The sequence below is a fragment of the Quercus robur genome, chromosome 4 (assembly GCF_932294415.1).
Source record: "Quercus robur chromosome 4, dhQueRobu3.1, whole genome shotgun sequence".
NCBI lineage: Eukaryota > Viridiplantae > Streptophyta > Magnoliopsida > Fagales > Fagaceae > Quercus > Quercus robur.
In genome coordinates, this window is record NC_065537.1 from 20523385 (window position 1) to 20595473 (window position 72089).

General features: G+C 32.5%; 2 protein-coding genes and 1 long non-coding RNA gene across 5 annotated transcripts; 2 read left to right on the plus strand and 1 right to left on the minus strand.

The window, feature by feature from the left end:
* The first annotated feature begins 19059 nt into the window (after positions 1-19059).
* Positions 19060-46838, plus strand: LOC126720829 (glutathione S-transferase U19-like). 3 transcript variants are annotated; one of them, XM_050423645.1, is made up of 3 exons: positions 19060-19364; positions 45545-45572; positions 46215-46838. In XM_050423645.1, the coding sequence occupies exons 1-3, from the start codon at positions 19078-19080 to the stop codon at positions 46557-46559; spliced, it is 660 nt and encodes a 219-aa protein (XP_050279602.1). In that variant the 5' UTR covers positions 19060-19077; the 3' UTR covers positions 46560-46838. The 3 variants fall into 3 exon arrangements, with proteins under 3 accessions (XP_050279602.1, XP_050279599.1, XP_050279601.1); XM_050423642.1 differs by lacking the exons at positions 45545-45572; positions 46215-46838 and adding an exon at positions 22583-23206 and having other exon boundaries at positions 19060-19392; XM_050423644.1 differs by lacking the exon at positions 19060-19364 and having other exon boundaries at positions 45179-45572.
* Positions 26899-32348, minus strand: LOC126720835 (uncharacterized). Its single transcript, XR_007653700.1, has 4 exons — positions 31922-32348; positions 31770-31845; positions 29658-29743; positions 26899-27060 (listed from the first exon to the last, which is right to left on the minus strand). It is a non-coding gene; the product is annotated as an uncharacterized LOC126720835 (long non-coding RNA).
* Positions 46839-65095: 18257 nt separating the features above from the next.
* On the plus strand, positions 65096-67576 carry LOC126720828 (glutathione S-transferase U19-like). The gene is made up of 2 exons (XM_050423641.1): positions 65096-65577; positions 66936-67576. The coding sequence occupies exons 1-2, from the start codon at positions 65263-65265 to the stop codon at positions 67278-67280; spliced, it is 660 nt and encodes a 219-aa protein (XP_050279598.1). The 5' UTR covers positions 65096-65262; the 3' UTR covers positions 67281-67576.
* Positions 67577-72089: the final 4513 nt, after the last annotated feature.

Here is a 72089-nt window from a genome sequence, read left to right on the forward strand (position 1 = left end):
TCTTCCTCCCCCACCATCTTGAGGGCTTTCCATGCCTAAAAATAAACGTGTTCTCTATACAAGGATACGCTCTTCAGATTTAGGGATAGGTTTCAGATCCTTGACGAGACCAAGATCCGTCTTCCTCGTCCAGGTAAGAAGGCTTACACCTTCAATCCTAGGGAGGTGTGTTTTTATAAGGCTGCCCTTTTGGGCGGCCTCAAACTTGGTGTTGCGTAGGTGGGGGACACCCAGACTTGGTGCGTCTTCCTTCATTTCTGATTTGTGTTTTTTCCTTTTTTGTAGGTACTTATCTTCAGCTCGTCTGACTCTAACGCCTCATTCGTTTGCTTCTTGTAGCTAAGACTCATCCAAAGTTGAAAAGCAAGTATAAGAACCATATCAAGAGTGCTACGGAGTACACGGGCACTATTGATGATTTTGACAAACTGATTAACCCCAGGATGTTGGCTCGTCATTTCTTGGGTCCTGAACCTTCTCCATACGTCTTACGCACAATAGCCAAAGAAGAGAAAAGTAAGTATTCGTCGTTTAGAACCCTTGTCTTTCTTCTTCTAGTCTCGTTGCTAACACCTTGTTCATGGTGATCTTTTGTAGAAATGGCAACCAAGTTTAACCAAGAATTGTATGCTAAAATGAGAGCAAAGAAGAATGAACCCTTATCCAGCCTTGCTCAGAAACATCCTCGGGCAGCGAAGAAGGTCGTGGAGACCACCACATCTACTCTTGTTACTTTTGACCCCAAGGCCGCTTCTCCTACTGCCTCCATTAAGGAGATCACCCCATGTCCCAAGAAAGCTCATGGTGGTGGCAAGGGGAAGAGCAAGGTTGATGCCAGTATTTGGGACGATGCTGCCACTGTTATGGGGAGGGCCCACAACGTCGTCATTCCCAAGGAGTTGAAGGATTTGAATTATGTTCCTTCCCACGAGCTAGTGAGTCGTCATATCCATAAACTCGTCTAGGTACACTCTTGAGCTTTATCCTTGTCACCACAATTTCTTTCTTGTTATGATTTCTGTTCTGTCCCTTATTGTGGTTGTATTTTTGCTTATGGTCCTGGGAGAAGCTGTCCATCTTACCACTAAGTACCTGACCAATAAGAAGATGGTCGTCATGGCCAACTCCAAAGTTGATGCCTTAGAGCTGAGGGTTCAACTTTGAGGAAGGAGCTGATAGCGGCGATGGACGGTGGGAACCAAATGAAGAAGAAGATCAAGGTCTTGAAAGACGAGTTGAAGGTTGAGAAGCTATTAATGGAGCAAAAAGACGAGCAAATCCAGGCAACAGGGCATAAGGCTTCAAAGGCTAAAGATGAAGCGGGGCAGGCTTTTCGGCAAACTAACGAATATAACTGCGTCCTTCTTGGTTGGTACTTCAAGGGTTTTAAACTGCTGAGGAGGTACTTTGCCAAACATAACCCTAGGATGGACTTAGACAACTTGGACCTCGAGGCTGTTGAAAAGGAGATGGAAGCTGAAGAAGCTACTGGTGGAGATGCTGCTGATGATGGGGTTGATGATGGTGGTGACAACCAAACTATTTGATTCTTTTCAAAAAAAATTTACTATCCTTTTTTTTGGGGGGGGGGGGGGGGGGGTGGGTTGCTCCGTCTATTTTGGGGCCTTTTAAATTTACTATTGAACACTCTTTAAGGTTTTGGGTGCCCTATTTTTTTTGGGCTTTTACATTGCGCTTTCTTGAACACTGCATCTAATTCAAACAATTTCATCTTCATTTAACCTTGCAAAATTTTACTTTTCCCTCTATATAAATTTTTCTTCGTTGTACATACATCTGAATACATCAATAGACTTATATCTTTTAAAGGATTTTTTTCTTTGGCTTCATCAATAGACTTATATCCTATGAAGGATTTAGGTCTTAGGCCTCGTCCATAGACTCATATCCTTTGAAGGATTTATGTCTTTGGCCTCGTCATGAGACTTACATCCTTTGAAGGATTTATGTCTTTGGCCTCATCATCAAAGGATTTATGTCTTTGGCCTCGTCATGAGACTTACATCCTTTGAAGGATTTATGTCTTTGGCCTCATCATCAAACTTATATCCTTTGAAGGATTTATGTCTTTGTGAGCTATTAGTGCTTTTAAAGGAAACTTTTTATAGGCTGAGTAACTTCTGAATGGTTTCTTTATTACATTGATTAAAAATGATACAAGAATTTAATCAATGATTACAAATGATTATCCTCCTACTAGTGATACCTCTTCAAGTGTTCAACATTCTAGGGACGAGGTAACTTGTTGCCGTCCAACGACTCCAAGTGGTAGCTTCCTTGTCTGGAATAGTGGGTGACTTTGTAGGGGCCTTCCCAGGTAGGGCCAAGCTTTTCATGAGCTGGGTTCTTCATTGCAGGGGTAACTTTCCTGAGGATGAGGTCTCCTATGTTGAATCTCCTGAGCTAATACCCCGAAATCTTCTATTGCTACCTTGCCATTCTTCTAGACACGTCATCTCTTATCTCGTCTAGACAGTCCAACTTTGTCCTCAGTTGTTTGTTGTTGGTTTCTTCGTCGAAGAATTCTCTCCTTATGATGGTGACCCCCACCTCGACGGGGATTACAACTTCCATGTCGTACGTTAGGTTGAACGGCGTCTCTCACGTGGGGGTTCTAGTCGTGGTTTTGTAGGCCCAAAGGACGCTTGGTAGTTCTTCAGGCCATGCACCCTTTTCCCCCTCTAGTCGAACTTTGATGGCCTTTAGCAAGGTTCAATTGGTCACTTCTGTCTATCCGTTGACCTATAGGTGTCCTAGTGACAAGAAATGGTTCTTGATCCCGAGTCCCAAGTAGAAACATCTAAACGCCTGGTAGTCAAATTGTCTGCCATTATCTGATATGACTGTCCTCGATATGCTAAACCTGCAAATAATGTTCTTCCACACAAAGTCTTGTACCTTTTCCTCCGTGATTGTTTCCAGAGCCTCTGCTTCTACCCATTTTGTAAAATAGTCAATTGCTACATGTAAGAATTTTACCTGCTTTTTACCTTGGGGCAGAGGGCCCACTATGTCAATCCCCTACTACGCGAATGGCCATGGAGAGGTTATGATCGTCATTTTCTCTCCTGGGGTTCTATGGATGTTCCTATACTTTTGGCACTTGTCACATCTCTTGACGAAGTCATTTGCTTCCTTTCACATTGTTGGCCAGAAGTAGCCTGTCTTGGTAATCTTGGATATCAGAGATCTTGGTCCCGCATGATCTCCGCAGATGCCTTCGTGAACTCCTTCTATGATGTATCTTACTTTGTCCTCTTCAACACACTTCAAGTAGGGGAGAGAAAACCCTTTTTTTGTAGAGCGCATCATTTAGGAGCATGAATCTAGTAGCTCTTTTCTTTATCTTCCTTGCCTCGTCTGGTTCTAATGGTAGGTGGCCATCCTTCAAGTAGGAGATGATGGGTGACATCCAGCTCGTGCTCCTTTGTATCGCAAATGTATGGAACTCTTCTATATTGGGGAAGTTTTGTACTTCCATCCTAAACCCCAGTGGGTCGTCTTTAACTTCTAACAATGCTTGTCTCACCACTTCATCTGCTTCCATGTTCAAACTCCGTGAAACTTGCATAAACTCTACTTGTTCAAGATCTCTAGCAAGCTGGTTCGTCAACTTCAAGTTCTTCTCCATCCTCTACTCTTTTGCTTCATAATCCCCTTTAATCTGCCCGATTACTAACTTAGAGTCACTTTTTAGGAGTACTTTTTTGGTTTCCATGGACTTAGACAATCTTAGCCCCGTAAGTATTGCTTCTTACTCAACCTCGTTGTTGGTGGCTGGGAATTGGAGCTGGACCCCGCACTTCAAGGCATCCCCTTCTAGTGAGGTTATGATGACTCTGACTCCTCCTCTACCTTTGGCTAACGATCCATCAGTTTGGACCATCTATGACTTTGCTACATCCATCGGGCTATCTTCAGGCATCGTGAATTCGACGATGAAGTCCACTAGTACTTAGGCCTTTATTACTGTTTGTGGTCTACATTCAATGTCGAATTGGCTCAGCTCAACTGCCCATTGTACCATTTGTCCAGCAGCATCTGGTTTGTTGATTGCCTTTTTAAAGGGTTGGTCCGTCATGAAGAGGATAAGGTTTACTTGGAAATATGGACGTAACTTCCGAGAGGTAACGATCAAAGAAAAAGTGATCTTCTCGATGCTCGGGTACTTTGCCTCCACTCCTTGAAAGGCATGGCTTACATAGTACACAGGGTATTGGATCCTTAATTCTTCTCGGATAAAGGCTGCACTTACTGCCATGGCGGAGACAACCAGATAGAGTAATAGGTCTTTACCTTCTTTTGATGGGCTCAATAATGGTGGGGTGCCCAAATAGCATTTTAGCTCCTGGAGCGCTACTTCGCATTCATTGGTCCACGTGAAGGCCTGTTGAAGAATAAAGGGAACTTATTCGTCGCCTTTGAGACAAAGCGGTTCAATACCGCTACTCTTCTTGTCAACCTTTGTACCTCCTTGACATTCCTTCGGGAGGTCATCTCCAATATAGCTTTCACCTTCTCTGGATTAGCTTCTATGCCCCATTGTGACACCATAAAGCCAAGGAACTTCCCTGAGGAAACTCCAAATGCACACTTCGTCGGATTCAACTTCATCTAGTACTATCTTAGAGTTTTGAACATTTCCTCTAGGTCTTTCAAATGGCTTTCTGCTTCTTTACTCTTGACAAGCATATCATCTTCATACACCTCCATGTTTCTTCGAATTTTTTCACTAAACATCTGGTTTATTAACCTCTGATAGGTAGCTCTTACGTTCTTCAATCTGAATGGGATGACTCTGTAATAGTAGAGTCCTTGACTAGTGATGAGGGTCATCTTCTCTTGATCTTCTTCTGACATCTGGATCTAGTTATACCCTGAGAACGCGCCCATAAATGTTAACAGCTAATGTCCTGCCATAGAATCAATGAGCTAGTTAATTCTAGGCAAAGGGAAGCTATCTTTTGGGCAGGCTTGATTCAGATCCATGAAATCCATGCACATCCTCCATTTTCCATTTGCTTTCTTTACCATGACGACGTTAGCTAACCACTTCGAGTAGTACATTTCACGGATGAGCTTGGCTGTCAGGAGCTTATTTACTTTGTCCATGATAGCCTTGTTCTTCTCAGGTGCAAAGACTCTTCTTCTCTATTGAACAGGCTTTTTCCCTGGATCCACGTTCAGCCGGTGTTGGATGACATTCTCTAAGATGCCGGGCATGTCCTCGTGGTTCCATGCAAATACTTGTAGGTTTCTCTTCAGGAACTTCACTATCCCTTTCTTCATATCTGGACTAAGATTTGCCCTAACATTCGTTACCTTCATAGGCTTTCCTCCTACCAGTTCAACCATTTATAGTGCTTCTATCGTCTCGGGGTTCTTTTCTTTGATGATCCATGTATGGTTTTCTTTTGACACCAATACTGCCTAATAACACTCACAAGACAAAACTTGGTCCCCCTTGATTACCCCCACTCCATTTTCTGTAGGGAATTTTACCTTTAAGCAATATGTTGAGGTCGCAACTTTCCAACGGTTGACTGTTGGTCGTCCAATGATGACATTGTAGTATGAAGGACAGTCTACCATCAAGAAATTAAGTTACTTCGTTATTTGTTGGGGGTATGTGCCTGCTATTACTGTTAGAGTCACTATTCCTTTGGGTACACCTTGTCCCCGCTGAAATTGTCGAGGGGAGATTCAAATGGACAAAGCCTACTCGAGTCCACTTTCAACTACTAGAAGGCAGAGAGGTAAATGATGTCAGCGAAACTCCCGTTGTCTACTAGAATTCTTTTGGTTTTGAACCCTTCTATTATCAGCATGATAACCATGGGGTCATCATGTGGCTGTTTTACTCCTCTGGCATCTTCCTCTGAGAAGACCATGTCTTCAACTTCTCTCCTCTGGTGTTTTGTTGGTGGTATCATATGGACGTTGTTGACCTGCCTTTGTTGCGACTTCTTGAGGGATTTGAAGGAGCCCCCCGTCGTTGGACCACCGTTGATCATTCTTATCTCGCCAATTGCATTCTTTGGCCCTTCTAGTGGTTTATCATCGTCTTTCGACTTTTCTTCTGACCTGGTTCTATCTCTTGTTTTAGTCGTCCATATGTGTTTTTCTTGACGAACTTTTGTAGCTTCCCTTTCTGGATTAACTCCTCTATCTGCGCCTTGAAGTCCCTACATTCGTCAGTATAATGTCAGTGATCTCGGTGGAAGTGACAGTACTTTTTCTTATTTCGGGCACTAGGTGAACCACTCAACGGCTTTGGCCATTTTAGCTGGTGATCGTCCTTAATATGCATTAAGATCTGGTCAATGGGCATTACCAAGGGTGTGAAATTTACCATTTTGCGAGCCTTGTCGTCCCTCCGCTTACCTTTGTCGTTGCTAGGAAGGTCATCTCTCATTTCCCTCTTTTGCCCTTTCTGGTCATCTTGGGGACCAGTTTTTGACGTTCAAGGTCCGCTTACCTCTATTGCTGTGAAAGCATCCTCTATGTTCATGTATTTTTAAGCCTTCATGAGCAAGTCTGTCATTGACATTGGGGGACTTTTAGCAAGTGCTACTACGAATTCTTTGGATCTAAATCCTGCTCTGAACGTGATTAGCTGCACTTTATCCTCTACCTCATCTACCTCCAGCACTTCCCTGTTAAATCGCTTCACATAGGATTTTAAGGACTCCCATTCTCCCTGTCTGATCGTCAATAAATGATCTACTGGTCTTTTTTGATGCTATCCTCCAATGAAGTGACACATAAAGAGGCTGCTAAGCTAGTCAAAATCGTCAATGGAAGAATGCGCCAACTTACTGAACCACACTTGGGCTGCCCCTTTAAGGGTGGTCAAGAAGGATCAACAAACTATTTCATCAGGGGTCTGCTACAAGCTCAAGGTCATCTTGAAGGTGGTGATGTGAACCAATGGGTCTTTCAACCCATCATATGACTCCAACTGCGAAAGCCGGAATTTTGGCGGGAGTGGGTGGTCGAGTACCCCCTGTGTGAACGGAGAGTCTATCCTTCTCACCATCCCGTCCAAGTTCTTGGCCATTTTTCCTTTCATTACATTTTTGAGCTCATCCATCTCTTTTCTCATACTCCTCAAGAGGTCATTGGTAGCCTCGTCAGACCGCTTCGCACTCCTTGAGCCATCTCTCCCTTAGCTCCCTTCTAGATATTGCACTTCGCCCTAATTCCTATTGTTTTCAATCCTTCTCGGCAAGCGATTTTCTTCCTGTTGCAGTCGTTGTCTCATCTCCTGGTTTTGCTTTGTCAATTCCTTCACACTGGCCAGAGAGCTTGGACTTGCAACGCTAGGGCAGCTGACTCTGGTTGTGCACTAGACTCCATCTGGACGACAGTAAGGGTAGAGCAACATTTATGTCCTTAGGATTAGGAGAAAGAAAAAAGTTCCACACAAATGGCACCAAACTAATGAAACTAAAGTCGTCAGTCATTCAGGTCATCTAGATAAGAAATGGAATCTCCTGATATTTAACGTGCGAGTATAAGAGCTTCTGAGTTGTTGCCTGTCTTCATTCGAACTGTAATGGTTCTGGCAAGGCAGCATTTATTGCTCTACCGTCGTCCTCAATTATGTCTGAATGAACCTTTTTGTTGGGCTTATCAAGTACTAATAAGGCTTATAAACTGAAATCTCACTTATTAACTGACCGATGTGGTACTTTAGACTCACTCACCAAATCATTGGTGCTATAGATTGATATCAAAATTTTCACAAAAATAATTCACCTTCTTTCTTACCAATTCTCTAATCTTGGGTCCACCGTACACCACACCTATTTATCAAAGCAATAGTGTGGAAAAATGGTTAGAAAATTTATGTCAATGATATTTGTTCAAAGCGATTATTGCTTAATGACGAAAGCAATGACATTTTTTTTTTTTTTTTTTTTTTGGATGAAGACGAAAGCAATGACATTGTCTACCTGTAGAGGCCTCTCGATCATACGTTTCTAGTTCCTTGCGACCCACAGCCTATTGACTATAAATCCACATAGCCAGTTTCTTTGAATTCAATAGAATATCACTTTTCTTTGTACTTTCCCCCTTTTGCTTCGATAATAATAATAATAATAATATATCGAGTTCTCTGACAATGGCGGACGAGGTGATTCTGCTGGATTTAAAAAGTGAGTTGATTAAATTAGAAGTAGAGAAAAAATTGCCAACGTAGAACCAAAAATAACCTTTCTAAAATCATTTTAAAAAGTATAATTTTAAATAAAATAGAATAGAGATGTAGTAAAATACATATGTAATTTAAGAGTAATTCTTGAATACTCTTGGAATACAGAGAATGATACTCTTTGTTCTCATATTTATGGTGAGGTTTATCCATTAAATTTATGATGGAGTCCACTTTAAATATGAGAATAAGGAGTACTATTTCTCTATACTCGAGAAGTACTTAAGAAACCAAGCTTTATTCACATAGGTGTCCCATATATGTGTGGTCACTTTTTCTTTTCTTTTGTGAGTAGTTTTGGTGTAACAACTCGTCTATGTGGCGAGTTGTAATTGGAGAGAGGTGTGGCAACTATACCTCGTCACATGAGCGAGTTGTGACAGCAGACTTATTTTTCTTTTGTTGCTGCTACGTAAGGCAAAATATTATAGGCTAGGATTATTAGAGGTTCGTTCCATTCAATTAAAAAATTATTGAGGGAGAGCATAGGACAAATGAGGGTTGCAGTTTTTTGCCCCAGCAAATGCTGTCGGCCAACCTTTTTTTTTTTTTTAATCAATGGTATCAGCCAACCTTGATTTACCAAGGAGAGTCCACTAGTCATGTTATGTTTTTGAAGAGTAATATTACATACCAAAAATAAATGATGAAACTAATTTTAATATTAATTAAGTTGAAAAAGTATCATTGATCACTTGTATCATTGATCACTTGTTTACTTACCATGACAAATTGTCACATCAATAATGGTTAGATATTTTGTGTCGGTAGTCTTTCTTTGAAGAGAGCCCAGTGTGATGTTATGTTTCTTTTTAAATAGAGTACAGTAGTCATGTTGTACTTTAAAGAGAGTTCAATAGTGTGTAATGTTACCATTAAGGAGAGGCAAGTAGTCCCTCTCAATCTCACACGCAATCAAGAGCATCTTATATGGTCCTCCTTGCAAAGATTTAGAGAAATATCATAGGCTAGGATTAGATATTTTGCGTCGGTAGAGTCTCTCTTTGAAGAGAGTCCAGTGTGATGTTATGTTTCTTTTTAAGCAGAGTCCAGTAGTCATGTTGTACTTTAAAGAGAGTCCAATAGTATGTAATGTTACCATTAAGGAGAGGCGAGTAGTCCCTCTCAATCTCACACGCAATCAAGAACATCTTATATGGTCCCCTTTGCAAAGATTTAAATAGAGTCCAGTAGTCATGTTTCCTATCAAGGATCTTAAATTTAAGTATCAATTTTAAATTTGTGCGCTTGCTATAATAACAGGAAGTTAGCCAAACGATAGGATAATTAAATAAGGATTAATCAACTACAATAGTATTAACAAAAATAGTTAAAAGTAAAACCAATAAAATGGACCAACCATGTAATCTATATATTACTAAAAAAAATATATTACTAAAAGCTGAAGCGTAGCGTTTAATACTGCTGCTATCACGTTGTGCCACATCAGCTGTCACGTCATTTGTTTAAAAAATATATAATTTTTCCTTCAATTTTAAAATGATTTTTCCAATTTTTAGTCCTATAAATCTTAGACCTATAAATGCAGCCCACTACTTAGTTATTTACTTCCACTATCACCCTATAATAAATTTGTATAATTAATCCAGCCCACCTCTTATTTATTTAGTTCCACTATCAAGCTCATGACCTAAAGGCTTTTTAGTTCAACTTAAAGGAAAAAGAAATTAAAAATAAAAAAACGTTCAAGCCGGTTTTGTGTGAGCCTTTTCAACTTAAAAGGAAGAAAGAAAAAAAAATATATATTTCTAAAAGTTGAAGCGTAGCATTTATTGTTGCTACGCTCCAATTCAGCCACATTAGCCGCCATGATATCTTTATAAAAAAAAAAATGACATTTTTTAAAAATATTAATATCTAAGGATGATTTTACACCTTCTAAAATAATAATTAAATACATGTAACTTACCAACTATAATAAAATATTAATATCTAAATATCTAAAGATGACTTTACACATTCTAAAATAATGATTTTTTTATTGAAAGGCATTCTAAAATAATAGTTAAATACATGTAACTTACCGACATAATAATGCTATAATTATTATCATTGAAAACATGTAGTCATCAAATACTTTATTTATAAATAATAATAAAAATCAAAATAAAAAAGTAGGAATTCTTCACCGGACATACCATCCTTTTTTTTTTGTAAACCCTTCTCATACGCATTTTATTAAACATGTGACATAGAACTACAAAGGGTGGGATTATCTTCAGCATACCACTTTGTTGGTGGTAATTTATAGTAAAAGAGATATGATAGAAGTAGAAATACCACTTAACACTCCAAAATATTTAACATTATATATATATATATATATATATATATATATATAAAATACTAAACATATTAAATATTAAAATATTCAATATTGGACATAAAAAAAAATCAAAATTGCATTATCAGTTTATGACCTTACACATTCTCTTGAATGAACATATGAATACTAAACTATTCCCAAGTGCATTATGGCAAAATAAATTGTCATATAAACAGAATAAATACATTTCTAGAAGTTGAAACGTAGGATTTATTATTGCTATGTTCCAGTTCAGCCACTAAAAAAAAAAATGACATTTTTTAAAAATATTAATATCTAAGGATGATTTTACACATTCTAAAATAATAATTAAATAGATGTAACTTACCAACTATAATAAAATATTAATATTTAAATATCTAAAGATGACTTTACACATTCTAAAATAATGATTTTTTTTTTTGAAAGGCATTCTAAAATAATAGTTAAATACATGTAACTTACCGACATAATAATGCTATAATTATTATCATTGAAAACATGTAGTCATAAAATACTTTATTTATAAATAATAATAAAAACCAAAATAAAAAAGTAGGAATTCTTCACCGGACATACCATCCTTTTTTTTTTGTAAACCCTTCTCATAGGCATTTTATTAAACATGTGACACAGAACTACAAATGGTGGGATTATCTTCAGCATACCACTTTGTTGGTGGTAATTTATAGTAAAAGAGATATGATAGAAGTAGAAATACCACTTAACACTCCCAAAAAAAAAAAAAAATATATATATATATATATATATATAATACTAAACATATTAAATATTAAAATATTCAATATTGGACATAAAAAAAAAAATCAAAATTGCATTATCAGTTTATGACCTTACACATTCTCCTGAATGAACATATGAATACTAAACTATTCCCATGTGCATTATGGCAAAATAAATTGTCATATGAACAGAATAGTAGAAAACACACCCAATATTGCATTATGAGTTTATGACCTTACACATTCTCTTGAACGGTCATATATTAAGTTATGCCAAAGTGCATTATGACAAAATAAATTGTCATATGAAAATGAATAGTATAAAACACACCCACAAAGAAAATAAACGAAAACACACCCATCAACAAACTCTAGATTTTCTTTACTAAGATTGAGATGATTTCTCCGATCAGAAATAACAATTCAACAAAAAGTCATCGTCTCAATTTGGTAAGTATTTCAATGTGCTTACAATACTCTTGATCTTCACTCTATTTTTTTTTTTTTTTTTTGGGGTACATTTTAAATGTTTTCCACTTCTTCTTTTGAGTAATGGTTATTTTCCTTGATCACAATTTATCAAATCACTTCCATCATATCGAAATACATTACCATCTTGCTAATTTCTTATTTTGTTTTAGTACATGGTCTTTTGCCTCCCATTTGTTTATTTTATTTTCTGAATAGCTTTGTTATTTTTTAAATTAAATACTACACAAATTCTTGCTAAAACCCTTTAATCTCATCTAAATATATGCTAATTTATAATTTCTTTCTTAGGATACCTTGGAAGAGGAAACAAAATATTATGATTTATAGGAATGGCGTTTCTCTTTTTCTTTATATTTGGGATTATACCATGCGTTTCTCTTTTTCTTTGTATTTGAATTACCATAATGTTATTTGTTGAAGCATAGCGTTTAATGCTGCTGCTCTCACGTTGTGCCACATCAGCTGTCACGTCATTTGTTTAAAAAAAATATAATTTTTCCTTCAATTTTAAAATGTTTTTTCCAATTTTTAGCCCTATAAATCCTAGCCTATAAATGCAGTCCACTACTTATTTATTTACTTCCACTATCACCCTATAATAAATTTGTATAATTAATCCTGTCCACCTCTTATTTATTTAGTTCCAATATCAAGCCCATGACCCAAAGTCTTTTCAGTTCAACTTAAAGGAAAATGAAATTAAAAATTAAAAACATTCAAGCCGGTTTTGTGTGAGCCTTTTCAACTTAAAAGGAAGAAAGAAAGAAAAAATACATTTCTAAAAGTTGAAGCGTAGTATTTATTGTTGCTACGCTCCAGTTCAACCACATTAGCCTCCATGATATCTTTATTAAAAAAATGAAATTTTTTTAAAATATTAATATCTAGGGATGATTTTACACATTCTAAAATAATAATTAAATACATGTAACTTACCAACTATAATAAAATATTAATATCTAAATATCTAAAGATGACTTTACGCATTCTAAAATAATGATTTTTTTTTTTTTGAAAGGCATTCTAAAATAATAGTTAAATACATGTAACTTACCGACATAATAATGCTATAATTATTATCATTGAAAACATGTAGTCATAAAATACTTTATTTATAAATAATAATAAAAACCAAAATAAAAAAGTAGGAATTCTTCACCGGACATACCATCCTTTTTTATTTTTTGTAAACCCTTCTCATAGGCATTTTATTAAACATGTGACATAGAACTACAAATGGTGGGATTATCTTTAGCATACCACTTTGTTGGTGGTAATTTATAGTAAAAGAGATATGATAGAAGTAGAAATACCACTTAACACTCCAAAATATATATATATATATATATATATATATATAATACTAAACATATTAAATATTAAAATATTCAATATTGGACATAAAAAAAATCAAAATTGCATTATCAGTTTATGACCTTACACATTCTCCTAAATGAACATATGAATACTAAACTATTCCCAAGTGCATTATGGCAAAATAAATTGTCATATGAACAGAATAGTAGAAAACACACCCAATATTGCATTATGAGTTTATGACCTTACACATTCTCTTGAACGGTCATATATTAAGTTATGCCAAAGTGCATGATGACAAAATAAATTGTCATATGAAAATGAATAGTATAAAACACACCCACAAAGAAAATAAACGAAAACACACCCATCAACAAACTCTGGATTTTCTTCACTAAGATTGAGATGATTTCTTCGATCAGAGATAACAATTCAACAAAAAGTCATCGTCTCAATTTGGTAAGTATTTCAATGTGCTTACAATACTCTTGATCTTCACTCTATTTTTTTTTTTTTTTTTTTTTGGGTACATTTTAAATGTTTTCCACTTCTTCTTTTGAGTAATGGTTATTTTCCTTGATCACAATTTATCAAATCACTTCCATCATATCGAAATACATTACCATCTTGCTAATTTCTTATTTTGTTTTAGTACATGGTCTTGTGCCTCCCATTTGTTTATTTTATTTTCTGAATAGCTTTGTTATTTTTTAAATTAAATACTACGCAAATTCTTGCTAAAATCCTTTAATCTCATCTAAATATATGCTAATTTATAATTTCTTTCTTAAGATACCTTGGGAGAGGAAACAAAATATTATGATTTATAGGAATGGCGTTTCTCTTTTTCTTTATATTTGGGATTATACCATGTGTTTCTCTTTTTCTTTGTATTTGAGATTATACCTAATCTTTATATGGGTTTTTCATTAATTTTTCAACAAAATACAATGCAAATAACATTATGGTAATTCAAACACACTAAAGGTTTTTTAAAATTTTATGTTAAGATCTAATCTCTAAATCTTACCATTTATAATTTTCAAGGAAACAATTTTGGGACACTTACAATGTTTAAGTATTGCATCCATTTTATGACTATGGGCATGCATGCAATATTTTTTTTATGTTTTTCATGGTTAACCTAATATCCATTTCTTTGGATTTAAAAATTCTTTCAACTGAAGCATATACCTTGATGTAATTTATTCTTAGAAAATTCCACAACTTAATTCAAATCATGCTAGCCAAATATATGTGTGTGTGTGTATATATATATATATATATATATATAGACACACACACGCTATTATTCCTCACCTCAGCTAGCTTAAACTTATCTCATTCTCAAGGTAAAAAAAATGCTTAAAATTATTTCTTTTTTTGAGTTCAATATGTTCTTTGTATTTATTAAAACAGAGCACAATGATTTTGTACCCTTCTATATGAATTAAATCATCATACCTTATTTAGCTTAAACTTATCTCTTATTCCAAGTTCAATTTGGCTACAACATGTTGCTCTTCAATCCAAAATACTCAAATATTTTAGTGTAATACATATTTCTTTAGCACTTTTTACTTATATTCATCTGCATAAACTTCTTATAAGTTCTTGAATTGATTAGAATTTAAGAAGGTTATATCAAGATAATGGCAACAATCTTGTGTTAGCACTACTCAAAGAACCAAAACTATTAAACACAAAATTACTACCATAATTTTCTTTTTCTTTAGGATAATAAGTGATAAATGGTTGTTAGTTTGTTTACATTTCTTTGTAAATAGTTGTTTTTTGGTTATTTTGGGTATGTAGGTATTACTAATCAAATTCTCTTACATTTTTTAAAAAAAAAAAAAAAAATTATCACTAGAATTATGTTTCACATATGTCACACTTTTTAGCAAGTGTTCATATATATATATATATATATAATATTTCATTGGCAACTCTACAATCAACAGTACAATACTCTTGCGGTGTAATTTATAATTTATTTCATTGATTGTTAACACATGATAGTTTATCACTTAATATCTTTCTCTCTTCCTTCTTTCTAGAATGTATAGAACGTATTTAACAACTGTTATCATATTGGAAAACACAATATGAATTGGATATATTACACTTTTTTTTTAGGCTTGGTGCTCCACAAAAAAATATGCTCTTCTTCGAAGTTTTCTTTTGTTTTTTTCTCTTACTATTTTCTTGGCTGATTTGTTAAAATTTAGAAATTGTGTTTGGCTTCATCTTGCTAGGTTCATTTTGCATGATCATTGGCTTATATGCTATAATTTGGGCTAAAGCTGTAGATCTAGAACTGGAAGAGATCAAACTAGATATAGTCGTAGAGAACAAGAGTATTAAATGTATAAATTTGTGAATAGCTCAACAAAATGAACTGCTTCTATGGTATTAAAACACAATTATGAGCATGTATAAAAAATTCTATCATGACTAATTTTGCTTTCTCCTACCCCTTTTGTGTTATTTATTGATTGACTAAGATTTACCACACATTTGGATTCCTCTGTTTTCAGGTTTATTAAATTGTGGAGAAAAAATTCTATAAAATAGGTTATTTTCATATATGAGTTTAGTGAATATCAAAATATAAATTGTTATAGCTTGGTTTAATAAACAAAATTTGTATAAATTACTCATTAACTTCTCAAAAAATGAAAAATAATGTTAGCTTCCATATGAAATAATCAAGATTCATTTTCATGTTCTAATCAAAATTGTACATTCTCCAAATTTTTTTTTTTTTTTATTGTGTTGGATTTTGATGCATATTTCGCTATATTATATCATGTTACAAAATATCTTGCCATATATAATAATTGAAAGCAAATTGCAACATGTTTCCTTGGAAATATATATATATATATATATATATATCAAGACATAGACTTATTTACCTACAGAATATATACTACTTTATATTAGAATGTAATCACATTATTTTGAGATGAGTTTGTGACTATTACTTATAAGTCTCAAGTCCAACTTAGGTCGCCCCATCTACCCATTTTTTTCATTTAAAAAAAAAAAAAAAATTATGATGTCAAATTTTTCCGCGCATTGCGCGGGTTTGCAACTAGTTGTAAATAATAGTTAATGTGAAATTTCCAGGTTTATTACAACCTTTCATGACATTTTTGGTTAATAAACTATAGTCATTGTTACAAATTCATATGGACTTTGGACTTTGGATTGTTCACCCATACTTAATTAATGGTTTAGAATCTTGATGTTGAAATTGATAGAAGGTGAATTTTCTCTTTAGAATCATGTCTATCCTCATTGAAACTTCAACTATATCATGTCCTTAATTTGTTTCACCCACATGAATCCTGGCATCAAAACTCAGAATAAAAAACTATGGTCGACACCATAAATTCATTTGCTTTGACATCAAGATCCTAATCACTCACCAAATACAATTATTCCTACAAATCAATAACCATTTGAGCCAAAAATCAAAACTAAAAATCATTTACATTCGAAGACGCAGAAATCAAGAATAAAACAAAATTCCACCCCTACATAATGCAATATGGAAAGAGAAGTAGAGACAAATCAACTCTTAAGAACACAATGTGCAAGAGTTTATTAACAGAGGATTGAGACAATTGAAGAGACTCCCAAAGATCCAAAAGAGAAGACAATGGATCTTAAATAGAAAAAGTCTATGACCACACAATTTTTCACAACCTTTTGCTATAACTGTGATGTGATATAAACTGTGATTAATGAAAAAACAATAGTGAAACATAAGTAAATAATAGTTAACCATTCACAATCTATAATGTTAAAATTGTGACAAAAAAATTATAGAACAATTTGTGATCATAGAACTACTCGCTTAAATAAGTTACCATTGTTTCTCCAAAAAAAAAAATAATAATAAGTTACCATTAATGTAGCTTATTTTTGGTTGAGGACTGTGATTGGATATTTGGATGAAATAGACGGACAAAATTCATATGTACATGCTCACCTTCCAAATTTTATTCTTTCTCTCGATTTTTTTGTTTTTAAATTTTGAAGCCATAATTACGTTAATGTAATGATGCCTAATTAAAATTTGGTTGATTGGATTCACTAGGATTTGTGTTGTACATCGTTCATATTTTAGATACCCATATAAGAAGACTGTTAAAGTGACTAATTCCTAAAAATTGAGGAGTGTTAAGGACAAAAAAATTGGTAGAGTTATCATTTTTATAAGATTTTTTTTTTGATGAAAAAAAAAAAAAAAAAAAAATCTTATAAAAATGATAACTCTACCAATGATAACTCTACCAAATCTTATAAAAGATATTTTCTTAACATCAAATATAAGATATTTGATGTTAAGAAAATATCTTTTATAGGAAGGTTGGCTAGAAATTTCTAGTAAAAGCGCTAGCCCCTTTTGTCCCTAATGAAATTATTTTAATATTTTTTTATTCAAGATATTCTTCTCATTAATATTTGTTTCTTTTTTTACTTATTTCCAATTTTTGTTGTTTGTCTGTTTCTAATGGACAAAATGAGGAATTTTTTTTTCTAAATAACAATAAATATTAAAAAATTTAGTTAATTATCACGTTTCAAAACAATTTTGAAAACTAGCATCTCGAGTGTCTAAAACTCGAGTTCCAAGATAAAACTCGAGTTTTTAAGTCTCGATTTGTAAGTGGATAAATAAAAAAATCAGGCTGAAAATCGAGTTTTAAACACTCGATTTCCATTAATTGAGTAAAAACGCCGCTATAGGTCTATAAAACGTCACTATATGGCTTAAAAACGCCACTATAGGACCTCCCTAAACCTGTACTTTAAAAAAAATTTTGCAGGAAAACGCCGCTATAGGATTTTAAAACGTTACTGTAAAGCTTAAAAACGCCACTATAGGTGAAATTTTTTTGCATGGAAATCGAGTTTTAAAGACTCGAGATCTATGTGGCATTTTCACACTCCCAAAACGAGTCTCTTGGACTCGAGTTATAATATGGATCTCGAGTTTCTAAAACTCGAGATGTTAGTTTCCTTAATTCTTTGAAAACTTTCCTAACTTACTATTTTGAATGGCTGATGGATGATGTTATGCACAATACCTCCAAAATGAGGGTACAAAGAGAAGTCTGAACTCTGAAGTGCCTGAAAGGCCTGTGGCAATTATATCTAACCATGCACGTGTCCCATATTAATTCTTTACTTTTGTTAGACTAAAGGCATAGTTTAGGTAAAAAGAGAGTCAAGAGAGTCAGAAATCAGAAACTCAAAACGAACTTGGGAATCAAACATGACCAAAGCAATGACATCGTCCGGATAATGGAATGATCCAGAAACTCAAATGCGTTCCCAATACGCTTTGTAGTCGAAGTTATCCTTTACCATTGTTTTTATATTAAGTAAAAATCCAACTATTAAATTATATGTTCTTATTATATTTTTAATATTTATAAAATTTTAAAAAAATTAAAGATTAATTATTATGTCATCAAATAAATATTATAATTTTAAGTTTTTGTAATCTAGTAGTACATAAAAATAAAAGTTAATTGATCAAATAGTAAATAATATTTGATTTGAGCGAAATTTGATATATATATGTTTAGAATATAAGGAACATGAAATTAAACGGATAGATTTTCAAAATTTACAAAAAAAAAAATATATATATATATATATATGAAAAATTTAATGAGTTTGGAGAAAAATTTTTTATTATTTTTATTATTGTTATTTTTTTACCAGCATACTTTAGCATTATTTGTACTTTATGTGTTTTCCTTTATTGTTTTAATCCCAGTATATTTCCCTTTCAAACAAAAAAAACCACCGCCTATGACTATAAATCGACCCACCCCTTGACTATAAATTGACGCTCTCTTCCAAGTCTCTTAGCACTCTCTCACACTTATTTTTGCATTTCTCTCATTTGCTTCAACACCTAGAGTTCTGTGACAATGGCGGGCGAGGTGGTTCTGTTGAATTTCTGGCCTAGCCTGTTTGGGTTGAGGGTCAGGATTGCTCTGGCTGAGAAGGGTATCAAGTATGAGTCCAAGGAAGAGGACTTGAGCAACAAGAGCCCTCTGCTTTTAGAGATGAACCCTATTATCAAGCAGATCCCAGTTCTCATCCACAACGGGAAGCCTGTGTGTGAGTCCCTAATCATTGTTCAGTACATAGACGAGGTCTGGAATGATAAGTCTCCATTGTTGCCCTCTGATCCTTACCAGAGAGCTCAAGCCAGGTTTTGGGCTGATTTTGTTGATAAGAAGGTACCTTTTGTACAATTTCTTTTCCTAGTGTTTTTCTTTTTCTCGGTTTTCATTGGTGTCTGAGTCTCATACATTTGACCCTTTTTTTTTCTTTTAGTTTTTTAATGTTGAGTTAATACTTAATACTAGGTGAAATATTTTAGTTTATGTTTATGAGGTTGGATTCGCTAGATTTCTTTCAAAAAATGTTATGTTGGAATGTTTATAGATTCTATTATAATTTACTAATTCGTAGGTCATGTCAAGGCAGTATTTAATTAGACATGCAAGATGACTGTATAATATATTTGACCAAAGAACTTGAAAGAAATAAGAGCAGGGAGAAAAAGAAGGAAAGAAAATTTGATGGTTTATATTTGCTTTTCATTGACCATGTTCAATTTATGTTTTTTTTTTTTTTTTCTCTAATTGAATCGAACAAACCTTTAATAATCCTAACTTATAATATTTTAAATATGTAGCACCAGCAAAAGAAATAAAAAGTGACCACAAATATATGAGACACCGCGTAACAAAACCTTCCAAAGTTACACATATATTCTACTTCTTTATTCTATTCTATTTGAAATCATGCATTTTACCATTTTATTATTGCTTTTCATAAAATTATTTTTGGTTCTACCTTGTCAAATTTTTTTCTTCTTCTACTTTAATCAACTCACTTTCTTACTGGTAATCATTTTGAGAAGTTAAGAAAAATAATTTTAGGATAATAACATATAATGAAAAGAAAATGCACAAAATGTACCTTTGTATCAACAAAATCAGCCTAGAACTTGGCTCGAGCTCTCTGGAAAGGATCAGAGGGCAACAATGGAGACTTGTCATTCCAGACCTCATCTATGTACTGAACAATGACAAGAGACTCACACACTGGTTTCCTGTTGTGGATAAGAACTGGGATCTTCTTGTGAATGGGATTCATCTCTTAAAGCAGAGGGCTCTTGTTGTCATTCATCAAGTCCTCTTCCTTGTGATAACATATTTGAATTGCTTTTACGCTTCTAAAGAGTTTTGATTGTTTTTTTTTTTTTTTTTTCAGTAAAATATTTTCTTTTTGACTAAATTATACATAGCATAATTTAAGTTTGGACAAAGTTTAGCAACAAAATTGGTTGTAGCCTAAGGCTATAACCTTATTCAATATCTTTTTATTAGAGGTGAATTTTGACAAATCCACCGTTAAATTATATTTTCTTCTTATATCCTCCATGTTTGCAAAATTTTTATTAAATTAAAGATCAATAACTATGTCATCAATAAATTGTTTAAATTGCAAGTTTTTGTAGTTTAAAATTATGCATAAAGTGTAAGCTTATAGATTATATAGTAAATAATATTTAATTGGCACAAAATTTGATATCTTTATTAAGAACATAAAAAACATGCAATTTAACGGTTAAATTTTCAAAATATGTAGTAATGTAAACGATATTAAGTAAGGTTGTAGTCTTAGGTTACAATCAATTTTGTAGCTAAACTTTGTCCTTTAAGTTTAATGTCATTTTTATTTCATCTCATATTAAAAATTTATTTTTTCCTATATTACAAGCTTTTCTATCCAAGTTGGTTGTTAAGGTAGCAGTTAAAATTCACATAAACCAGTCATACAATATGTCCAATCATATCATACTATATTATTATTTTAATATATTTATGTCACATAAATTTAATAGCCTAAAAAAATCAATAATCTCAATCTACAAACGTATCAACCACCATTGACAACACAAACCTCATTGCATTTCTTACAATCACACCCAGCTCAACACTAGAAAGAATCCTCAAAACTATGCCTCTATCAAAAGTAAACCATTAAATGGTGAAAAAAGTTAACGAATGTCTTAATTAGGGTATTGATTTACGAAACATTTATAGGAACTTTTTATTAGAAATGAATGTTTAATATAAGTGATACAAACTACATTGTCTTTATATAATATTGCCGAGTTATCTTTGATTAATGAAAATTCACATCATTCTTAAATATGTTGAATTGTCAATCTCAACTAAACACATTCACAACTTGCTTCATGTACTGCAACAATCCCTATGCGAATTGAAGAAATAGCATATTGTTTACTTCTTCTTAAAAATAAAAGCATATTGTTTACTTAATAGACCTCCATGAAATGAAAGGTGGCCATAAGTGAACAAATATTATTTTGTGATTGGCCTTTACATGGATTAGAAATATGTAAAGCATTAACAGCAAGGGGAAAAAACCATTAAGGGCACTAATCTTAAAAAATTTAATTCACAACTATAAGATTGTGAAAATGTTTTATGTGCAGTAATCTAAAGTAGTTTCTTCTATAGATCTTACCGATCTCTACAAAACAGTATTATAAACTCTATTTTATTATGATAAATTGAATGGATTTGTGCCTTAATTATTCAATTGACTTTACATGAAAAGTTATTCCACCGTAAGATATTGGAATGAAGATATGTTTTTCAGTTTTTGCCTATAGAAAGAGAAAAACAAAATATTTCACGTGAATTTGAAGGATTGATTCTCATATGTGATTATTCACTTATTAATGATTACTTGGGTGACATGAGTGTATTAATTTTTTTTGGGTGATTATTCACTACATACGGTAATGCTTTTTATTTTTTATCTTTATGACCATATGATATAACATAGACAATTTTTTTTTTTTTTTTTTCACAATATTTTTCAGAACTGGCTAAGGTAACAACTTGTTATTGAAATAGATATCACTTTCACATGAAACTATTCACTTATACAATTGTCCCAATCACAACATTCTATGTTAAGAGTGTAAAATATCATGCAAGATGACTGTATAATATATTTGACCAAAGAACTTGAAAGAAATAAGAGCAGGGAGAAAAAGAAGGAAAGAAAATTTGATGGTTTATATTTGCTTTTCATTGACCATGTTCAATTTATGTAGTTGTTGGGTACCAAATTCAAACATTATTTCTTTCCACTCTTAGCATTAGTCATGTTCAAGACCCATTCGTTTGTGCGTGAGCCACTAATTAAAATAAAAGTTATGAGAGTTCCGTAGTCTCTCTCTATCATACAATCAAGAACATATTTTATGGGCCTTTCCCACTTGCTAAGTTCTAGAGAAACATTCAGTTTGCCCAGTAGACTTGATTTGAAATTCATCACTGTCATTGTTCATCCTAGTAAGACAATGTGTGGAAAATTCAGGTTTATGTAGCTTCAAGGAAGGTATGGAGGCCAAAAAGAGAAGAGCAAGACGAAGGCAAGAAGGAATTCCTTGAAACCTTAAAGACAATGGAGGGAGAGCTTGGTGACAAGCCTTACTTTGGGGGTGAAACATTTGGGTATGTGGACATTTCTCTTATCCCCTTCTACAGCTGGTTCCATGCCTACAAGGTCTTAGACAATATCAATATGGAGGCGGAGTGCCCCAAGATTATCGCGTGGGCTAAGAGGTGCATGCAGAAGGAGACTGTGGCCAAGACTTTTCCTGACCCGAAGAAGGTTTATGAGTTTGTTGCTCAGACAAGGAAAAAGTATGTTTCGGCGTAGAGGAACGATTAGGCCTCAATTTGCTGGAAGTGCTAGCATACGATGGTTTTGGATGGTTATGTAACAGCGTTGTTTTTTTTGTAATGTTTAAGTTTGGATTTATTTCATAGTGTCCGTTTAGCTTGCAAGACACTTTGACGTGTCTGCTGAGCATTTCTAGAGGGCATGTATTGTACTGTTTTACTTGTAAGATACTATGATGTGTCTCTGCTGAGCCTTAGATCTAAAGGGCTTGTACCGAATTATAAATAAGAAAGACATTTTGTTGTGTGAGCTAAATTTTAGATCAAACTTATTCAAACTCTACCATTTTGCCATCAAGTGTATACAAAAGTATCGGTACCAACAATCTGAGGAAACAAAACTTTCAACTTTTTACAATATTTTTTACACTTAACATAGAGTGTTGTGATTGGGACAATTGCAAAAGTGGCATAAGTGATGGTTTCATGTGAAAGTGATATCTGTTCCAATAACAAGTTGTTACCTTAGCAAGTTTTGAATAATATTGTGAAAAAAAAATTTGTCTATTGTATATTATATGGTCATAAAAAATATAAAATAGAAAGCATTACTGTATGTAGTGAATAATCACAATATATATATATATATATATATATTAATACACTCATGTCACCCAAGTAATCATTAATAAGTGAATAATCAAATATGAGAATGAATCTGTCAAATTCACGTGAAATATTTTGTTTTTTTCTTTCTATGGGCAAAAACTGAAAAACATATCTTCATTCCAATATCTTTCGGTGGAACAACTTTTCATGTAAAGTCAATTGAATAATTAAGGCACAAATCCATTCAATTTATCATAATAAAATAGAGTTTATAATACTGTTTGAAGATTGGAGATCGGTAAGATCTATAGAAGAAACTACTTAAGATTACTGCACATAAAACATTTTCACAATCTTATAGTTGTGAATTAAATTTTTTAAGATTAGTGCTCTTATGTTTTTTTCCCCTTGCTATTAATGCTTTACATATTTCTAATTCATGTAAAGGCCAATCACAAAATAATATTTGTTCACTTATGGCCACCTTGCATTTCATGGAGATCTATTAAGTAAACAATATGCTTTTATTTTTAAGAAGTAAACAATATGCTATTTCTTCAATTCACATAGGGATTGTTGCAATACATGAAGCAAGTTGTGATTGTGTTTAGTTGAGATTGACAATTCAACATATTTAAGAACGATGAGAATGTTCATTAATCAAAGATAACTCTACAATATTATACGAAGACAATGTAGTTTGTATCACTTATATTAGACATTCATTTCTAATAAAATGTTCCTATAAATGTTTCGTAAATCAATACCATAATTAAGACATTCGTTAACGTTTTTCACTATTTAATGGTTAACTTTTGATAGAGGCATAGTTTTGAGGATTCTTACTAGTGTTGAGTTGGGTCTGATTGTAAGAAATGCAATGAGGTTTGTGTTGTTAGTGGTGGTTGATATGTTTGTAGATTGAGATTATTGATTTTTTTAGGCTATTAAATTTATGTGACATAAATAAATTAAAATAATAATATAGTATGATATGATTGGACCTATTGTATGACGGGTTTATGTGAATTTTAACTGCTACCTTAACAACCTACTTGGATAGAAAAGCTTGTAATATAGGAAAAAAAATAAATTTTTAATATGAGATGAAATAAAAATAACATTAAACTTAAAGGACAAAATTTAGTTACAAAATTCTTTGTAACATAAGGCTACGACCTTACTCAATATTATTCACATTACTACATATTTTAAAAATCTAACTGTTAAATTGCATATTCTTTACATTCTTAATACACATATTAAATTTTATGCCAATTGGATATTATTTACTATATAATCTATAAGCTTACATTTTATGCATAATTTTAAACTACAAAAACTTACGATTTAAACAATTTATTGATGACATAGTTATTGATTTTTAATTTAATAGAAATTTTGCAAACATGGAGGATATAAGAAAAAAAAAATGTAATCTAACGGTGAATTTGTCAAAATTCACTTCCAATAAAAAGATATTGAATAAGGTTATAGCCTTAGGCTACAACCAATTTTGTTGCTGAACTTTGTCCAAACTTAAATTATGTGATGTATAATTTAGTCAAAAAGAAAATATTTTACTGAAAAAAAAAATTCAAAACTCTTTAGAAATAAAAGCAATTCAAATATATTATCACAAGGAAGAGGACTTGATGAATGACATCAAGAGCCCTCTGCTTTTAGAAATGAATCCCATTCACAAGAAGATCCCAGTTCTTATCCACAACAGGAAACCAGTGCGTGTGTCTCTTGTCATTGTTTAGTACATAGATGAGGTTTGGAATGACAAGTCTCCATTGTTACCCTCTGATCCTTACCAAAGAGCTCAAGCCAGGTTCTGGGCTGATTTTGTTGATACAAAGGTACATTTTGTGCATTTTCTTTTCATTATATGTTATTATCCTAAAATTTATTTTTCTTAACTTCTTAGAATGCTTACCAGTAAGAAAGTGAATTGATTAAAGTAGAAGAAGAAAAAAATTTGACAAAGTACAACCAAAAATAAATTTATTAAAAGAAATAAATAAAATGGTAAAAAGCATGATTTCAAATAGAATAGAATAAAGAAGTAGAATATATGTATAACTTTGGAAGGTTTTGTTACGCAGTGTCTCATGGAAGTAGAATAATGGGTTCAGATGAGAACTAATAAGAATTTATCACATCAACAGTTTATAAAAATGTTGTAAAATAGTTTATGATTGTAGTATTGCTCAAAATTAAAATCTAAATCATGCTTTCTATGTGTGTGTGTGTGTGTGTGTGTGGTTGGGGGGGGGGGGGGGGGGGAGTCATATTTGTAAATTGGCATATCTGAGACAAAATACACTTTATGTATAATTGAGTCTTAGTTTCTAGTGTGTTCAAAAAGACTTTTAAATAGTTATATATATGGTATTATTGAAGACACAAGAATACTCACAAAATTTCTCAAAAAAAAAAAAAAAAAAAACCTAAAATTGCAAATGTCGATACCTGTTCGATACCTATTGATCTATCAAGGTTTAATGAACCTCAATACCTAATGTACAGAGAGACAGAGTGATAGACACTTAATATGAGTTGCTCCCACTTTTTGTGCTCCTTAGGGTATTGTGCCAAGTTGCTTCTAGATCTTTCAAGTGTGGATTAAAGAACTCTACCAGTGCAACAACAATCACAGTTGTTGTGGTGTTAGTCATGTACTAAGATCCGTGTAAAAGAGAATTCTCTATAATAACAAGTATAATTAGGTATTGGAGTTGATACTGGTATAGATCAATATGTTCTACTGTAGGTAGATACACTACAAGAAATGAGTTTCAAAAGGCAATGGCAAGGGCATATGGCTCTTGAAGGCCATTGTATTTGCTCTTGTTGCTAAAAGAGATTTTACGACCATGTCTTTGCAAATAGATAATTTACGAAAGCAATTTACTATCGTTACTGAACAAATCCGCCTTCACAAACATATTACCAAATGACGAGAAAAGTCGACAACTTATTTTTAATGAGGAGGAGTAGTCGTCGTTAAAAACTATTTATGATGACCTTTATACCCTCGCAATTAGTTATTTGCAAATTTCAAATTAACAACACACTTTTTAGAGACAAATAATGTTGTCGCGAAAATTTTTTTGTGAGGGCTTTTAACCCCTCGCAATTAGTTAGGAATAATAGTGATGACATTAAGCTGTTGCTTAAAATGTTTTTGCAAGGGGTTAAGTGACATCGCTATTCTATAAATTGCGAGGGACTTTGTCATCACTATAAAATTATTTATGACCAAATTTTTATGTCATCGGTGATAATATTTTGTATAATTTTTTAAATATCTTATTATTTATTTATTTATAGTTATTTTATATCATTTTTTTTTTAACTATCATGTTACAATAGTACAATAATTACTAAAAATTGATCAGTTGAAAGGTAAAAATTCATATAAGTTCAAACTTTAAAATATAGAATATACAAAAAAATCCTGAACTAGTTTTCCTCTGAGTTACCCTCCAAGCTGTTTTCAACCTCCCTCATGTTATTGACTGAGTTGTCCTCTTCATCTCTACTAGTACCATCCTTAAAAAAATAAAATAAAATAAAATAAAACATTAAACATAACTCATGCACTAGAATATTAGCTTTTATAAAAATAATAACAAATAATGGTTAAAGAGAGTGCAAGAGAAATAGAGAGAACTCATGACATGTATTTCATTTATACTCACCCCCTAATCTCCATCCATCCATCCATTTATCCACCATTTTTTTCCAAAACAGTGTAGGAATGAAGGAAGGACCATTCTTATAACGATCTTCTTTCTCTGTGTACTTCTTAAAAATAGGATTTTTAATGTGAAACATCCAATAAGAATAATAGCGTTTCACCAATTCTACAAATGCTTTCTTCACTTCCTCATCTAGTTGCTTATGCTTAAAATGTTGAGCTCTATAGCAAGCATATAAAGTTTCAAGCTCAGATTTTGGGTATTTAGTAAAAGTTGTCCAAACTCCATTCATATTTTGGTGAAAAAGAATAGTAATCTCTCGAGTAGCTTTTGGTGTGATGATTTTGCCTTTACTTTGACCTTCCCTTGCCATGTCTGCCTTTTTTTTTTTCTAATAAGCCCTTGCCATGTCTACCTACTATTAGTTAGTATTAATATGATGAAAGTATATAATATAAATATGTATTTCGAATACGATTGTGTTAAAGACATGATCCACTAGTAAAAGATGATACTCAAGTATAAGATGATACTAGACCTTATCCTCAATCCAAGAATACTTATTGCTACAATCAACACACAAATAATTGATTTTCATATCTTTATTTATTGAATGTTTAAATGCATACTCAAGAAAATTTTCAACCCCATTAATATACCCAGTAGAATGATGCATCCAAAATTTATCAACTGACATTTTATCTGCTCCCTATAAAGCATCATATTATATAACTAACAACAATAATGGTTGCTAAAACATATATAATTATGCACTCTTAAAATTAACTAGCAAAGTTAACATTGGGTCTTGTAAAATAGAAATATCATGGATTCACATATCTGGCCACAAAATAGAAATATCAACACAATCTAAAGCAAATCTCAAGCCAAACAATTGAGATTGGACAAATATGTTGTCAACATCGTCATCCTGATTAACTTTTTCAAGTAATCTAAGATTTTCAGCTCACTACAAGCCTTACACATTTAAAACTCACATCAGAGAACTCTACAAAATTTCTGTATTTAACATTCCTTATAGTGTTTCGAAAATTACCACAATATATATATTCAATAACGCTCTGTTTTGATGTAAAATATTTTCAGGAACATATTTTCATATTTTACCATGTTTGTTTTGCAGTAAAATAATTAGTCAAATGTAAAATATTTTCAGTCAAAGGAAAAATCAAAGGCAAAAAGGGTAAAATATTTTACACTTAAAAAGTCAGTAAAACATTTTACAATTTCTTCTCCTCTCTCACACCCGACACTTTATCAGCTTCTGCTCTCTTAACTTTCTCAGTTCTTCCATCTCTCAACTCTCTCACTCACAAGTCACAGGGCCACAACCCTCTCATCTCCACCCATCTCATACCATTGCCCACCCACTGACCGACCCCGACCGCCATCATCGGCACTACCAACCTCATCATGTTCGCACAAATCCTTCTTCTCTTCTCTCTTGCACCACCTTGGATCTGACGACGATCTTAAGTTTTTGGTGACTACCTGATCTTGCCTCTGCTAGGCTTAGATTTTTAGATTATGTTCTTTCTTTCTTGGACTTTCGATCTGAGTTCATGAAGGTTTTTCTTGGTTGATGGTGGCTGTCTTTTGGCTGGTTTTTCTGATCTTTTTTTTTTTTTTTTGGGTTTTTTTCCAATTTGGATTTTTGGTTGATGGTGGTTGTCATTTGAGTGGTCAGTGGTGGTTTATTGGTTGGTGGCTGTTTTTTGAATGGTTGGTGGTGTTTTGGTGGTTGTTTTTCCTTTCGATGTGGAGTTTTTTTTTGGGGGGGGGGGGGGGGGGGGGGGGGGGGGGTGATCTGTGCACCACTTTCTCTTTGTTGAAGGTCTGTACACACTGCACAGGTTTGTGCACTAGGTTTTTTTGTTGAAGGTCTGTGCACCAATTATTTTATTATTTTATTTTTTGTTGAAGGTCTGTGCACCAATTGAGTTTTGAGAAGTATATGGAAAAAAAAAATTTACAGTGAAGCATACAATTGAAAAATGATTTTCACTGAATTTTCATATTGACAATCAAACACGGTAAAATGAAAAATTTTACTGAAAATATTTTACATGTAAAATATTTTATCTCGAAACAAACAGAGTGTAAGATACAAAAGTTTGTGTTTGCCAATATACAAGATAAAATAAATAAATAAATAACTAATTATAAAACCATATATATCAGTATAGATATATATGACTAATTATTTTATGGGTTTATTCTAAAATACAAAAAAATTTAAAAAGTACCCATTTGTCATTTGGTTCAAAATTAAATTTATACAATGGAAAGATTATTCATAACCTACAAAATCCAAATTGCTAGAATTGGAAATGATAGTTGATGAAGACAACAAAAAAGAACAAATACATGTGGCATACATTTACAAAAATCAAGCATGTTGTATAAGAGAAAATGACTGCAACTCACATTGCAGTGTGCACCGAGGTTGGACCTGAGATATGGAAGTAACTTCTTCAATTCCTTAACCATCCTACCGTTTGCACCTAATCCTTCTGCGGCAACACCAAAGTAAGGGAGAGAAGTATTTTTCTTTTCTTAAAAAATTGTAAAAAGTGAACCAAAAAAGTAGAATATGCATGTGTGTGAGAGATATACATCATCAACAAGCAGTAAGTGTAAGAGATTTTAGGGTTGAACAAAGAGTGATAATTGAAAAAAAATTTATATATATATATATATATACTCACTCCAGCTAGCCAAAATGATCCAAAACCTCACACAAAAATATTAAATGAAATTGCAGAATACGATAATGAGAGAAAGGAAAATACCTCATAAACTAACGGTAAGAGCATTCTCATCAACAATTGTAAAAATTTTAGCATTTACAATCTCAAAACACTACTTTACAATTTTAACACATTATTTTACAATATACCAAACATCAAACATTCTATTTTTTTTACAACTTCAATTAAATATTATTTCTTTATTCTTTCTTTATGTTTTCTTTATTCTTTCTTTTATGTTTTCAAATAACTACCATTAACTACCATGTTTTGTACCCAACAACAACCCTCAAAATAAAACCTCTACATATGCACGTCACTCAAAATTTTTCATTTGCCAAGTCTGCATTACTACATGGATAACATACACAAGATCTTCCCATTACATTTTTCTCTGAATAGAAATCACATAGCTTTCTATTCTGATACCAAGTGACAATAGAATATTACCAGTACCATAAAATAGAATTCAAATAGTTTAGATGACTAGTTTAAGGAGAAGTTGGGCCTCATCAACGGTATAATTCAGACAGTGCTTTGAACTTGAAGCTGGCTGTATTATTGTGGGTCCATAAGTAGATAATGTACAGTCAACTGAAGTTCAATATAAAATTAGAACCAATAAGTGTGCATTTGGATACCGCTTATTTTGCCGAAAACTGAAAACAATAAAAAAAAATATATTATGATTACTGTTCACATGAACAGTGCACTGTTCATTTGCCTTGATGCACTGCTCATGTCCCATGAACAGTGCACCAGGCGCTGGTCAAAAAAGAAGCCAGACACAGACGCTGGGCTCCAAAACGCAAACCAAACGGAGCTTAAAAAGAGTAAATAATTACAACTAGAGTAAATATTAGTTCTCAACAACCAAGGAAATGAATCCAGATGTCTAAAGGTACAATGCCCTGCTTCTCAATAGCCTTTTAAAATTTTCTATAAACATCATGTGTATAAGTATATATGCCACTGAATTCAAACATGATGTATGAAATTTCATACTAGCATAATGTTCTTATGTGGATGTTGAACCCCTAATATATAAATAAATAAATAAAAGGGCAGTAACCTGCGCACAATACTTCCACTGACCCCATGATATATGATTACATTATTTGAAAAATGATTATTCTGCTTACTTAGAAGGTATAGCTCTTGCTGAACCATTTAATTGAATTCTCAAAAGCTATCAAAGGAGAAAGTTATGGAGCATTGATGGGAACCATTTAGGTGTGCACAATAGCAAAGGAAAATAGTAAGTCTTAATTGTTCAAACAAATGTATTTGAACTTGAGGCATATATGAGGCAAAAGTACCAAAACATCATTTGAGAGACAAAACTACAGGCAGCACGGGTAAACAATTTTTGCAGTAATCATAAATGTGCATCATGATACTATATATAATGTGAATACACTGAATAACTTTCACACAAGGTCAAGCAGTCAGTACACTTGTCCAATATAAAATCTTAATTGTTAAATATACCTTAACTTAGACGTCTATTCTGAAAAGATGTTTGATAGAATTTTCATAAGCTCAATCAAGGAAACAAACCCAAATTGTAAATAATTACAACTAGAGTAAATATTAGTTCTCAACAACCAAGGAAATGAAAATGAATGGGAAATAAGGATCGCAACATATCCTATTATGGTTTATATGTTGAGCAAAGTTTAATTTCAAGTGTGTAGAGAAAAATGCAAATCTGTCTAAAATATGTTCAACATATAAAACTCTAAAGATGATACAAGAATTTTAAGGAGGAATTTCAGCAAACACAAACCTGTGCTTCACGTTTCATGCTGTTATCCTGAGGAGCGAAGCAAGATTGCTGGTATCGCTGTAGTGTTTTGGTTATACTGCAAAAAAAGAATTGAATACTAATAATTAAAAACATATGTTAGACAAGCATGAGTTTGCATATTTGAGCCTAACCCAATAACAACTTGCATCAAGAGACAAGAACAATGAAAAACTGGCCATTGGTTGTGCGGCGGCTTCCTGAGGTCGTCGACAGCTCAGAGCGCGGTGGTAATGACTCGGACCTCCGGGAATCTGAGCGATGGGTGCTCCGCGAGGAGGTTGTGGATGGGGATTATGTTGTATGGGCCGGATTCTAATGGCGGTGCGCCTGGACTGGGCCGGGTTTGGCTCGGGTTGGGGCTCGGAGGTGGGCGTTACCGGTGATAGCTCATGGTGTTCGGGTTTTGTGTATATTGAGGTGGGTTTTTAGTTTAGAGATGAGAGAGAGAGGGAGATGGGCAGAACGTGCACAGCGAATCAAAAGACAGAAGGGGGTAAATGGAAAAGGCAAATAGAAAAGAGGAATGGGTGCATTTACGCGTTGGGGGGTTTTGTTTTTTGTTTTTTGTTTTTGGTTTTTTTTACCTGTTTTCTTTTATTTATGTATTTTTAGACACGAAACAAAATCTTACAATTTACAAGTTATAATAATAACTTTTTATTATTATAAAATTTACGGTTTTTTTTTTTTTTTTTTTAAGTTGAAAGTTAGATTTGTATGATCTCCAATCTCTGGCCGGAATTTTTTTTTTTTTTTTGGAGAAAAATCTCAAATCTTTTTTATCATTGTTATCAATTTTGTTCTGATTAGGCTGAAATGGCCGAAAAATTTCGTACTGATCACCTAACCGGTATGAATCACCCCCCTTATTCCACCTCAGATTAAATTTTGGTGGCTTTTGGTCTGTTTCGGACATTTCAACCTATTTCGGTAAATTTCGACCGGTATAGCAATTTCGGCTGTTACTGATATAATCAATATATTTTACCTTTTCAAGTTGAAAAATGACTAACAAACCTAGTAGAGTAAGTCGCCACCTCGTTTGAGTCTTCTGACTTTTCATCTCCTGCTCTTTAGTTAGGGATGGCAATTTTGCCCCGCCCCGCTTTGACCCGCCCCACCCCACCCCGCCTCATGCGGGATTTCCCCGCCCCGCAAAGGTGGTGGGGCGGGGATGGGGCAATATTTTGTCCCCGCACCCCGGGGCGGGGCGGGGATGGGTTTAGTATTTTTATCCCCAACCCACCCCATCCCCTCCCCAACCCTCACTAATAAGGACTATAATTGTAAATTTAGTAAATCCTAAATCACTAATATTTGAAGTGAAACACAAGAGTACAAGATATGAGATAAAATATTTTTTATTCTAAAACCCTATTGCTATTGCCGCCTCTGACCCATCACTCTTCTCTGTAGTCTATACGTGTTTTCAAGGTTCATCTCATTCACGTTACATGGTGCTTCCAGACTTCCAGTAGGCAGGTTTGTTTCATGTTTTTTGCACATTTTTTTGCACATTGTTTCATATATTTGAATATAGTAGGCAGTAGGTTTGTTGATATATTTGGCCCCACGTTGATTCATGATTTTGCACATTGTTTCATTTTGTATTTTGCACAGGAGGGGAGAGATCTTCTATTCGGTTATATTCCAAAAGCATTAAAATAATTGTAAAATTGAATGTTCAAAATTTCTTCAATTCCAGAACAAGCCAGAATAGTGAAGGGCTTACATTTAAAAGAGTTTTTTTTTTGTATATATCTCATGGTAGTTGAGTTTTAGTACTCATTCTATTCGGTTATATTTATATTTTTATATCCAACTTATTTTTTTTTTTACCATGTGATAGTCATAGTTTTTAAAACTTATTTGATTGATAATTTTAAAGATTTTATCTTTGTTAATGTGGTTAAATACTCATGTCTATATCTTTCTATCGACAGTATTGTTTTCCTTGAAATGTGTGAAAGCATTAAATGCTTGGATTTTAAAACATTTTGTTTTGTTGTGATTTATATTATTGTACCAAAAAATTTATTTATATATATAAAATTGTATTAGGAGAGGGGCGGGGCGGGTCCCCAAGGGGCCCCAAGGGGCGGGGATGGGGCAAGGTAGTTTTCCCCGCACCCCGGGGCGGGGCGGGGATGGGGAAGGGCAACAACCATGCGGGGCGGGGACGAAGATCCCATCCTCCGGCCCCGCCCCGCCCCATTGCCATCCCTATACTTTAATTTCTCTACTTTTTTTCTCTTTTATCTTTCTTTTTAGTTTTGTGAGCTTAGTCAATAGCCACGTGACAAAGCATTGCAAAGTAGCAAAGAGAGTTTGAACTTTGAAACGCTCTAACTTTTTTATTAAGTTTGACCCCTCCCCCAAATGTAAATATACTATCTTTCTTTCTTTTTTAAAATTTTTTTAACTTGCGGCTTTTTTGTTTTCATTATCTACGTACATACTATATTACTGTTTTAAACTTTTAATAGTCTAAAAAGTGATAGTTGATATTATCTTATTATTATAATTATAATTTAGGTAGATATTTAAAAGTAATATTGATATACAAGTTGAAACATAGACTTATAATTTTAATATTTTCAACAAATTATATAAGAAATATATGTATATAAATAAAATAAATTAAAAAACCAGTAACCCAAAACGAAATGCAAAAATACGCTGGTACCGAAATATTCCGTTAAAATGAACAAACTGAAACAGGTTCCAAAACGATATTCATAACATTGTTTTTCATTAATCACTAAGAGCATCTCCACTAAATTAACTAGCCAAAGTCATTTTTGGGAGAGCATGAAAAATATATAAAGATAATGTAATCTAACGGTAGATTTGTCAAAATTCACATCAAATTAAGAAATATAGGGTTAAATTCAAGTTACACCTGAGGCAACCCAAAAAAATGTTATACCACCCAATAACTTATTATTGAATTCATATTTCGAAAATCCAACCATTGGATTACATGTTCTATATGGTCATAACAATGCATGCCAATTTTCATGTCAATCGGATGTAATTTACCAATTGTTATACAAACTCATCTTTTACGCATTATTTTAAACTACAAAAACTTAAATTTAGACAATTGATTGATGATATGCCTATTAATCTTTGATCACCTTGAAATTTTGTAACCATGAAAAATGTATGAAGATAATGTAATCTAATGGTAGATTTGTCAAAATTCACATCGAATTAAGAAATATAGGATTAGGTTCAAGTTAAAACTAACGTAACTCTAAAAAATGTTACACCACACAATAACTTATTATTAAATTCATATTTTAAAAATCCAACCGATGAATTACATATTCTATATGGTCTTAACATGCATGTCAATTTTCATGTCAATCGGATGTAATTCACCATTTTATCTATAAACTCAAATTTTATGCATTATTTTAAACTACTAAAACTTGAATCTAGACAATTGAATGATGACATGGCTATTAACTTTTGATTACCTTGAAATTTTGTAAGCATGAAAAATATATGAAGATAATGTAATTTAACGGTCGATTTGTCAAAATTCACATTGAATTAAGAAATATAGGGTTGGGTTGAAGTTACACCTGACGTAACTCTAAAAAATGTTACACTACCCAATAACTTATTATTAAATTAATATTTTGGAAATCCAATCATTGGATTACATGTTTTATATGTTCCTAACATGCATGCCAATTTTCATGCCAATCGGATGTAATTTACCAACTGTTCTACAAACTCTTCTTTTAAGTATTATTTTAAACTACAATAACTTGAATTTAGACAATTGATTGATGACATGCCTATTAATCTTTGATCACCTTGAAATTTTGTAACTATGAAAAATGTATGAATATAATGTAATCTAATAGTAGATTTGTCAAAATTCACATCTAATTAAGATATATAGGGTTAGGCTCAAGTTACACCTAACGTAACTCTAAAAAATGTTACACCACACAATAACTTATTATTAAATTCATATTTTAAAAATTCAACCATTGAATTACATATTCTATATGGTCTTAACATGCATGTCAATTTTCATGTCAATCGGATGTAATTCACCATTTTATCTATAAACTCAAATTTTATGCATTATTTTAAACTACTAAAACTTGAATCTAGACAATTGAATGATGACATGGCTATTAACTTTTGATTACCTTGAAATTTTGTAAGCATGAAAAATATATGAAGATAATGTAATTTAATGGTCGATTTGTCAAAATTCACATTGAATTAAGAAATATAGGGTTGGGTTGAAGTTACACCTGACGTAACTCTAAAAAATATTACACTACCCAATAACTTATTATTGAATTAATATTTTGGAAATCCAATCATTGGATTACATGTTCTATATGTTTCTAACATGCATGTCAATTTTCATGCCAATCGGATGTAATTTACCAACTGTTCTACAAACTCTTCTTTTAAGTATTATTTTAAACTACAATAACTTGAATTTAGACAATTGATTGATGACATGCCTATTAATCTTTGATCACCTTGAAATTTTGTAACTATGAAAAATGTATGAATATAATGTAATCTAACAGTAGATTTGTCAAAATTCACATCTAATTAAGATATATAGGGTTAGGCTCAAGTTACACCTAACGTAACTCTAAAAAATGTTACACCACACAATAACTTATTATTAAATTCATATTTTGAAAATCTAACCGTTGGATTAAATATTCTATATGATCTTTACATGCATGCCAATTTTCATGCCAATAGAATGTAATTCACAATTTTATCTATAAACTCATATTTTATGCATTATTTTAAACTACTAAAACTTGAATCTAGACAATTGAATGATAACATGGCTATTAACCCTTGATCACCTTGAAATTTGTTAAGCATGAAAAATATATGAATATAATATAATCTAATGGTAGATTTGTCAAAATTCACATTGAATTAAGAAATATAAGGTTGGGTTGAAATTACACCTGACGTAACTCTAAAAAATGTTACACTACCAAATAACTTATTGTTGAATTAATATTTTGGAAATCCAATCATTGGATTACATGTTCTATATGGTTTTAATATGCATTTTAACTTTCATGCCAATCGAATGTAATTCACCATTTTCTCTATAAACTCATATTTCGTGCATTATTTTAAACCACTAAAACTTGAATCTAGACAATTGAATGATGACATGGCTATTAATCTATGATCACCTTGAAATTTGTTAAGTACGAAAAATATATGAATATAATGTAATCTAACGGTAGATTTGTCAAAATTCACATTGAATTAAGAAATATAGGGTTGGGTTCGAGTTACAACTGAAGTAACTCTAAAAAATGTTATACTACCCAATAACTTATTATTAAATTCATATTTTGAAAATTCAACCATTGGATTACATGTTCTATATGTTCTTAACATGCATGCCAATTGGATGTTATTTACCATTTGATCTTTAAACTCATCTTTTATGCGTTATTTTAAACTACAAAAATTTGAATTTAGACAATTAATTGATGACATTCCTATTAATGTTTGATCACCTTGAAATTTTGTAAGCAAAAAAAATATATGTAGATAATTTAATCTGACGATAGATTTTTCAAATTTTATATCAAATTAAGAAATATAGGATTGAGATCGAATTACACTTGATGTAACTCTAAAAAATGTTATACCACCCAGTAAATTATTATTAATTTAATATTTTGAAAATCCAATAATTGGATTACATGTTATATATGTTCTTATCATGCATGCCAATTTTCATGCCAATCATATGTAATTTACCAATTGTTCTATAAACTCATCTTTTATGCATTATTTTAAACTACAAAAACTTGAATTTAAACAATTGATTGATGACATGCCTATTATTCTTTGATCACCTTCAAATTTTGTAACCATGAAAAATGTATGAGAATAATGTAATCTAACGGTAGATTTGTCAAAATTCACATCGATTTAAAAAATATAAGGTTGGGTTCGAGTTACACCTGACGTAACTCAAAAAAATGTTACACCACTTAATAATTTATTATTGAATTCATATTTTGAAAATTCAACTGTTGGATTACATGTTCTATATGGTCTTAACATGCATGCCAATTTTCATGCCAATCGGATGTAATTCACCATTTTATCTATAAACTCATATTTTATGCATTATTTTAAACTACTAAAACTTAAATCTAAACAATTGAATGATAACATGGTTATTAACCTTTGATCACCTTGAAATTTGTTAAGCATGAAAAATATATGAATATAATGTAATCTAATGATAGATTTGTCAAAATTCACATTGAATTAAGAAATTTATGGTTGGGTTCGAGTTACACCTGACGTAACTCTAAAAAATGTTACACTACCCAATAACTTATTATTGAATTCATATTTTGAAAATTCAACCGTTGGATTACATGTTTTATATATTCTTAACATGCATGCCAATTTGATGTTATTTTCCATTTGATCTTTAAACTCATCTTTTATACGTTATTTTAAAGTACAAAAACTTGAATTCAGACAATTAACTGATAACATGACTATTAATCTTTAATCACGTTGAAATTTTGTAAGCCTGAAAAATATATGTAAATAATGTAATGTAACAGTAGATTTGTCAAAATTCATATCGAATTAAGAAATATAGGGTTGGAATCGAGTTACACTTGATGTAATTCTAAAAATTGTTACACCACTCAGTAACTTATTATTGAATTAATATTTTGGAAATCCAATCATGGGATTTATGTTGTATATGTTCTTATCATGCATGCCAATTTTCATGCCAATCGGATGTAATTTACCAATTGTTCTATAAACTCATTTTTTATGCATTATTTTAAACTACAAAAACTAGAATTTAGACAATTGATTGATGACTTGCTTATTAATTTTTTATCACCATCAAATTTTGTAACCATGAAAAATGTATGAAAATAATGTAATCTAACGGTAGATTTGTCAAAATTCACATCGAATTAAGAAATATATGGTTGGGTTCAAGTTACACCTGACATAACTTTAAAAAACGTTACATCACTCAATAACTTATTTTTGAATTCATATTTTGAAAATACAATCGTTGGATTACATATTTTATATGGTCTTAACACGCATGCCAATTTTCATGCCAATCAGATGTAATTCAACATTTTATCTATAAACTCATATTTTATGCATTATTTTGAACAACTAAAACTTGAATTGATTAATGATATGACTATTAACCTTTGATCACCCTGAAATTTTGTAAGCATGAAAAATATATGAAGATATTGTAATTTAACGGTAGATTTGTCAAAAATCACATTGAATTAAGAAATATAGGGTTGGATTGAAGTTACAGTTGACGTAACTCTAAAAAATGGTGCACTACACAATAACGTATTATTGAATTAATATTTTTGAAATCCAATCATTGGATTACATGTCCGATATGTTCCTAACCTGCATGCCAATTTTCATGCCAATCGGATGTAATTTACCAATTGTTCTACTAACTCATCTTTTATGTATTATTTTGAACTACAAAAACTTGAATTTAGACAATTGATTGATAACATGCCTATTAATCTTTGATCACCTTGAAATTTTGTAATCATGAAAAATGCATGAAGATAATGTAATCTAACAGTAGATTTGTCAAAATTCACATCGAATTAAAATATATAGGGTTAGGTTTAAGTTACACCTAATGTAACTCTAAAAAATGTTACACCACACAATAACTTATTTTTAAATTCGTATTTTGAAAATCTAACCATTGGATTACATATTCTACATGGTCTTTACATGCATGTCGATTTTCATGCCAATAGGATCTAATTCACAATTTTATCTATAAACTCATATTTTATACATTATTTTAAACTACTCAAACTTGAATCTAGACAATTGAATGATGACATGGCTATTAACCTTTGATCACCTTGAAATTTTGTAAGCATGAAAAATATATAAAAATAATGTAATTTAACGGTAGGTTTGTCAAAATTCACATCGAATTAAGAAATATAAGGTTGGGTTTGTGTTACACCTGACGTAACTCTAAAAAACGTTACGCTACCCAATAACTTGTTATTAAATTCTTATTTTGAAATCCAACCGTTAGATTACATGTTCTATATGGTCTTAACATGCATGCCAACTTTCGTGCCAATCGGATGTAATTCACCATTTTCCCTATAAATTCATATTTTATGTATTATTTTAAATTACTAAAACTTGAATCTAGACAATTGAATGATTACATGGTTAATAACGTTTGATCACCTTGAAATTTTTTAGGCATTAAAAATATATGAATATAATGTAATCTAACAGTAGATTTGTCAAAAATCATATTGAATTAAGAAATATAGGGTTGGATTCGAGTTACACCTGACGTAACTCTAAAAAATGTTACACTACCTAATAACTTATTATTGAATTCCTATTTTGAAAATTCAACCATTGGATTACATGTTCTATATGTTCTTAACATGCATGTCAATTGGATGTTATTTACCATTTGATCTTTAAACTCATTTTTTATGCGTTATTTTAAACTACAAAAACTTGAATTTAGACAATTAATTGATGACATGCCAATTAATCTTTGATCACTTTTAAATTTTGTAAGCATAAAAAATATATGTAGATAATGTAATCTAACGATAGATTTGTCAAAATTTATATTAAATTAAGAAATATAGGGTTGGGATCGAGTTACACTTGATGTAACTCTAAAAAATGTTACACCACCCAGTAACATATTATTAAATTAATATTTTGGAAATCCAATCATTGGATTACATGTTTTATATGTTCTTATCATACATGTCAATTTTCTTGCCAATTGGATGTAATTTACCAATTGTTCTACAAACTCATATTTTATGCATTATTTTAAACTACAAAAACTTGAATTTAGACAATTAATTGATGACATGTCTATTAATCTTTGATCATCTTGAAATTTTGTAACCATGAAAAATGTATGAAAATAATGTAATCTAACGGTAGATTTGTCAAAATTCACATTGAATTATGAAATATAGGGCTAGGTTCAAGTTACACCTGACGTAACTCTAAAAAACGTTACACCACCCAATAAATTATTATTGAATTCATATTTTGAAAATTCAACCGTTGGATTACATATTCTATATGGTCTTAACACGCATGCCAATTTTCATACCAATCGGATGTAATTCACCATTTTATCTATAAACTCATATTTTATGCATTTTTTTAAACTACTAACATTTGAATCTAGACAATTGATTGATGACATGGCTATTAACCTTTGATCACCTTAAAATTTTGTAAGCATGAAAAATATATGAAGATAATGTAATGTAATGGTAGATTTGTCAAAATTTACATTAATTTAAGAAATACAAGGTTTGGTTTAAGTTACACCTGACGTAACTCTAAAACATGTTACACCACCCAATAACTTATTATTGAATAAATATTTTTAAAATCCAACCGTTGGATTACATGTTCTATATGGTTTTAACGTGCATGCCAATTTTCATGCCAATCAGATGTAATTCACCATTTTATTTATAAACTCATATTTTATGCATTATTTTAAACTACTAAAACTTGAATTTAGACAATTGTTTGATGACATGGCTATTAATATTTGATTACCTTGAAATTTTATAAGCATGAAAAATACATGAAGATAATGTAATCTAATGGTAAATTTGTCAAAATTTACATCAAATTAAGAAATATAGAGTTTGGTTCAAGTTACACGTGATGTAACTCTAAAAAATGTTAAATCACCCAATAAATTATTATTGAATTCATATTTTTTAAAATCCAACCATTAGATTACATGTTCTATATGGTCTTAACATGCATGCCAATTTTCTTGCCAATCGAATGTAATTTACTCTTTGATCTATAAACTCATCTTTTATGCATTATTTTAATGGGAAGAAATTTTTATTCACTTTTGAGTGAGAGAGAGAGAGAGAGAGAGAGAGAGAGTACAAAATGATGAGATTAATGAATTTTAGGCTACTATTTTGAAGTTGAAAGTGCTATCATTTTTTTGTGGGTACAATTGTTTAGAAAATAAGGACTGACCTTTCTTATATAGGATGTGTATAAAAGGTTTTTTTTTTAGACTGTAAACAAAAGGTTCATCTAAAGAATACAAAGTGTTATATGTCTATACGTTTCTTTTTATTTTTCTTTGAATTTTAGAATAACTTTTAACTCCAAAAAAAATTAATATTTTAATGAGTTTTTGCAAAGTTCAATCGTAGCCCTCACAAATTGTAGGGATATTGGGCCCAAAACTTCTTTATCTGTACTATGACCCTATCCGAGGATGATGGTGTGTCCGAGGATGAGATATTTTTATCAGAAGAGACTGCGATAGTAAGTAGAGAGATCAGTCTTAGTCATAACAATTCAAGGGGTGGGTCGAGAATAAGCACATCCTCGACTAACCAATGCCGAGGTCTGAAGGGGTTACCAGTTGTCCTAGGTAATGTTCCAGGAAGTTCCGTTGGTGCAGATATGTATTGCAATGAGATCAAACTGGGAGAAGTCCTAAAAATATCTTAGGAGAAAGTGGCTGCCTCCGCATTAAATGCACTGCAGCTAACTCTCTGATCGCATTAATGTGGAGGTAATGCCTGAACAGTGGATTTCAGCCTTATAGCTACTACATAAGGACTTATGGGGAGTGCTAATGGGACAAGTATCAACATCGACCGTTTGGCATGCACGTGGAAGGTGGAGATGAAATGGAAAAACAGTATAAAAGAAGAAGGAGACAATGAGACTGGAGATCGAAAAAGATAGAGAAAATTACTGTAGCATCTAGAATTGATTTTGTAATCAAACCTAAAGAAATACATAAGAACAGATCTCCTTGGACTTTGCCGATGACGATTTTCTTCATTATAAACCTGTTCATTTACATCTTCTTGTCCTTTAAATCTATTTTCTAGTTAGTCTATTTCATTAGAGCCCAGTTTTCTAACTCATTCTCTACAAATTCATTGTTTTGGGCTTTTTGAGCCTATGTTCATTCATACCTTGGGCTAAGATTTCAAATTTGGTTCTTACACAAATAATTTTGTGTTAGTAAGGGCATATTTTTAACCCACGCAAAAAATAAACTTTTTGTAAAGGATTTTTATTGTCCCTCGCAAATAATATGGAGGGAAAATTTCCCTCCAAAATATTAATATTTGTGAATGCTATAATACATAATTGCGACATCTTTTCTTATTAGTCACAAATATTTCACATTTTTCCAAGTATTTGTGATGACTTTATTTTGTTATCACAAATAAGATTTTTTTAGAGGGTTTTATGGATCCGTAAAAAATTCTTGATCGCTAATAGTCATTTTTTTTAATGAAATTATTTTAATCTTTTTTTATTCCAGATTTTCTTCTCATTAATATTTGTTTCTTTTTTTTTACTTCTTTCCAATTTTTGTTGTTTGTTTGTCTCTAATGGACAAAATGAGAGTACAAAGAGAAGCTTGAAGTGCCTGAAAGGCCTGTGGCAATTATATCTAACCATGCACGTATCCCATATTAATTCTTTACTTTTGTTAGACTAAAGGCATAGTTAGGAGGATTCTGACTAGGGTTGAGCTGGGTATGGTTGTATCTTGTAAAGAGGTTTGTGTGGTCAGTGGTGGTTGATATGTCATTGTCAAAGTGGTCCTTAAGGTTAGGGTGGTCCTGATAAATTATATGACAAAAGCAATGACATCGTCTGGAATATTGCCGGGGCAGCGCCGCCTTAAGGTCAGGGTGGTCCCATATATATAATAATCTAAAAATTTTTATTTGTCTATCATTCAAAAAAAAATTTTGGAATACTCTCAATTTTTTTTATACCAGTAAAATTAAATTTTGCTCCATAATTTGTTCTATATTCAGTGGATGAATGATTGCTTGGTTGTGTATATTGAAAGAGATGTAACTTGTAGCATTGATAATGAGACTATTATGCAATAATTTCAAAATATGAAAACTCGCAGAAGACAATTGTAAATTTTATGTATTTGTGTGTTTTTTTTTTTTTGTTATTGTCAATATGTAAATTTCTCTTTTTATTACATTGTATAATTTATACTTTTTAAAGAATACCCTAAAAAAAAATCCTGGAGCCGCTACTGAATATTACGGAAGGATCCAGAAGTATTAGAAATGTTAGTACAATAGACTTGACTTGGAAAAGCATGTCATTAAATAAAAATAATTACCTTATCAAATATATATATATATATATAATAATTACTCCTTCAATATAAAATAAAAATAAATAAATAACATTTGCATTAGTTTATTAAAAAATTTATATCTACTTTAATTTAATATGAGAATATAAATCTTTTTATTTTACATAACAATTTTTTCATTCACATAACCATTATTTTTAAAACATTCACCCAACCACCTTCACACACATCAACCAAAATAATAATTAAAAAATGAATAAAATATGCATTTTTATGACTAGTAAATTTAAACAAAATATATATAATTTTAGACAAACTAATATAAATAATTTTTTGAATTAGTTAATAAAAGATTTGCATTTATTCTATTTTACATCAATTGATACAAGTAACCATCATTTCATAAGTTCAAAAAATTAAAATACTTAGTATTTTAAAAAAATTAAAAGTGAAAAAAATAATTTTGGTACTATTTTTTTTTTTGAAAAATAATTACAATATTCTATTAACCATGTAGTTTGAACCATTTTCGCTTAGACTCTCAAATACTTTGTATATAAGAAAGTGTCAATTCAACTACAAATCCTTTGACAATTTTGGTACTAAATATTATAATAACTAAAACATTTTCCTTATGACTAGAGATATTCTAGTCTATTATAAAAAGTATATTTATATTAAGTAAATTTTATGGCATTTTTATCCTCAGTCGTGAAAAAAAGAAGAAAGCCCTAGCAGCAAGTAAGTCATATTAGTCAAAGCCGCCTGACCAACCCCTTGACTATAAATCGACGCTCTCTTCCAAGTTTCTATGCACCCCTTGACGGACTCTCAATAGCGAGGATAATAAAATCTCTACAAATATAAAAAGGTCACGTCCAATGAAAGGTCAGAAAAGTGACATAGAGTGAGGGACTACTGATGAAAAAGTAAGAAATGCAAAAGTGCTAATTATTTGACAAAGAGTAGTTATAGCATCACAACAAGAGGAATAATGTGTTCACATAGTGTAATGGGGTTAGTTGAAGAGTATTTCCACATTGACCACTGCTACCCTTTTATCAATCACCAGACTTTTACTTTAACGAAAGCAATGACATCGTGCGAAAGCAATGACATCGTCCAGAGCCGCCACTGCCTAAACAACCCCTTCACTATATATTTACGCTCTCTTCCAAAGTCTCTTTGCACTCCCTCACACTTATTTTTGCATCTCTCTCATTTGCTTCAACACCTAGAGTTCTGTGACAATGGCGGGCGAGGTGGTTCTGTTGAACTTTTGGCCTAGTACGTTTGGGTTGAGGGTCAGGATTGCTCTGGCTGAGAAGGGTATCAAGTATGAGTACAAGGAAGAGGACTTGAGCAACAAGAGCCCTCTGCTTTTAGAGATGAACCCCATTATCAAGCAGATCCCAGTTCTCATCCACAACGGGAAGCCTGTGTGTGAGTCCCTCCTCATTGTTCAGTACATAGACGAGGTCTGGAATGATAAGTCTCCATTGTTGCCCTCTGATCCTTGCCAGAGAGCTCAAGCCAGGTTCTGGGCTGATTTTGTTGATAAGAAGGTACCTTTTGTACAATTTCTTTTCCTAGTGTTTTTCTTTTTCTCGGTTTTCATTGGTGTCTGAGTCTCATACATTTGACCCTTTTTTTTAATGTTCAGTTAATACATAATACTAGGTGAAATATTTTAGTTTATGTTTATGAGGTTGGATTCGCTAGATTTCTTTAAAAAAATGTTACGTTGGAATGTTTATAGATTATATTATAATTTACTAATTCGTAGGTCATGTCAAGGCAGTAATTCAATTAGACATGCAAGATGACTGTATAATATATTTGACCAAAGAACTTGAAAGAAATAAGAGCACGGAGAAAAAGAAGGAAAGAAAATTTGATGGTTTATATTTGCTTTTCATTGACCATGTTCAATTTATGTAGTTGTTGGGTACCAAATTCAAACATTATTTCTTTCCACTCTTAGCATTAGTTATGTTCAAGACCCATTCGTTTGTGTGTAAGTCACTAATTAAAATAAAAGTTAGGAGAGTTCTGTAGTCTCTCTCTATCATACAATCAAGAACATATTTTATGGGCCTTTCCCACTTGCTAAGTTCTAGAGAAACATTCAGTTTGCCCAGTAGACTTGATTTGAAATTCATTACTGTCATTGTTCATCCTAGTAACACAATGTGTGGAAAATTCAGGTTTATGTAGCTTCAAGGAAGGTATGGAGGCCAAAAAGAGAAGAGCAAGAGGAAGGCAAGAAGGAATTCCTTGAAACCTTAAAGACAATGGAGGGGGAGCTTGGTGACAAGCCTTACTTTGGGGGTGAAACATTTGGGTATGTGGACGTTTCTTTTATCCCCTTCTACAGCTGGTTCCATGCCTACAAGGTCTTGGACAATATCAATATAGAGGCGGAGTGCCCCAAGATTGACGCGTGGGCTAAGAGGTGCCTGCAGAAGGAGACTGTGGCTAAGAATTTTCCTGACAAGAAGAAGGTTTATGAGTTTGTTGCTCAGACAAGGAAAAAGTATGTTTCGGCGTAGAGGAACGATTAGGCCTCAATCTGCTGGAAGTGCTACCATATGATGGTTTTGGATGGTGATGTAATAGCGTTGTTTTCTTGTAATGTTTAAGTTTGGATTTGTTTCATTAGTGTCCGTTTAGCTTGCAAGACACTTTGACGTGTATGCTGAGCATTTCTAGAGGGCATGTATTGTACTGTTTAACTTGTAAGATACTATGATGTGTCTCTGCTGAGCTTTAGATCTAAAGGGCTTGTACCGAATCATAAATAAGAAAGACACTTTGTTGTGTGAGCTAAATTTTAGGTCAAACTTATTCAAACTCTACCATTTTGCCATCAAGTGTATACAAAAGTATCGGTACCAACAATCCGAGGAAACAAACTTTCAACTTTTTACAATATTTTTTACACTTAACATAGAATGTTGTGATTGGGACAATTGCAAAAGTGGCATAAGTGATGGTTTCATGTGAAAGTGATATCTGTTCCAATAACAAGTTGTTACCTTAGTAAGTTTTGAATAATATCGTGAAAAAAAAAAAAAAAAAAAAATTGTCTATGGTATATTATATGGTCATAAAAAATAAAAAATAGAAAGTATTACCGTATGTAGTGAATAATCACAATATATATGTGTGTGTATATATATATATTAATACACTCATGTCACCTAAGTAATCATTAATAAGTGAATAATCACATATGAGAATCAATCCGTCAAATTCATGTGAAATATTTTGTTTTTTTTCTTTCTATAGGCAAAAACTGAAAAACGTATCTTCATTCCAATATATTTTGGTGGAACACCTTTTCGTGTGAAGTCAATTGAATAATTAAGGCACAAATCCATTCAATGTATCATAATAAAATAGAGTTTATAATACTATTTTGAAGATTGGATATCGGTAAGATCTATAGAAGAAACTACTTAGATTACTGCACATAAAACATTTTCACAATCCTATAGTTGGGAATTAAATTTTTTAAGATTAGTGCTCATTTTTTTTTCCCCTTGCTGTTAATGCTTTACATATTTCTAATCCATGTAAAGGCCAATCACAAAATAATATTTGTTCACTTATGGCCACCTTGCATTTCATGGAGATCTATTAAGTAAACAATATGCTTTTATTTTTAAGAAGAAGTAAACAATATGCTATTTCTTCAATTCGCATAAGGATTGTTGCAATACATGAAGCAAGTTGTGAATGTGTTTAGTTGAGATTGGCAATTCAACATATTTAAGAACGATGTGAATTTTTATTAATCAAAAGATAACTCGGCAATATTATACGAAGACGATCTAGTTTGTATCACTTATATTAGACATTCATTTCTAATAAAAAGTTCCTATAAATGTTTCATAAATCAATACCCTAATTAAGACATTCGTTAACTTTTTTTCACTATTTAATGGTTTACTTTTGATAGAGGCATAGTTTTGAGGATTCTTACTAGTGTTGAGTTGGGTGTGATTGTAAGAATTGCAATGAGGTTTGTGTTGTCAATGGTGGTTAATATGTTTGTAGATTGAGATTATTGATTTTTTTAGGCTATTAAATTTATGTGACATAAATAAATTAAAATAATAATATAGTATGATATGATTGGACATATTGTATGACAGGTTTATGCGAATTTTAATTGCTACCTTAAAAACCAACTTGGATAGAAAAGCTTGTAATATAGGAAAAATAATTTTTAATATGAGATGAAATAAAAATGACATTAAACTTAAAGGACAAAGTTTAATTATAAAATTGGTTGTAACTTAAGGCTATAACCTTACTCAATATCATTCACATTACTACATATTTTGAAAATTTATCCGTTAAATTGCATGTTCTTTACGTTCTTAATACACATATCAAATTTTGTGCCAATTGGATATTATTTACTATATAATCTATAAGCTTACATTTTATGCATAATTTTAAATTACAAAAACTTCCAATTTAAATAATTAATTGATGACATAGTTATTGATATTTAATTTAATAGAAATTTTGCAAACATAGAGGATATAAGAAGAACATGTAATCTAACGGTGGATTTGTCAAAATTCACCTCTAATAAAAAAATATTGAATAAGGTTATAGGCTTAGGCTACAACCAATTTTGTTGCTAAATTTTGTCCAAACTTAAATTATGCGATGTATAATTTAGTCAAAAAGAAAATATTTTACTGAAAAAAACTATCAAAAACTCTTTAGAAATGTAAAAGCGATTCAAATATATTATCACAAGGAAGAGGTCTTGATGAATGGCAACAAGAGCCCTCTGCTTTTAGAGATGAATCTCATTCACAAGAAGATCCCAGTTCTTATACACAATGGGAAACCAGTGTGTGAGTCTCTTGTCATTGTTCAGTACATAGATGAGGTCTAGAATGACAAGTCTCCATTGTTGCCCTCTGATCCTTACCAGAGAGCTCAAGCCAGGTTCTGGGCTGATTTTGTTGATACAAAGGTACATTTTGTGCATTTTCTTTTCATTATATGTTATTATCCTAAAATTTATTTTTCTTAACTTCTCAAAATGATTACTAGGAAGAAAGTGTGTAGATTAAAGTAGAAGAAGAAATTTTTTTTGACAAAGTATAACCAAAAATAACTTTATTAAAAGCAATAAATAAAATGGTAAAAAGCATGATTTCAAATAGAATAGAATAAAGAAGTAGAAAATATGTGTAACTTTGGAAAGTTTTGTTACGTGGTGTCTCATATATTTGTGGTCACTTTTTTATTTCTTTTGCTGGTGCTACATATTTAAAATATCATAAGTTAGGATTATTAGCGGTTTGTTCGATTAAATTAAAAAAAAAAAAAATTGTGGGAGAGCATAGGACAAATGTTGGTAGCACTTTTTTGGCCCAGCAAAAGGTATAAGCCAACCTTGATTGACCAAGGAGAGTCCAATATTCATGTTATATTTTGAAGAGTAATATTGAGTAAGTGTTTATTAGGTTGACAAAGTTTTTAATGGTTCTTATATGGCTCATTATTGATCACTTGTTTACTTAACACAACAATCTGCCACATTAATAGGTATTAAATTTTTTTGTATCCATAGACCCTCTCATTGGAGTCTAGTAGGTTGTTATGTTTCTTTCTAAATAGAGTCCAATAGTCATGTTACCATTAAGGAGAGGCAAGTACTCCCTCTCAATGTCACACGCAATCAAGAACATCTTATATGGGTCTTCCCCCTTGCAAAGATTTAAAGAAATATTCGTCTAGCCTAATATACATAATTTGAAATTCATTATTGAATTCACTATTATTGTTCATCTTGTTATATAATCTATGGAAAGTGTTAATAGAATGTGAGTGGAATATGTACGTAGGTTTATCAAGTATCAAGGAAGGTATGGACCTCAAAAGGAGAGGAGCTAGAGGTAGCAAGAAGAAATTCCTTGAAACCTATAAGATATTGGAGGGGGAACTTGGTGACAAACCTTACTTTGGGGGTGAAAGATTTGGGTATATGGACCTTACTCTTATCCCCTTCTACACTTGGTTCTATTCTATTGAGACCATAGGGGGTTTCAAAATTGAGGCACAGTGCTCCAAGATTGTTGCATGGGCTAAGAGGTGTATGCAGAAAGAGACTATTGCCAAGACCTTTCCTGACCAAAAGAAGGTTTACGAGCTTCTTGGGCAGTTTAGGAAAAGGCTTGGTTTGGAGTAGACTAATGGTTAGTCCCAAATCTGGAAATGCTATCATATTAGTGTGGTTTTGGATGGTTAATTTTGTTGATTTTGTGTTGTAATGTTAAATTTTGGGTTTGTTTCTCTTTCCAACAAAAAAGTTTGGATTTGTTTCATCTTGTCAGTTGTAAGACCTTTTAGTGTGTCAGTTGAGTTTTAAATCTATTGGGTTGTGTCTGCTAAATTTTAGATTAAAATATTTTTGTACCCTTGCGCCCTTGTGCCGTTTTAAGTATAAAATTTTATTTTTATTAAAAGTAAGAAATATATTATTAATATGAGTAATAAAAAATATATTATTGATATATTAATATATTAGTTGTGATATTATTGATTTAAAATAATTTTTTATATTTAATATTTTTGAATTAAATATATTAATAAAGCTCAAATCAATGCTTAAATTTAATTAATAAAAAAATTTCTATCTCATACTTTACTCAAGTCATTTAAAATAAAAATTAAAAGAATATGGTAAAACCACAACCTTTTTTACAAATTGTTGATGTAGTAATTGGTTATTGGTAAATAAAAAAAATTATTAGCAATGGGTTCAGATGAGAACTAATAAGAATTTATTACATCACCGGTTTATAAAAATGTTGTAAAATAGTTTACGATTGTAGTATTGTTCAATTAAAATATAAATCATGCTTTCTATGTGTGTGTGTGGTGGGGGAAGGGGGAGGGGGGGGGGGGAGTTATATTTGTAAATTGGCATATCCGAGACAAAATACATTTTATGTGTAATTGAGTCTTAGTTTCTAGTGTGTTCAAAAGACTTTTAAATAGTTATATAAATGGTATTATTGAAGACACAAGAATACTCAAGAAACTGCTAAAAAAAAAACCTGAAATTGCAAATGTCGATACTATTCGATACCTATTGATCTATTGAGGTTTAATGAACCTCAATACCTAATGAACAGAGAGATAGAGAGATAGACGCTTAGTTTGAGTTGCTCCGACTTTTATTGCTCCTTAGGGTATTGTGCCAAGTTGCTTCTAGATCTTTCAAGTGTGGATTGAAGAACTCTACTAGAGCAATAACAATCAACAGCTGTTGTGGTGTTAGTCAGGTACTAAGATCCGTGTAAAAGAGAAGTTTCTACAATAACAAGAACAATTAGGTATTGGAGTTGATACTGGTATAGGTCAATATGTTCTACTATAGGTAGGTACTTTGGAATAGGGCGGTTGGGGTAAGATTCCTTGTACTTGTAACTTTCCTAATTCTTGATTAGTGGATCCTTCGGAAGTGGTGACTTGAAATTCACCAAGTGGGGTTTTTTCTTGCAAAGGTTTTCTCCATTGTGATAAAATCATCATGTCAAATTTATTTTCCGCTGCACTCTATTTAGTTTGGTGATTTGATTATGCCTTAATCTGATTTGCATGTAATATTGACTAATTAATCAACTTGGGTAATTGGATTAATTAACTAAGGTCAATTTATAACCCAACAAATATATATATATATATATATATATATGGACAAAAATTAAAGTACAAATAATTTAAAATATCCTAAAAGATAAATGCTTTTTAATAAAGCTGTGATAATTTTGTAATTTTTCTCTTTGATAAAAAGCCACATGATGTTTATATGAGGAGGTTTTTTTGTGTGTGTGTGAGTGTGTGCGTACCTAGATAAGTATTTATGTGCAATTAAATATATTTTTCGTTACTTTTATTTCTAATAGCTTTTTAAGGAGATAAATTGAAATAAACTAAATAATTGAGAATTCTAGTGAGGGTTTTTTATAATAAAAAATAGGATTTAATGTAAATGGAATTCAATTTATCGGTAAGGTATGTAATATTTTATTTGTTTTGGTGTAAATTGTTTCAACCGAAAATATTTTCAAAATAAATACCTTGTTTTTCAATGTTTGTGTTAACAAAAATTCTTTAGAAATTTTTTTTTTCAGTGTTTCGCTCATACAAAAGATTAGAAATTTCCTATATTTTTTATTTAGATATTAAAAAACAAATTTAATTCATCACTTTAAGATATTAATATAGCATAATTAATACCAAACTAAAAACAAGAAAATAAAGTTAGAGAAAATTACACTTATAAGCACAATCAAAATAAGAGTGCAACAAGAAGAAATAAAATCACATTATCAACTAAACTTAATAAAATAAGAGTTATTAGTTAAACATAATACATATGTGGGTAAATTCCATTAACCTCCCTTGAAGTTTGGGCAAATACCACTCAAGTCCAAAACATTTCAAAATTAACCAATTAGGTCCCTAAAAGACAACTTAATCCCTAACACCCTTAACACTATAACCCCTCCATCATTTTTCTTTTCCTCACCCAGACTTGTCTCTTCTCTCTCTTTCTACTCATTCTCTAACTCTCTCTAGTCTATTCTCTCTCATTCCTCTCCCTTTTTCAGACCACTCTTCATTTATATCTCTCTCTCTAACCTTAAATCTACTCCAATTTTACCCATACCCAATCCCAGCCAAAGCCATAACAACAAAACCCAAATCTTACCACAAAACTCAAATCCAAAAAATTAATTAAAAAAAAAAAAAAAAAACCCAAACAAACCCACAACAACCACTACAAGAAATTTGGGTTTAGGCAACGTTTGTAAAACGTCACTAAAAACTCAAAAACATCACTACAAACACAAATGGTCTACAGCAACTTTTTTTTGCGACGTTCTAAAACATCGCAATAGACTGGTTGCTATAGATCTATTGTGACATTTCCAAAAACGTCGCCATATGTGAATCTTTAATGGCATTCAAAAACTTTTAGTGACGTCACTATATAATATAACATTTTCATATATCACTTAGGAAAATACACTAGCAGCACTTTTAAAACGTCGCAAATAACTAGTCCTATAGCGATGTTTTTGAAAACGTCGCTAAAAATAATTTCTCATAGTTTTAGCGACGTTTTTAAAACAAAACATTGCTAAAACTTGCTCAAACTAACAAAATGTCCTAACTGATGATTTACCTAATACACGATATTCCACAATAACAACCTAATCATCAATATTTCACAATGTCCAAACTGTTGTTTTGCTCAAACTAACCTAATCATCAATATTCCACAATGCATGTCCAAAAATAACAAATGTCCAAACTAACACAGTAACACATTAACCATAGATTTAAATAGATATATAACTATATATATTTAATACCAATACACTTGTCTACCTACACCCAAAAAAAAAAAAAAAAACCAACCACCTAAACTATGACAATATTATAAACAAAGTACAATATTTCTAAAATAAATATGGTTGTAACAAGACACTTGCCTACCTACACAAAAAAACAACCACCTAAACTATGACAATATTAAAAAACAAAGTAGAATACTTCCAAAATAAATATGGTTGTTCAAAACAGCTATGGATGGAGTCCTTATAAAATACTGCAACATTGCATTTACCACTATGTGCTAGTTTCTTGATGGGATGAAGCTTGCGATCTATGATGAGTTGGAGAATGATGATCTAAACCAAAACCACCCTGAATACAAATTAAAAGTATCTAATAAGTTCATAAAAAAAATCATTTTGAGTAACAAAATAATAGTTGCTATACTTAAAAATTTTAAACACCCAATACATTCTTAAAACATTAAAATTTCATACCCGTCTAGCTTCTGAAGAATGATTTTGCCGATTTTGCATTAGTTGCAGCATTTGGGTTACTCACTCCTCTAAGTTATCATAACGATTCACTTTCTACAAACTTAAGCAAAAACCATGAAAGTAAAATTACACATACACTTAAATATAGTGCACAATATATTCAAAACCACTTAGTTTCATAAACATGCAAATAGAATTACACATAATCTTAAATATAATAAACAAATGGATTAAGCATTTAACCTCTTAAGAAATAAGCAAAAACCATCTAAAGAGGATTACACATAAACTTGTCCAATAGTATACAACAACTTCATAACCACTTAAGTTTCATAAACATGCAAATAAGATTACACAAGATAACTTTAAAACTCTTCACAAACAAAGCAAATAGGAATACACATGAAAGATGAACAACATATTAACTTTCATCATCATTCGACTCATCAAGTATTGAAGTCCAAAAGTAATCAACAAACATAACTCAACAACGTCCAAATTTTCAAAAAATAATAAACACTCCTAACATGAATGTAAACAACTTATAACACTATGCAAGCCACCCGCTTGTTCCAACACAACAATCCATCTAATACAATTATCATAATCACAAATATAGAATGCTTACAAGTATTGAAGTCCAAAAAGTAATCAACAAATATAACTCAAAAATATCCATCCAAATTTTCGAAAAATAATAAACACTTCCAATATGAATGTAAACGGCCTTATAACACCATACAAGCCACCTGTTTGCTCCAACTCAACAATCCATCCCAAGACAATTATCAACATCTCAAGTACAAAGTTTTAAGCAAAAATTACTTACTATGCTCAAGCCAAGCAAACACCTTTCAAAACAAAATTCCAAACTTATCACAAAAAATGAGTGCTTAACTTGCAAAATAAAAGAGGACACTTAAATGATGTTTAAGGCAAATAAGGGTCTCATTGCAGAAAATTTTAATGAGTCATGGTGCATGGAAATTTAGTAACAATATATATATATATATATATATTAATAACCTGCAAAAAAAAAAAAAAATGAAAGCCACCACTTTCTTAATTTTCCAAGATTATACAGAAATTACTATAATTTCATATAAAGTAATAATTGTAATTTCTAATACAATAACACACAAACACAGTTCAATACCACTCATCAAGTCATAATTGTAATCCCATAACATAATTGTTAAAGAAAAAAAAAAAGCTTAGTTTTAGAACTTTTAAATAATATCATGAATGTAGGGAGACCATTATCAAGATTTTATTCCAATGGCTGCCATTGTGAATGTCATGGATAATACCTAGGTAGATAAGTCCAATTTTGAACATCCTAAGCAAATTAATTGTATAGGACTATATTAATTTCATAAACCATTCTATAAACATTAAAACAAGACTGCAAAGTTAATACTAAAATTTTAAGGTGCAAATAGAACACAATCCTTACATACCTCCAATGGATTGTCAGGTTGTAAATAATTCCTGAAGAAATGGTATTGAAAATAAAGGCTCATATTTTTTTTATAAGTATTTTGCTATCTTCTATAGACATTGGAAAGCATTTTAAGCACCAGCATTAAATTTGATTCCTGTTTTGCAGTCCATAAGTCATAATCATGGGTATGGCAAGTATTAGATTCTCAAATAAACAGCTCCAAGGCAATAGATAATTGAAGACTTGAAGCAATGCATTAGATGGACCATGGACATTATTCATATAAAAACTATTCAAATTGAGTAATGTCCAATATCTAATCAGGGTACAAAAGAAGGCCCCATTGGCTATAACGCCACATGATTGGCATAAGCAAAGTCTTATTTCAAATCCAGCCAACTTGAATAATTGTAATCCTATAAACTTTTCACCTACCACAAACAATGTGCATTTACCAACTTAATACAAAGCATGTCATTACCAAACCATGATAAAATTAGCCAAAGTAAAACACTTGTCAAAGAAAGCACATATGAACTTACAAGATAAATCACACAACAAAAGCTTGTAGTAAATTCCTTAAAGTCTCTCAGAACATACTTTCTGATTAAATTTACAACAGGTCAGCTATTTTTAAAAATTTTCTTGGTCCACTTAGTATTATCCAAAAACCTTGAAATTAAATATGGAGAAGCCCTTATATGTCTAGTATATACCATAAAAAATTCAGCTCAAAATAATTTTTCTATAATTTATTAAAAATCACGTAGTGCATCTGACTCAAATCTGTCCCTAACAGATATAAAGTCTCAAAAACAAAATACTATAGTTTTAACACCATGCCAAAAGCTTTAAGATTTAATTAAACCTTAAAGCTACATGTGTTAACACATATAAACAACTAGGATTACAACCCATAACCTAATATAACAATCATCTCAACACACAAATTCAATCCCATAACTCATATAGGCAATTTATCAAATACTTGGTAAGCAAAAAACACATGCTCACATTACTTGCACAAATTTATAGTTAACATCACAATCACAACCTCATATGCCAAAAACATTTCAAAATACAAGAAAACCCTCTATCAAAAATTAAACCCAGTCTCCCATATAAATCAAAAACTCAAATGATTTCTCAAGAAACCTAACTCACATTGTTGCCAAACAATAAATCCATTTCACCCTATTAAATTAAAAACCTCCAACCAGATCTTAAATGTCCCAACAAACACAACAAAACAATCCCCAAAACAAAACCCACAACATCAAAGACCAATCCTATCAATATAGAATAAAAACCCAAAGATATTAGAAGGTGGGTCACTGAGATTTTACCTTAAATTCAAGTTAGAAGAAGTCAAACCATGGAGAAGAGGGAGAACAGGGAGTGAGGCGGCGGCAAAGGGCGAAGAGGCAGCGACGGTGGCTACGTTAGGCGGTGTCAGCGGTTGTGACAGAGAGAGCCGCTTGTGAGAAAGAGAGAGAGAGAGAGAGAAGCAGAAAGAGAAGGTTTTGAATTTTGTGTGAGGAGTGGGTGCTGCCAAGAAGAAGAAAAAAAGAATTGGGAGTCAGGGAGTGTAGGACACGAAGTGAAGAAAAAAAAAAGGGGGGGGGAAGGTGTGAGAAATGAAATGTTGGCAGCGGAAAAGTAAAAAGATGGAGGAAAATTTAGAGTTTTTTTTTTTTTTTTTTTTTTTTGCAATATATTGGGAAGTCTTCTTTAATACCTACAGCGACGTTTTCAAAAAGGTCACTATAAACTAGAAAAACGCTGCTAAAACTACACTTATTGCGGTGTTTTCAAAAATGCTGTTATTGTTTTGAGTTACAACGACGTTTCTTAGAAAACGTCGCTAAACTCTCACTCTTTAGTGGCTTTTTTCAAAAACGTCACAGGAAACGTCGCTAAACTCTCACTCTTTAGTGGCATTTTTCAAAAACGTCACAGGATCCCACTTATAGCGGCGAATTTAAAAACGTCGCTAAAAAAAAGGCCGCCTAAGTCGAGATTTCTTGTAATGAACAAAATTCAAATCTAGAAAATTCAAAAAAATCCTAGCCAAACCCACAACAAAACTCAAATCCAAAAAAATCATAGCAAACCAACCACAACATTAGAAGCCACAACCACCCCCCACTACAAATCCACCCATATCAGAAGTGGCTCCAACCGATTCGATTGATTCAAACTTGCTTTCAAACCAAGATCTGCCTAGATTTGTTTCAAGTTGGCTTCAATTCGAACCCAGATCTAATGATTTTTAATCCAAATTTGGTTCGTGTTGCCTCTGATTTGGTTCATAATATTGAGACCTTCTTCATTTTTACATGTTTGTGTGGCTGGTATTCTCTTTTTCCTATCAAAGATCGAAGCATCGAAAAACATTTAGATGAAAACCACCATCGTATATGCTAAAAAACTGACCTCTGGCAATCTTGATCAATGCCAGTCAAAGAGAAATCGTCCACAACAATTCAGTGGTACCCAACGATTCGACTGATGAACACCCCTGAGAGAGAGTGGGTCGGGTTGGAGAGAGAGAGAGAGAGAAACAAAGGGACAAGAAAGAGAGATAGCGAAGGGAGATCTGAGAGAATGAGTGGGACAAGAGAGAAGAGACAAGTTTGAGTGAGGGAAAGAAAAATGACAGAAGGGTTACGGTGTTAAGGGTGATAGGGATTAAGTTGTCTATTAGGAACTTAATTGGTTAATTTTTAAATGTTTTGGACCTGAGTGGTTTTTGCCCAAACTTCAAGGGAGGTTAATGGAAATTTTGAAGGAAATCTTGTGATTTAGAACTATCAGTGTTATTTTTGTTATTATTTATTTTGGTCATTTTGCAAGTTATGAGGGCATTTTTATCATTTTGGATATTTTAGGGATATTTTCACCATTATGGAGGTTTCAATGGTATTTTGTTCATTTTATATGTTTTTAGTGATAAGTTTATCTTTTAAGAGGTTCTAATGGTATTTCAATCCTTTTGACATTTAGGGCTTTTGGTCATTTTGAATATTTTAAGGGTATCATTCTAAAAATTTCAATTGTATTCTAGTAATTTTAAAGGATTTAGGGAGAATTTTGAGGTTATTTTGGTTATATAGAAGTTTTGGGGTATTTCTATCATTTGTTACGTTTTGTTTTGTATTTTAGTCATTTTAAACATTTTAGGAACATTTTGGTAATTTTAATAGTTATGAGGGTATATTTCATTAAATCTGGTTAACATATGCCCTTAGAAATCTTTTAATGGAAAAATAAAAAAGTAACTAACTTTTTTGACAATTAATTCAATTTTTCATAAAATGTTTCCTAAAATGAATGATTAATGACTGCCATAAGAGCATTTGTTAGTAAAACTCATTTTCATTTTGGGAATTTTAGGGTACCTTTATCAGTTTGGAAGCTTCTGTGGTATTTTAGTCATTAGAGAGAGAGAGAAAAGTGAGGCTTTGGTTCTCTTGAGGTGAAAAATGGTTTACACTCGTTGAGAGACGTAAAACATTTTCAGCCCCAAAGAGGGATAATTTTTATCTTTTTGAGGGAAAATGACTTTGACATGACCAAATTTTCCGTTGTAACAAACAACCAAGGAAATGTTTTCTAACAAAACAAACAATATTGTAATTTAAGCTATGTTTTACCTAATCTTTTGTATTCTTGATTATATTTTCTACTAGCTTAGCCTAAGTTATTTTCATTAATGCATCCATACGTAACTTCGAATCGCTTTCTATCCCCACATATTGCAAGTTCTTTCTGATTGGCTATCTCAACAACAGTCCAATTGGATGACACCAGTGACTCCTATTTTGTTGTTGTAGGTCTATTATGACATCTTTTGGATTGCAAGAGAGTTATGAATCATCAAAGACTGGTGCCTTTTTCATTGCATATATATATGGTGACGACACAGATAGATGATCTAACATTTTAACAAAGAATAGCATAAATTAACCATAAGCAACCAACGGAGCTTTGCCCAAAAGGCCTAGATTCGAGTCCCACTATCAGCAATCTTCTTTGGTGGGCGATCAATAAGTCTAATGTAAGTCCTCTGTGAGGCCTGTGGCTTGCTTTGACCCTATTATGGGTTAGCCTCCCCTTACCTAAACTTTTCTTTACAAAAAAAAAAACAAAAACAAAAACCACAACCCTTTTGGAATATATAGAATCATTCTAGCACCACAATTTTTTTGTGTCATTACACTAAAATTGATAGTGACTATCTATCACTTTTACATGGATTCACAATCTATCACATTAGAGTTGTGGTAACTGGTAAAGTTATGGCACCGTCCTAAATTTTCTCTTTGGAATATCAACATATCCAACTTTCATGCAAAAAAAGATAACCCACTGTAAAAGTTGGATCATTGGGTCACTAGTTCAACCAATAGGTCACCACCAAATCGCACAGTTAAATATAAATAAATATAAAAATAAGTTTGAGAAATTATAAAACAAATATGTAAATTAGAAAAAGAAAAAAGAAAAAAGAAAAAGAAAAAAGAAGACATTCCTAAACTCCTTCTTTTGGATCCACCTTACATTAGTAACTTAACCCCTACCATCACCTATAGGTAGTTTTAAACAAGTTTCTTTTGAAGTGGATACTTGAATGATGTGGGGGTCAAAAACTCAAACTGACAAAAAGTTCTTGATCAACACAACTAATTTCTAAGAAAAGGTAAAAAAAAATCCACAATAGGAAGATTAGACAAGTAATTGAAGGACAAAGATGGTTGAATAAGACACTTTCACTGAGAAAATCTACTTCCTAACGTACAATGTATGAAATAAAAGTGAATGCAAATTCTTACTCTCACTTGCTCTACTTTCTCAATTTTTCTACATCCCTTTCCTTTTGGGCTAACTCCTCCTTTTATTCCCCTCTCCTTCCACCTTTCTAGTTGTGCAATTCTTGGCTGGATGATTGAAGATGCTTGTCCCATTAGATACGTCTCCTGCCATTCCTTGATCATGAAATGAGACTTTTGGAGTGTCTCTACTATTTAGGCAAGTCATTCATCATTTAATGTTACTTTTGGGCTTTGCATCATCTTCTTCGTGTTTATTGGAAAAAAGGGGCCAAGGTTTCTTCCTCAGTGAATCCATTGGATCTTTTCTCGGTTGGGTGTTCCTCGGATTACCTTGGCAGTCAGTCTAGACCATCCCACTATTTCACGAGCTTGGGCTTTTCGATGTTGAGACTTTGGCTGATTTCTTATTTTGGGAGTGTCTCTACGACATTCCTTTTTCGGTCCAAAATCCACAGGGTGGTTATGTTCCTCCACCCACAAATGCCAACAAGTATGACTCATAATAATTTGTCCTCCGGGAGATACAACAATTCATTCACCACCTGATGCATTAATTTACCTACTAAAATGTTGCCCTTTTTACCCAAGACCCTAGCATCACAATTCAAATATTGTCTAAATTTCAAAGTAGGTGGGCTTTTAGATGCGGTATTTCATTAGCAATTCTTTTAGGACTATAGCTTATCACAGAAGTCTAAATTTTAAAAAATGAAATGTCACAATTGTTTTTTTTCATAAATGTCAAAGTGATTAAAAAGAAAAGATATCCTTCAATTATCTACCAAGTTTGACAACATTTTTGAAAATGATTGAAAGAAAGATGTCTTTGTTTACTTTTTTTTTTCTTTTTTTTTTAATAAAAAGAACAATATTGTGGCAGGCAAAGAGTAAGGAATACGTTTGATACAAACTTGCTACTTTTGCTCACACAATTAATTTTTAAGAGGTGGAATGCCCAATCAACCTTAAATGTCCTTAATGAGATGAAAAGATTAAAGTGGGAATCATTGAATTAATTCCAAATGTAGACAGATGATATAGGATTAGAAACAGTCTAAAAAAATGCTTATATTGGGGTCCTCAGGTTTAGACCAAGATAGAGATTACAAGTAGTTTTTTTTTTTTTTTTTTATGTTTCAAGAAGTCCATCCCCCACTCCAGGGGCTTCTTGGCTTTATATAGTCAGTCAAGATGTATCTAAGCCCTACATTTGGAAGGCCAGGATCGAATTTCTTTGATACTTGTCCCATCAAGGCCTTACTAGAAGGCTTCTACACTAAGGTATGAGCTGGGTGGACACTATTCATAGGTCATTTCCTCATTAATGCGGCTAGCTAAATGGTTGTAGTGCATTAAATATGGAGGTGATGGATGCTTTATCCATCCTCTTTCCTTTCTTCCCTGCTTGGCAACAAATCTTTCTCTTCACCCTCAGTTTGCACTCAAAAATTGCTAACCTTGGTTCTCAGTTCCCCGAGGGCACGTTGACATCCTCGAAGTTCTTGTCCATTTTAGTCTTTTTGCTCTTGTATGAGATCATTTGTATTTATCTGAGAACATTCTGCTGGTGCCTACCGAGGTTCGTTTCCTCAGCATTGTCCTTAATCCCTTTGTTTGTATTCCTAGATCCTTGTCCCCCCACAAATAAAATCATTGGAGTTATGCCAATGAAAAGAATTTTTTTTTTCTTACTTGATCATTATTTACAAACAAACTAGAAATAGATCTTCCTCTAAGTGGAATTAATTTTATCTTGATCCTTTTGTAAATCTAATTCATTGAAACTTCCACAAGTAAAATGGAAGAATTATAAATCTCCAAAATAATAGATATGAATATCACAAATAGGGTCATTGTGATGTCCATCAAAGGAGTAACTCCCCAACCTGGAGAAACTTTACTACATTTCAAATTCAATGGTTTCAATAGATCCCCTACAATGATTTGTCTTGGACTAGATTTAGAACTATTTTCAACAATTTGTAGCCATAAAATCTTATTTTGTATTCATTGAGAAGCATTGGTATACAAACCCTAAATCAAAAAATAAAATAAAAGAATATCATAAAATTGCAACCAAGTCTTCACTAAATAGAATCATATTCATTTCATTTCTTCAAATTTTAAAAATAAAATCAAAACTCTAACTCTAACGTCACATTTTATGCATATTTCATATTTCTCAAGTTGCTCTAATTCCATGGGTTATGATTTAAGCTAATACTTGTAGATTTATCTTTTATTGAAAATTTTGGCATCAACCTCATTATAAAATCTCTTATTTTCATTATGCTTCAATTTCAAAAATAAATAAGTAAATAAATAAATAAACGTTACTACAATAAACATATAAAGATAATTTTGCTCAAAATTACAAAACTGGCTCGATTAAAACAACTAGTCCGAGTTGCATGAGTTACCCCAAAACCATTGGATTTTACCGATTTAATTACATGAATAATCAAATTAAAAAATTGAACTGACTTAGATACCAATTCACCTATTCATCAAAAACAAGATATCGATTCACCAAATTATTGATCCAAGAGGCTAGGTCAGAACGACTTTACTAACATCAGTAGGTGCAAAATAGAAAAATATGCAAAATTTACGCAATATCTCCTAAAACTATCCCACATCAGTCAAGTTATTGTTGTGTAAATATACACAATTGCTATAGTAATGGTATATTTACACGGTTACCATAGTATACTACCATTTTATTATTATTTTTCTCTCAACTCTGCTCTCTTCAATCTCTCTCTTCCCCAATCTCTTCAATGTGAAGAAGAAGAAGAAGAAGACCCAACCACCAATAACCGCTAGCACAACCACAACCAAGCACCACCAACACCACCGCTACAACCCAAAATCAACCCCAACCCATCAGAAATCCGTCCTAAACCTAACTCAAAATCAACCCAAACCACACCAAAAAACTCATCCCAAACCCAACTCAAAATCAAAATGAAATCAAAAGATTCAAAACCAAACCCAACAGAAAAATCGTCAGAGATGCCACCAATATGACCTCAGAGTTGTCGTCATTGTCGTCGGATCTACCACCATTGTCACTATCGTCATTGGATCTCCTTGCCTCCATGTGTGAGAGTGGCATGGATTTGGTATATGAGAGAGGCAAAGAGTTGATGAAGGAGATGAAGAGACGTGAAAAGAGAGAGACTTGAGATGAGAGATATATTTTAATGGAGAGAATATTAATAAAATAATAATAAATAAAAGAATAAAAATTATTATTTGAATAAAATAATGTGTATAATAAATGGTGTAATGTAGGTATTTTGAAAAATGATTGTGAAAAATAAAAAATAAAAGTAAATTTTTACTAGAAAATTTTAGATGTATGTGAATAGAGCTTGACTACTAAGTTTTTATTAATTAATATAAATTTCGATTTCTCAAACAAAACAATAAGAGCATCTGTAGCAGCTGGTACAAAAATTATGTCATTTTACCACACCAAATGCCTACTTTATTATTTTACCACATCATTTTGCAACATCTCATTTATCAAATGTTTTATAATTCAATTCTATACATTAAAATAATATTTACTACACATTAAAATAATATATTATCCTCTCCCCCATTATCATCAACAACAGCAACATCAACAACAACCCAAACCGCAAATCAATTGCCACAGCCCACAACCACCAGCCACCCCCACAGATCAACCACCGACCACCAATATCAACCATTGCTACCAAAAAAAAAAAAAGCTCAAACAAACACTACAATCAAAACCTGATCAACCAAAATCAGCCAACTCGATCAACCCAAACCCAAACCCGATCATCATCATCAACAACAACGACACAACCACCTCCGCTGCAACAACGCCGACAGCCACCACCAGCACAAACCCACATCCACCAACACCACCTTATAAATAAATAAATAAATAAATAAACCACAACCAGAAAAATTATTGCGGCCACAACCACCAGAAAAACAATAGAACCCATAACCCACCCACCCACCCACAACACCAGAAAAATTGTTGTGGCCACAACCCACCCACCGCCGACCCATCCTTCGGAACCCTTTCACCAATTTCGCACAACAGAACCCACCACCACCGATTCGCCCATCACCAGCCGACCCACCCACCACTGAATTTGATCATCGCAACCCACCACCAGTGATCCGCCAATCACCATCTCAACCCACCCACTGCCGAACTGGGTATCAAATCACTGCACAAAAAAAAAAAAAAAAAAAAAAAAACCACAGCGACAGAGATCGAAGTGAAAGAAGAAAAGAGTGAGAAGAAAAAACTGAGAGTGATGTCTGAGAGGAAGAGAGAAAAACAATGAGATTGAGAAGAAAAAAAGAGTGAAAGAAGAAAAGAATGGAGAGGCGTGATGTCTGAGGAAAAATGAGAGAGAAGAGATAAGAATAAAGGAAAGAGAGATAAGAGAGAAAAAAGAATAAAAAATATTAAAAGTTATACCACACCGATTTTGTATCGTTGCAAATTTGCAACGGTACTGTTCACGCAAAAATGATAAGATTTAACACATTTGATATTTGGTGTTTTTTATGTTTGATGTGACAAATATACCAAATATTTGACATTTAATACATTTGTCACACCTATTGTGGATGTTCTAACTAAATACTCGGAAACAACGAAATTTCTAGAAATAGAGAAAGGTCACGTCTTTTTTTTTTTTTTTTTTTTTTTTTTTTTTTGTTTTAAGTAAAGTAAAAGAGACGTAGGCCGACAGACTCAACATCCAAAAGGTCAGAAATGAGACATATACTGAGGGACTTAACAGTCAACACTCAATGAAAAGTGATAAATTATATGACGAAAGCAATGACATCGTCCAGAGTGGGTGTGCTATTTATTTGCTTTTGTATGGTATATGGTATTCTTATCCTGTAATATTAGTGAATATTAGTGGGAAAAAAAAAAAAAAAAAAAGCATTAGCAGTAATATTAGTGAAAGCCTGACCTTCCCCTTCGCAATAAACTGACTCTCTCTTCCAAGTCTCTTTGCATTCTCTTTCACACTTATCTTTGCATTTCTCTCTCATTTGCTTCAACACCTAGAGTTCTGTGACAATGGCGAACGAGGTGGTTCTGTTGGATTTCTGGCCAAGCATGTTTGGGATGAGAGTCAGGATTGCTCTGGCTGAGAAGGGTATCAAGTATGAGTACAAGGAAGAGGACTTGAAGAACAAGAGCCCACTGCTTTTAGAGATGAACCCCATTAACAAGCAGATCCCAGTTCTCATACACAACGGGAAGCCTGTGTGTGAGTCTCTCATCATTGTTCAGTACATAGACGAGGTCTGGAATGATAAGTCTCCATTGCTTCCCTCTGATCCTTACCAGAGAGCTCAAGCCAGGTTCTGGGCTGATTTTGTTGATAAGAAGGTACCTTTTTCTGCAATTTCTTTTCATTGTCCTTTTTCTTTTTGCTATTTTAATTTCTTTCCATTTTGGGTTTACGAATATGGCTTAGCTTTAGCTTTATTCTTATTAAATTTTTATATTTCTCGAATAAATATATTAATCCCCCAAATATTTTTTTTTTTTTTTTAGGAAGCCCAAATATTATTATTTAAAAAAAAAAAAAAAAGAGTATATGATTCAAAATTAATTTTTGATTTCTCGGTTTTCATGGGTGTCTCATACATTTAACCCTTTTTGTTATTTTATTTTAGTACTTAATACTAGGTGAAATATTTTAGTTTATGTTTATGAGTTGGATTCGCTAGATTTCTTTAAAAAAAATTTATGTTCGAATGTTTAAATTCTATTATAATTTACTAGTTTTTTTTTTTTTTTTTTTAATTATACTAAAGAGATAATGATAATAATTTACTAGTTCGTAGGTCATGTCAAGGAAATGATTTATTAATTAGACATGCAAGATGACCCTCGAAAATATTTGACCAAAGAACTTGCGAATTCTATGAAACTATATAAAATATTGTGATTAAAAAAAGAAGTTGTGAATTTGGACTAAGATACTGAGTCTTGTTCTTCTATCCCTTAAGTTGTTTGCCAAGGATTTCATATTTTTGAGGAAGATTAAATTTGCTTCAAGATACTGAAGTAGCCCCTGTTTCATTACTAGAGTAGTTCTCCTTGTGGATTCAAGTAACCATTTATGGATTTAGGAGCTTCGTTTTTTAAGTGTAACAAGAAGTATTAAGAAATTCAAATTGAACATAAAACTAATATTCAGTCTCTTACATCTGCTCCTGCGTTCACACTAAATTTGAAGCTTTTGTTTCGAATCCTAGGAGATCCTAGAGATCAAAGCAGAGTGGAGGCAGTGAATTAAGTTAAACGCCTAAGTGATTACTAAGATGTCTTTCAGAAAAAGAAAAAAAAAAATGAAAGAAATAAGAGCAGGGAGAAAAAGAAGGAAAGAAAATTTAATGGTTTATATTTGCTTTTCATTGACCATGTTCAATTTATGTAGTTGTTGGGTACCAAATTCAAACCTTATTTCTGTCCTCTCTTAGCATTAGTCATGTTCGAGGCCCATCGGTTTTTTTGTAAGTCACTAATTAAAATTTTCATTAAAAAAAAAAAGTCACTAATTAAAATAAAATTTAGGAGTCAGTCCAGTAGTCTCTCTCTATCATACAACCAAGAACATATTTTATGGGCCTTTCCCACTTGCTAATGTCTAGAGGAATATTCAGTTTGCCCAGTATACTTGATTTGAAATTCATTACTGTCATTGTTCATCCTAGTAATACAATGTGTGGAAAATTCAGGTTTATGGAGCTTCAAGGAAGGTATGGAGCACAAAAGGAGAAGAGCAAGAGGCAGGCAAGAAGGAATTTTTTGAAATCTTAAAGACATTGGAGGTGGAGCTTGGTGACAAGCCTTACTTTGGGGGTGAAACATTTGGGTATGTGGACCTTTCTTTTATCACTTTCTACAGCTGGTTCCAAGCCTATGAGGTCTTTGGCAATATCAACATAGAGGCGGAGTGCCCCAAGATTATCGCATGGGCTAAGAGGTGCCTGCAGAAGGAGAGTGTGGCCAAGACTCTACCTGACCAGAAGAAGGTTTATGAGTTTGTTGCTCAGATGAGGAAAAGGTTTGTTTCGGAGTAGAGTAATGATTAGGCCACAATCTAGAAGTGCTAGCATATTGTGGTTTTGGATGGTTTTGTAATAGCGTTCGATATTTGTACTGTTTAAGTTTGGATTTGTTTCATTAGTGTCCGTTTAGCTTGTAAGACACTTTGATGTGTCTGCTGAGCTTTTCTAAAGGGCATGTATTGTACTGTTTAACTTGTAAGACACTTTGATGTGTCTGCTGAGCCTTAGATCTAAAGGGCTTGTACTGAATCATGAATAAGAAAGACACTTTGTTGTGTGAGCTAAATTTTAGATCACACTTCTGCAAACTCTCCCTTTATGCCATCTAGTGTATACAAAAGTTTTGGTACCAACTATCTGAGGAAACTAAACTTTTTAGTTTTTACAATATTTTTCACAGCTCTTAACGTAGGATGTCGTGATTGGGATAATTGCGAAAGTAACATAAGTGATGGTTTCATTTGGAAGCGTTGTGTGTTCCAAAAACAAGTTGTTATCTTAGCAAGTTTTGAAAAAAATTGTGAATAAAAAAAAAAAAAAATTGTCTATGACCAAGTTAAGAACAAGAAAGAATTAAAATTAACCAATCCACTCAAAATCAATAAAAGAAAAAGGAAACAAGAAGACGTAATAATGAAATTGATAGACAATCTACCTAATCATTTAAAAGACAAAAAAGACTATTTACTAAAATTGAAAGATTCTATAGACATACTTATTGTTTGTATTAAGTGTAGGAAATATAGACACCATATTACGGAAGGTGGAAAAAGAGAAAAAGCTAAAAAAGAAAAAGATAAGAAAGATAAGTTGTCAATTTTACACATTTCTTCAAAAACACATCACATCAATCCATCTAAAACACTGTAGATTTACATTTTTGCTATAATAATTGTGTAAATATACATAGTTACTTTAGCTTTGTATTCTAATATTTAATTAATTTCCTATTATCTAATCTCTCTCTTCCTTTCTTCTTCTTTTCACGATCTCTTTCAAATAAACCCAATCACCACCACCCCCACAAGTCACAACTCAAATCATCCATCACAAAACCTAATTGAAGTTACGGCTAAAGCACCAGAATTAGCAACTCCGTCAAGATAGTACTCTGATGAAGTTGCCACTGTTGAGTAAACACATGGAAAAATACAGTTTTGTATCTCATACAAAAACACGCAACAGAATATAAACGGATCTATTTCATTTATGTGAGATAACATGCAACATTTGATTTTAGAAACAAAGAATAAGAAGGCGTACCTTGATGCAGCGAAATTCAAAAACAAATGAAGATTGAACTTGAGAAGACTTTTAACCTTCACTCTAATTCCACAATGTGCCCAAGATGTGTGGTCTCTCAATCAGTTCTATACGTATTTTTTCAAGAGAATAACCAAGTGTCTTGAGAAAAACTCTCAAAGTTTTTCTTTTTAAATCATACGTATATATTTTTTCTACACTTGGCAGTTACTTTATTTAATAACTCTTATTAAATAAATAACTTATTATCTGATTGGATTAGCCTTTTGAGCCAACCCAATTGAGCTTTAGTGTGTGGCTTGGAGTAAGACCAAAAGGAACAAATAAAGCTCTAGCTCCAATAGACTTTGGACTTATCTATCAACTCTTGACAAGCCCAAAATTACCATTAATTATATTTAATACCACTATATAAATATAATTGTACTCTAGGCCTTATTAATAAATTATATCTCAAGACTTTATTAATTATTTGACCCCTTCATGAAAATATACACAGTAATACAAAGTCATAATATATAACTATTACTTTGAAGATTACTACATCTTGATCCTTGAGTGCCCAGTTTAATCCTTTAAGTTATTCATATATATTTTATGAAATCTATAAACTTTAGTAATTCTTTACTAAATTGGTTAGGCCTAACACTCCGAATAACCAAACCTGTTAAACTTATCTCAAGAGAATTTTTATATCTCTATAAAAAGACTATGAATTCCATCTTGAGAATATGTGTTCCTTCAACATTACGTATGGTTGCCTAACATACTGAGGTTTTGACTATTTGTTTAGATCTCACTCCTGATATATTAAAGCAACCCACATTTCATGATTGGATTCATTATTCCCTTAGGATTGAGAGTTTATGTAAATGAAAGTCGTGAAAATTATTATTCATTTGATAGTCGTTAATAGAATAAAAAATCTCACAGCGATCTAGTTTAATATGTCTTATACACTTAAAACATATTAACATATCAATTAGAAGTCTTCACTTACCATTTCTAAATAGTTCTCTCCCAAGTAGGAGTCTCTTTCTCTTGGCTAGCAAGTCGAGTACCTCTCTCCCTCTCACACTGTTAGGGTTTTCTCTAGGGTTCGTCCTTCTCTCCCTTTAACGCCGCCATGGAGCAAGCGGTGGTAGAAGGTCTTCTCAACCTTTGTTTAACAAAGGAGGAGGAAGAGGAAATAACCATCACAACGAGCTGTAGATCAGGCCTGTTAGAAGAGTGTTCCTTGAGTCTTTTCAGCAAACTCTTGTCGGATAGACAACAAAACTAACGTGTGCTGAAAAATACTCTGAGATCGGCATGGAAAATGGGATCAAATTTACAGATTGTTGATGTCGGAAATAATGTTCTGCAGTTAAAGTTCAGCTCAGAATACCAACTCAAATGGGTCAAGAAAAATGGACCTTGGAACTTCGACAAAAACCTCTTGTTACTAATCAAATGGAGAAGAGGTCTTACGGCATCCAATATCGATTTCTCACACTCTCCATTCTGGGTTTATGAGGATTAAAGTCGATCTTCCGCTGGAAAAACCTCTCCGATGTGGGGGGAAGATAACTAACATGGAGGGAGGAAAATTTTGGGTAACCTTCAAATATGAAAGGCTCCTAAATTTTTGCTTCCTGTGTGGCAAAATGGGGCATGACGACAAACATTGCCCAAAAACTTTAGATTGGTGCAACACTCCTAAGCAGTACAGAGAATGGTTGAGAGCAAATGGGAAGGTGGGTCTTGATAAGTCACGGTCTACCAACAATGGGGGCAGAGATGAAAATGGCGGTGATAGAAATGAAGAAAACGTCCAAACAACGACAAGAAACTCTCATGCGTCAGTGACGGAAGGTGATGAGGGAAGTTCTAGAAACAATGGGAAGTAAACACTAAGCAACAAAGGGAGCCCTTCAGTGTTATGGACAAAGACAAAGGGAGCTGATAATGCATTATCCTTTGTGGGCCAACATCCACATGTTGAAAAGGAGATGATGGAGGTCTCTAGCCCAATAAAACCAAAGGCAAGCCCAACAAACATCAAGACAATCTTGGAGGACAACTTAAGCCCAATGGGAGAAGGAAATGGCAAGGCAAAACGCCATTGGAAAAAAATAGCAAGAGAAAAAGGTAAAAATAAAAGCCCAACTTTTGAAGTTCAAACTCAAACTTTGGGGGCTAAATGGGTGGGAAAAATAATCTTAACAAAAGAAGAACCTCCAACACAAGAAAACATTGCTCTGAAACTACCAAACTCCTAAATGAGATGGAAGATAGAATGGCGATGTTTGCTAGGCAGCACCGCCGAGAGCCATGAATCCCATAAGTTGGAACTGCCGGAGATTGGGGAATCCCGGTCAGTCAGGGCGCTGCATGATCTTGTGCGGCGTTGGAACCCCAAGATTGTCTTCCTTATAGAGACAAAATCAAGGAAGAATCGCATGGAAAGAATAAAGAATAGAATTGGTTTTGCAAATGGTTTGATAGTACCTAGTGTTGGCAGAAGTGGGGGAATTTCTCTTCTTTGGACAAGGGAAATTAATTTGGAGATTAAAAGCTACACAAGATTCCACATTGACGCAATAATCTTAGAGCCCAACAGTGATTACAAATGGAGATTAACTGGTTTCTACGGCCATCTAGAGACACATAAAAGGTATGAATCCTAGCACCTTCTTGCTTTCCTTAATAATCAATTCCAACGACCCTGGTTATGCTTCGGTGATTTTAATGAAATCCTTTCAATGGATGAGAAATTTGGGGGAGAAATTCGCACCTAGCAACAGATGGATGCTTTTAGGAGAATAGTAAATTATTGTGGTTTCCATGACTTGGGATATTTTGGTCCGGACTATACATGGAGCAATATGAAATTGGTGGATAATAGAATTCGCCTCAGATTAGATAGGGCATTGGCTACCTCTGAGTGGTCAGCTAGATTCGGAGGGATGAAAGTGTACTATTTAGTGGATTCAACTTTAGACCATTATGCATTACTAGTCACGGACTCCAAAACTAGGCACCGACCAAGGGTTAGACACTTCCACTTTGAAGCTTAGTGGACTAAAAGAGAGGATTGCAAGGCCATTATTGAGGCCTCCTTGGGATTCAGAGTGGACCTTAGCGCACCAGAAGGCATATCAGAAAATCTCAGAAACTGTGCAGTTGAACTTTCCAGATGGAATTCTGCGGTCTATGGGCAAATTCCAAAGAAAATCCAAGAAAAAGAAATGCGCTGAATGCCCTAGCCATGCGAGAAAAGGATAAGGATGTGAGTTTGGAGATTAACAGGCTAAGGGGAGAGATTAATGATCTCCTTAATGATAAGGAATTTTATTGGGGACAACGGGCAAAAGCCCACTAGCTTAAAGAGGGTGACAGAAACACTAAGTTTTTCCATGCGCAAGCTTTGGAAATGAGAAAACAGAATACTATTGTGGGCATTTGGGATGAGCAGGGAAGATGGTGTGATGACGAAGAAAGCATTGCCCAAGCTGCCATATCTTATTTTGACAACATATACAGTTCCTCCCACCCAAGCCATATTGAGGAATTAAT

Excerpts from the sequence above, each read along its gene's own strand:
- LOC126720829 (XM_050423645.1), top strand. The coding sequence starts at position 19,078 with ATGGCGGGCGAGGTGGTTCTGTTGAATTTCTGGCCTAGCCTGTTTGGG. Across the intron at positions 19,365-45,544 it reads TACCAGAGAGCTCAAGCCAG|GTTCTGGGCTGATTTTGTTG; the intron begins GTTTTGGGCTGA and ends AGCTCAAGCCAG. Across the intron at positions 45,573-46,214 it reads CTGATTTTGTTGATAAGAAG|GTTTATGTAGCTTCAAGGAA; the intron begins GTACCTTTTGTA and ends TGGAAAATTCAG.
- LOC126720828 (XM_050423641.1), top strand. The coding sequence starts at position 65,263 with ATGGCGAACGAGGTGGTTCTGTTGGATTTCTGGCCAAGCATGTTTGGG. Across the intron at positions 65,578-66,935 it reads CTGATTTTGTTGATAAGAAG|GTTTATGGAGCTTCAAGGAA; the intron begins GTACCTTTTTCT and ends TGGAAAATTCAG.